Here is a 72,089-nt window from a genome sequence, read left to right as displayed (position 1 = left end):
TTCACAAGCTTCTCAACAAGACATCCTATGAGCTCCTTACTGGCAAGAAGCCAAATGTCAGTTACTTCAGAGTATTTGGTGCCAGTGCTGGATCAAGGATCCACATCACACTTCAAAATTTGCACCAAAAGCACATGAATTTATGCTTGGATATGGAAAGGATTTGCACTCCTACAGAGTCTTCAACCTTTTTCACTATAAAGCGGTTCAATGAGACTAACGGCTCACAAAGAGAGCACCTGCCAAACGTGCTAGATGAAGTTCCATCCAGTGAATCAATCAAACTTATGGGAACCGGTGAAATCATACCATCTGAATCTCAGCCTGAAGAGGAACTTATCATCTCCGCACCTGATCAAACTGAAGACAATGCTCAGCCTGAAGACAATCCTTCTAACGATGACAATGATCAGCAAGAGCAAAAATTTTGTCCTGTACATCCTCGTGTTGCAAATGAAGTATAGATTGAGAGAATAATTGATAGCATCAATGCACCAAGTCCACTCACTCGTTCGAGGGCAACACAGCTAGCAAATTTCTGTGGGCACTTCGCATTCGTCTCAATATCTGAACCCCAGAAAGTTGAAGAAGCCTTCATGGAACCTGAATGGATTCAAGCTATGCAAGAAGAGCTTCAACAGTTTGAGCTGAATAATGTATGCGAACTGGTTAAGCGTCCTGATCCTCGCAAGCACAATATAATAGGCACCAAATGGATATATCGCAACAAGCAAGATGAGCATGGTCAAGTTGTCAGAAACAAAGCTTGTCTCGTTGCTCAAGGGTACACTCAAGTTGAAGGGATTGACTTCGATGAAACATTTGCTCCTGTGGCTAGACTTGAAGCCATACACATACTGCTGGCCTATGCAAATCATCATAACATTCTTCTGTATCAAATGGATGTGAAGAGCGCTTTTCTCAATGGCAAGATTGAAGAAGAAGTGTATGTTGCACAATCGCCTGGCTTTGAAGATCCAAAACATCCTGACATGGTGTACAAGCTCAACAAGGCACTGTATGGCCTCAAACAAGCCCCTCGGGCTTGGTATGACACACTCAAAGACTTCCTAAAGAGCAAAGGCTTCAAACCTGGTTCCCTCGACCCCACTCTCTTCACGAAGACATATGATGGTGAACTTTTTGTGTGCCAAATATATGTGGATGACATTATCTTCGGCTGCACCAATCAGAAATACAGTGAAGAGTTTGGATATATGATGCAAGAGCAATATCAGATGTCCATGATTGGTGAGCTGAAGTTCTTCCTTGGTCTTCAAATACGTCAGCAACGCAACGGCATCTTCATATCTCAAGAGAAGTACCTCAAAGATTGCCTGAAGAAATTTGGCATGCAAGACTGCAAAGGCTTCACGATGCCAATGCCAGCCAAACATCATCTCGGTCCCGACGACAATGGTAAAGAGTTCGATCAAAAGGTATACCGCTCCATGATTGGTTCTTTACTTTATCTATGTGCATCTAGGCCAGATATTATGCTTAGTGTTTGCAAATGTGCTCGATTCCAAGCGGCACCAAAGGAATCGCATCACTTAGCTGTGAAGCGAATTCTTTGATATTTGGCTTACACCCCCAATATTAGGATTATGGTATCCAAAGGGCTCAGAGTTTGATCTGGTTGGATTCTCGGATGCTGATTATGCTGGTGACAAAGTGGATCGCAAGTCTACATCAGGCACATGTCATTTTCTGGGACGATCACTTGTATGTTGGTCTTCAAAGAAGCAGAACTGTGTATCTCTCTCCACTGCTGAATCTGAATACATTGCTGCTGGATCTTGCTGCGCTCAGCTTCTATGGATGAAGCAAACACTCAAAGACTATGGCATTCATCTGAAGCAAGTGCCACTCTACTATGACAATGAAAGCGCCATCAAGATTGCCAACAACCCAGTTCAGCACTCGAAGACAAAGAACATTGAAATTCGTCATCACTTTCTCAGAGATCATGTTGTGAATGAAGATTTTGATATCATACATGTCAACACTAAAGAGCAATTGGCAGATATCTTCACCAAGGCCTTGGATGAGAAGAGGTTTTGCAAGTTACGGTGTGAGCTAAATATCTTGGCATCCTAACACTTACGCATATTGATGACTTAGATGTGAAACACACGAAGTAAAGTATATCTTCAATCAATGAAGACATACATTCTAACTGTGAATACATTAATGTGGAATTTGACTTTGGAGCGCCACGATAATTGTGCGCCGTGTCTGGGTCTAATACTTCCTATACGGTGGGTAACGCCACCACCAAATTTTTCTGTTTGAAGTGCTTCACTCATGGTGTTACATTTGGTATGTCTTCACATTTGGTTTGGCTTCAATCTCAACTTGTCTTCATGATTATCTTCACTATGTTGATTTGATTGTCTTTCTCATATATATATATATACTAGTGTTCTGTCCTCTACAGCATTCACATATAGCTATGTCTTCTTGTTGAATATTTTGAACTAAGTGAATGTGATCGGACCCTAACCTCTCAATGCTTTCTATCTCAAACTCTATCTCTCCAAATCATATGCATTCTATTGAAACTGTCGAATATATTCTCTGCGTCCTTGTCAGTAGAAGATACAGAGACAAACATTAAGTCTGTTTTCAATGCTAAATCCTTTCACCTGAAACCGGGAGAAGTGGGAACGACCACCCGACAATCCAGGCGTGCGTGGGAACGTGGAACAACCTCCGATATGTTGCATGATAGCCACGTGCCCTTCAGATGTGAATCGCCAGGGGCACCTATGTAATAACACTGTGATGTCCCTGTCCCTATAAATACACGCCTCACCATAGTTATTATCCTTTCTTCCACTCTCGCACAAACCCTAGCGCCACTGCTAGCCCTCGACGACGCCGGCGACAAAGCGCTTAGCTGCCGCGACCTCACGGACGCCGTCTTCATGCCGGCCGCAGACATTGTCTTCTTCGCCGTCGCCATAGGTGTCCTCCGTCGCCAAGTTAGGGCATGGACGATCGAACTACTCATCCTCCTCTCCCACTCCGTCTAGCAGTTCTTTGTGTGGTAAATAAAACTTCCTTTTTACGGCCCCTTTGATCCTATAGATTCATTACTTTCTACCACAAGCAGTTTCTGTTCACACAAGTTGGATCTATTTCATACTGCATATCATAATATACCTAGTATGTTCACTTATGCTTCACAAAGTAGTTAGATTCCTCACTTGTACTTATTCGTGGATTCTTACAAATCTAGAACCAACTCTTTATCTATGAGTGAATGTCTTCGCACGATGAGGTCAATGTCTTCTAAACTGATTTATATTCAAAATCTTCTGAGAATGCATATGACCTCCTCCCCTTCCCTCGCACCTTAATGCTGTCACAGGTACATGTCCGTGGGAGAATCCCTTGGTTCTCATAGCCTGCATTTGTTTGCAGAATTCTTACAGCATCACATTAACTCTCCCGAAGCCAGTTCCTGTTTGACCATAAAGTGGAAGCCTTTGAAGCCTTTCAGTTTAAATTTCATGGCTAAAGAGAAATCGGCAAGGAAGGGTGGAAGACAGCGTCGAGGGGAACATCAAGAGATCTGCCTGATGACCTCACAGAGCTGTACAAGACAGATCCAGAAGAGGATTACAATTAGCGCAAGACACGAATCCAATGGATTCGAAGATATTGGGCCGAACAATGGTTTAAATACAAGTTTGTGACCTAGGAGTATGCTGAGAAGAATGCCATCAAGAGTCCTTGGGGTGACATTCTCTTCCGAAGCCTTCCACCCAAGACCAGAGCTGAAGCTATTGCTCAGAGTTTCTATCCTTGTATGGTCCGTGGACCATAGCCTGAAAATGCCGACCCATCATCACTGCTCTGGTGTCGTGATGATAATCTCTTCAAGCGCAACTTCCAGCACACAAAGGCATCTGCCAAGGAAAACAAGAAGTCATTGGGACTAGACTTCAACCCTGGTCCTTCTGCTCCCCGGGCTGACGGCACACACGATGCTGAACCCAATATCATCGGACCTTTCTACAACCTTGATGGCCTTATCACACACATTTCTATTCAAGGTGCCAAAGTGGATCATTCTGATGATGATGCCGACACTGATGAAGCCCCAGCTCCTACTACAAAGCCGCAAAAGCAGAAGAAGGCTAAAGCTTCAAAGTCAGCTGCTCCTCCAAAAGCTTCACGTGCGAAGCCACGGGCTACTGCACCTCCTGAAGACAGTGTGCAGTCTGAAGATCTATCACGTATCTCCAAGAAGACTGAGATGAGAAAGAATACTGATCAGGCACTGACTGCTGGTGCTATTGTGCGCAATGACGCCATTGATCTGTCCAGCGATGAAGATCTTGCAGATGACGCTCTTGAGCAACTGATCAAGAGCAAGGAAGAAGCAAAGATCTTCAATGATTTGCCTCTCTTTGATGTGGCAATCATCCATAAATTCATTGATGAGTGGTTTGATACGCCCTACCTCAGCTTTGAAGATCTGCAACTTCCAATTGGCCTCAGTGTCGCCTTCACTGGTGCCATTGCTTCTGAGCTAGCTCTAGCTCAGCGCATCGTTGAACTGAAGCAAAAGATCGACTATGAGAAAGCTTAGTTCAAGAAGCACATGGCCAAGCTCATCGTGCAAGATGTGAAAAACTTCAAGATTATGCTGCACGAGCTCAAGGAAGCCTTTCTGAAGAAGCGTGAAGAAGCTAAAGGTTCTCGTGAGCCCATGAAGAGCCTGGCTGACAAGTGTGTGCAAGCCTACAATGAGGCTGAGAAGCGCAAGGCTCTTGGTCATCCTGGCATCGACCCAAGAATGGCTGCAAAGAAGAAGAAGCCATCAACAGACCAATCTGCACCTTCAAGGTGGGAAGATCCACGCATAGTCTTTCCAAGCAGCATGACTGGCTCAAAGCCAAAGGTCCGATCAACCGCTTCAGAACTGAAGAAGATGAGGACTGCCGAGGCTGAAGTCAGAAAGAGGAAAAATCCTGATGCTTCTGATGTCGCTCCCTCCAAGAAGAAGCACAGAACCAAGAAAGATTGGGCTGCTCCCACAGAGCCCCTTGTTGTAGAACCCATCTCTGTTGCTCGCCCTGATTCCTTGCATCAAAAACAACGGATAGTAGTTCATGAGCTTGCTTCCACAAAGGCTCCTAAAGCTGAAGACATTCTAGCAGTTGACCCCACCGCTGCTGAAGACATTGGTCACCATGACAATGTTGAACATGATGAAGTTCTTCCTCAGATTGAGCACCAACTGGTATCATCGCCTGTGCTCACGCACAGCGAACTCATCAGCATTGGTCGTCCTCTGACGCCAACTGCTCAGGATGCATCATGGGCTGATCACCCACAACAACAAGACACCCCGAGTACTCCCCAACAACAACAAGTCACACCACCTGTGCAAGACAAAGAAGACGACTTTGAGGCCCAGCCAACTCCATCTCCACAGGCGTCACTAGCACTACGCAGGCTTCGCAAAGGACCAAGGCCTCAAGTCCCTCTTTCGAGCGTTCCAGAAGGAGAAGTGCACCACCAATCTGTTCCACGTCAAGTGTTTCTAGATGCCACTCCTACTGTGACTGTCTCTGAATCTGAAGCCAAAATGGCTGAAGATGTTCTGGCTGCATCAGTCAATGAAGAAGAAGCCCCAAGAGTTGCTACACCCCCGTCTCACCAAGATGTTGTTCTCGAGGAGAACGTGACCGACCCTGCAGGTTCTGAAGTGGAGGTTGAGAATCCTGAGGCTGCCACCACTAACACCACTGAAGCCAATGACGTGGTCATGGCTGAAGACACTGTGGAGCCTGCACCTAACACTGTGCCAGAGGCCAATGAAGCCAATGATGCACCTACAACAGATGTGTAGCCTGACGCCTCTGTTGATGCCACTGCTCCTGTTCCGCCACCAAGGCCACACACTATCGAGAAAGCATTCAACTATGGCCAACTTATCACTGTCAAATGGCCTTTTCTGACTCCTCCGCCTGCTGCTGGTCCTCAGTTTGACTATCACGTTGAGCACAGGCCTCAGGTTCAGAAGCCCATGTCAAGGTTGCCCAGGTTTCCAGGTACTGCATCTGCACCCGGATCTTTTAATAGCAATGGCTTCAAGGCACACAGCACCTTCTTTGATAGTGCCAAGAACCCCTACACCAAGGCAAGAATATCTTTTGATTGGTTCTGGAGCTATCAGCAGCGCAGTTATTACTCATGCATTCTGTACAATCAAGGTCGCATTTTCCCACATATGCGTCTTGACACTGAAGCCATAACTGGTCTTCCTTGTTTGGAAGAAGCTCTGGATTGCTTCAGAGAGTCTGGATTGTTTCCGTTCGTCACTGACAAGGAGCACTAGAACGAAGAATTGCTGCTCCAATTCTATGCCACTCTACATATTCGTGGCTACAACAGAGATCCGAAGACTTGGGTCCTTCAGTGGATGACAGGGAATGTTCATCAGGAAGCCAAAGCCTTTGATATCATTGAGCTCACTGGTCTGCCCACTCTAGGAGATCTTTACGAACCTAGTTGTCAGCTTCATAGTGCAGCTATGGAGAGCAATTTTCACAAGCCTGAACCAAACATGAGTCAGATGCTTAGCATGATGAAGCCTTTGCCTCCAGATGCTGCATATCCTAAGGAGTTCTTTGTTGAAGACCTTGAGTATCTGCCACGCACTATCTATCACATTCTCCACATGCAAAGCTGGAAGGTGCAATGAAGACTTTGATCTTCCATATTCTTCACGACAAATGCTTCAATGCACAAGACTTCTTCATCTGCCAACTTGCTGCATCAGGATCTGATCTCTTTGGCTTAAAGTTTTACGCTCCATGGATTATGCGGCTGATCAAACTACACTCAGCTGTCACCTATCAGCCCTCTGCTCGCAATCATCGGATCTTTATGCCTGACGTCGATATGTCAGTTGAAGCCATCTATCCAGAGCCTGCCAAGGAGCCCTTTAGTCTTCAGAATGCTGATAAGCAAAGTTTCTCACAACACATTGACGGAGATCCGGCCATCACTCGTGTTTATCCTCTGGCTGGTACTACCCGTGCACCTCATCGTGGCCTCACTGAAGCAACTGAAAGCACCATTGCCCAACGGCCCAAGAAGCGATCTTGTGTTCTCAATGACCGAGAACTTCTGGTTGCCCTTCATCAGAAACAGGATAAGCATCATGACTGGCTGAAGCACCAAATGCAAAGCCTCTTGGTGGATGTAAACAGGATTCACAACCTTGCCACCAAGAATGCCTTTGTTGCCCATGAAACATGTCGGCATACATGGAAAGGGCTGACGCTTATGTGTTTTGAAGATGATCTTCAAGAGGATGGCTTCTCTGAACACTTCAAGTTTGACTCAACACCTCCAAGAAGGACTGTGCTGCGACGAACTCCGTCTCTTGAAGACTCTGAGTTCTCCTCCTCTGTTGCAATAGTGAATGCACGTGTCATCGATGATGAAGACGATGCTACTTCACCACCTTCAGCGCGAATCAACACAGCACCGAGTTTGTCTGCACCGCCAACTAACACCAAAGACCCTGCTGCTTCACCAACTCCTCACGGGGACGAGTAGGTGCTCTATGTCTTCAAACCTTTTTGGTCCTTACTGACAAAAGGGGGAGAAGCATATGAGTTTGATAGTCTTCAAGCGGGTTCATATGGGCAGTAGTTTTATATTTTGCCTAGTGTTTACAACTCTCACGTCTTGATACATTTGGTTCTTTGAGTTGTAACACTCAAACTCGATGGTCGTCTGCTACTTATTTTCTATTCTGTGATGCGATGATAAATTCCGCATGTGCGATGATAAATTCCGCACTTAGATCATTTTGCAGACGTCCATTTTCCATTATGCATGTCATTATCTTCACATACTTGTCATGCATGATAAATTGTCATCATAAGTTGAAGAGGATCTCCACAAGTACAACCTGTGATGTGCATTTGCATACCAAAAGCAAATTACTTTTATGCAGATCTTCAGGGGGAGCCTTTGCCACTTATGAAGACAATAACCTATCCTTTACAATTTCACATATTTTATTCCCCGTTGAAAACTTCAACTAGTTTGTCATCAATCACCAAAAAGGGGGAGATTGTAAGTGCATCTAGTGCCACCCCTAGTTGGTTTTGGAGTATTGACGACAAACCTAGTTGAGGGACTAATGTGTTTGTGATAATTGCAGGATAACACAGGTAGAAGTCCCTCATTGATTCGGTTTTCCTACCAGAGATGACCCCTAAAAATGTATGAAGACATTGAAGTCAGAGGTGGTATGTGAAGACATTCACATTGAAGACTATGATAAGAGAAGACATTGCGTGAAGACTATGGAGCGCGAAGACTTAGCAGTTTTGTCGTTCTGTGTTTTTCTTTGTTGAGTCATAGGAACCACCGTACTGTTAAGTGGGGTCCTAGAGAACCAGTCAGAATGACTGAATTGATACTTAACCAAAATCCTATGTCTTCGAGTGAAGACTATGAGAGCAAATCTTGTCCAGAGTTGGATAAGTCAGCTTTTCTTGTAGTCCAAGTAAAGTTGCCGTGTGTGTTTGAAATCTGACCGTTGGAACACGTGTCGGTTCCTTAGTGACCAAGGGTCATTTCGGACAAACCAGGTCGGGTTGCCCAGTGGCTATAAATAGCCCACCCCCTACAACCATAAACGGTTGTGTAACATCCCAAATTTTCAATTTGGAATGTTATACATTAGATCATCATGCATATCATTTTTTATTTTTGCATTTTGGTTGATCCTAGAAATTCTACGCAACTCAATGACCCACGGAGAGAGTTGGGGATTTCGTTATTTTCATATTTGAGTTTTCTCAAATTTTGAGAATAGGATCATTTGATTTTGTTTATTTTATCATCAATTATTTCTATTACAAAAAGATATGAGAGAGGGAATAAAATGACTTTCCCAAAATAAAGAAATATTGAGGATTTAATAATAAAATCAAATAAGTTTTTATTTCGGAGTTTTTTGGTGTTTTATTTGAATTTAGGAAAAAAATGCGTTTTTCGAAATTGCATTTAGGTCCCAAATAAATGTTCACCTTGTGCGGCTTGATTTTAGAAGCCCGTGAAAATTTATTTCGGAATTTTTGGAGTCCGTTTAGTATTTCTTTTTATTTTTCTTCCGGGCTGAATAATTAAAAAAAACGAACCGACTTAACGGGCCGTGTCCGACCTGGACACCGACCGGGAGGCCTTTATAAGCCGAGGCCCAGCCCCGGGGAAAACCCTAAAGCACCCTAAGCCGCCGCCGCCCTAAGAAGCTGCCGCCGACGTCCGCCGCCGCCGTCGCCGGATGCCGCCGTCGAGGTTCGTCGCGGCTCATCTTCCGTGCCGAAAAAAGAGAAAAAATTTCAGCGTTCGTCGTTTTTCTTTTTCTCGGATTAAATCCGTGATTTTTCTGATCGCGATTCCTGATCCGATTTTCGTTTTAGTATAACTTTTCGCTCGTTTATCGGAATCAGGCGATTCAAGCGCCTAGGGATTCGTCTCGAAACCCTCTATTCGTTTAACCACCTTAAACAAGATTTTGCTACTGTAAAATTTGCCCTAGATCCAGATTACTAGAACGAAGTTGTTTTCTTTTGCAGTTTGTTTTTCGTTGCTTCGTTCGATTTGATTCTTTTTGCCAACCGGAGTTCTTAAGTTGAACCTTCTGGTTAGATCTCTTATTTCGGTTTTACTTGTGCATTAGATGAGTACTTATTGTATGCTTGTTTGTTTGTCTGCGATAGAGTACCCGGAGTGCGCCGCTTGTTACTTAGAATCGTTAGGTTTCGCGGATCATCAGCAAGGCAAGTAACACTTTGATCATACCTTTTCTACTACCCAGTTTTATTGCATTAGATCAATCCTCACACATTTCATGATTAGGATCTAATTAAATTGTGGGATGGGAAGTAGATGAGGTAGTACCTATTACCTGTTTATTATCAAACCTTTGGGAGTTACTTCTACGTTTGCTTATTATGCCATGCTATGCTAGTAGACGTGGATTGGGTGAGTGAAATCCATGACAGATTTGAGATTGTTAATTAATGGTTTATCTAAGGTGGCAACTTAAACACACATCTGGATGGATTGAGGCACCTGGGTATTCCAGGACTTGCCTGTTTTCTTTTGGACCGCCACCCAGGCTCAAAGGGATCATGAGACTATTCATACTAGAAACTTCCGTGTGCAGCCACAAGCTATTATGGGCTCTAGCATAGTTGACTAAGTCGTGCGAACTCTTACAGTGGTAGACTAGCAGATGTAGGGGATGTAGGTGGTACGGTCTACCCGATCGTAAGGTGCTAGCGCTTCTGAAAGACTATGTCTCGGTCATCCGTCTTCTCAAACACCATGTAGTGCGAGAAACCAAACGGAGGCGATCGAGTCTTGTGGGGAAAAGTGCGCAAACCTCTGCAGAGTGTAATAAACTAATCATGGTTAGCCGTGTCCACGGTTATGGACATCTTGAGTATCTAGTACTTGGATTTTCAACCCATCAGCTTCTAGTCCTCCACACCTTCTGATTCCACGTGTCGAGCGAATACAAGAGGTCGGGGTATTTTTTGCACATAACCCCCCAAGCCACGTAAGAAAGGCCTCTATTTAAAGGGATTGCATCTCAGACCCATTCCACACCCAACGGAAAATCCTTAGAGTCTTGTCAGGGAAAACCATTCTACGTGGTTAGTACCCTTAGTTCCTCCTTCCGCCCTCACGGCTCCGAAAAAGGCGATTGGGAGACATGTTCTGTATCCCGTGAGTAGTTGGGTAAGCTCCAAACATAGGGATTCCTTCCCTCCATGGATCCGGTCCCTGTTCGAGCAAGATTGACCTCCTTCATAGGAGAAGTTCTGGCAGAAAATTTCTGCAATCCAGACAGGGGGAACGGGTGTACTTCATACCTTACTTGTTGAGAGGTGTCGGGTTTCCAATCCACCCTTTCCTCCATGGACTCCTAGAGTATTGCGGCCTCCAACTGCACGATCTCGCGCCGGCCTCTATCCTGCACATCGCGGGTTTTGTCGCCCTGTGCGAGCTTTTCTTGGGCTGTGATGCCCACTTTGATTTGTGGAGTAAGTTGTTCTGCCTCGTTCCTCGCAACCGAGAGGGGTCGATATTCGAGGTGGGCGGCGCCGAAGTATGGCACATAGCCGGGACCGGATACCTATCCGGTACGCCGAAGAAGGCACCCAAAGAATGGCCCTTAGAATGGTTCTATATTGAAGACGTTGCTGTCCCTGAACCAGTTCGAATGGGTCTTCCTGAATTTTCAAATGCTCCGTTGAAGAAACGCCACAGCGGGCGCCCTCTGAGCATCTAGGAGGAAGATAGCGCGGAAGTCCCTCTATTGATGGGAAAGATAAGGACACTTGCCCAGTCAGGATTATCAATAATCGAGGTGATGGCGACTTCCATAGTGCAGGTGGTCGAGTCGCTCTAATACGGAGGGCTTCCCATGTGGCACTATAATGGGGAGCATGATGCCTCACGCTACGGTCGGAAGGGTCTGGACATGTCCGCCGCTTTGGTCAAAATATTGGCCGAACTTTACAAAGGGGAGAAAGAGGAGTTTACTCGTCTTAAACGTTGAGATGTATTTTCCATGTACAATCCTCCGAGCTGGGTGAGCTCTAATGCCACCACTTTACTCAATCCTCTCCCTGAATCACTTTTATTGGACATTAACCTATCTATTTGTAACAGGGATGGCGGAATGTTACCGAGGGGATCCATAACCCCGCCCCACATCCATAGGATGACAACCGGGACCTTGACCCTGGATTTGAAGAGGATCCGGACAAATATGTGGATCTCGAGGAGGGAGTATTCTACCAGGCGAGCTATGATGGCACAGTAGTGCCAATCGTGGCCAACTATCACGGCCTCCTTCCTGCCTCACATGTAAGTAATCAAGAGACACCTTCTTCGAATGAGCTTCCTCACTATGCCTCACCCACTAAACTATTTCATGCTCCAAAGGGGAGGGGCTCGACGCCACAACATGCACCAGAGGCATCTCCAAGGAGAGCGGTACCCGCGCCGAGAAAATCTTCAAAGAGAAAGGCGAACGACAATACGACAGAACCTTCATCAAAGAGGTATGATTTTTTAATCATGCCTCATGGCAGTCATATCAAACTATGACATTATCTGCTATGTCTTATCAGGAAAAGCATTCGTCGGACTATATCCGGGGATCATGCCGACCATGCCTCCACTAGTCAGATTCCAGACCCTTCCCTAAGGACAGGGGCTGACACGGGAGTGGCGCCGGACTGTCCTTTCACAAAGGATTCAAATGATATGTCCGTCACAAACTCTGAAGTGGAGAGCGCCATGAATCATCGGCGCTGGAGGGCCGCTCTCCGTGACCCCGGCTTTTCAAAAGAGGCATTCAATGACTTCCGCTCGGCCGATGCATACATCCGAGCTGGTTGCGATGGACTTGCCAGAGCCACGAACCATCATTTAAAAGATATGCGGGTAAGTGTAGATTTGATAATCATATACCAGTAGCCCCCAGACTTGAAGCAGTTGATACAACTGATTTAAGGATCATTGTATCATCAGGTACTCACGGAGAAGAATAGCCTGCTGTCTCAAGAGCTGGAAAAGTGTCAGACCCATCTAGCTGCGGCTACCGCCGAATTAGAGAAATCTAAGGGGGCATCGCCTGGTAATGTTTCCCCGCATTAGAAAAAAGTATAATCATATACAGTAATGTTAATATTGTTGTGTTTCCGCTGACATGATTAGTAGATCAACTGAGGGAAATACTGAACATCACCCAGCCTGGTGAACAGGAGGCCAAAAGGAAACATGCGGCAGGCAAACGTGTGCTAACGCGGGTCAGGGATGAAAAGAACAAGCTGCAGGATTCCAATACCCTGCTGGGCGACGAACTAAAATATGTGCGAGCCCAGCTAGCTGACACCGTCCAAGAGAATAGGAGGCTACAAGGCGGCATATTCAGTATGCGTTTGAGTTTACCTTTATGTAATTCGGCAAAGAAATGATCTGACAGATTTATGTCGGCAGGTATGTTGACTGGCCGCCCCGAAGAGGAAATATCCCGCTCTCAAGGTGACCTTCTGCGATAGCTGTCCCAATTGCACGAGCGAGCTCGGCAAGCAATGCAAAGCATTGCGAAAGCTTTGTGGCCGTCCGCCTCTCCTCCAGGGAGAATGGATGAGCTTGTGAAGCTATTCCAGGAAGCTCGGCGGTGCTTCCGATTATGGAAGATATCGGCCTACCGAGAAGGTGCGCGAGAGGCCTGGGCCATGGTAAAAACACGGTACACCAAGCTCGATCCGAATCATATGGCCTGGGTCGGACCAAACGGGTCTGATGGAAAAAAAATTCAAGTTAGTTTGGTATACGACCTAGTAAAGGTAGCCGCCAAATATTCCCAAGAGGATTGTGAGCTAGACAGCCTGTTAGACGACATAGAGGAAGAAGTTTTTGAGTCCAAATGACTATGTACTTCAATTGACAAATTTGTCCCTAGCCGGATTGTTAAATGATTTTCATGGCAGACCTTTTTGCTTTGACCTCTGGACCCGAAGGCTCGGAGTGTTTCCGAATACCCACTCAGTAATATAAACCGGGGCATGCATGGAAACCAGGCGTAGGGCTCATAGTTGCTTGAACAGACAAATTGTATCCAGCTAGCTATGTTATATTACATTTTAATTGTAAGAAACATCTTCCAAGGAGAATAGTTCCGTTAAGGGTTCCTTTCCCTAGGCTGGTATGCGTTAGTATGCATGTCCGAACTGTGAGTGCAAAATCGCAGTGTGAGTGACATCTGGGGGTTCATAGTGTAATGAGTGTAACATGTCTTTCGTCCACCGATCGAATATTCCCTTAAGAACGCTAGATTTTGGCTTCGCCCAGTCTGAGGTACACGTCCGGATGACCCGGCAGTAACAATCACAGAGGTGCTCCCTTTATGCACTAGCCGAACAAATGGGAACATAGGGCATAAGCATAGGAGCCAGGCAACCCAGCTTGGCCAAAACTTAAGTCATAACGATGCATATAATGGCGAAGAAAAGGTACATATGCGGAAGAGGACACATATGTATTGAGCTTGATGCTCGGAAAATAATAATAAGCTTCTGTAAAAGAAGCCCCCAGGTATTATGAGGGTATACATTTAAGGATGTGCACATCATAGGTGTGCGGTTTGGCCACACAAGAGCTAAAGAGCTAAACAAAAAGTTAAAGAGAGGAAAAAATAATGGAAACAAAGGGTGAAGGAGACGAACAAAGAGTCCGGCTCTAGGCGTAGAATCTTTGGAGTCTGGCGACATTCCACGGGTTCGGCTCTAAGCGGTTGTTCGATGCATCACGCAGGCGGTACGGTCCTCCAGTGAGAACTTCATCTATTATGAAGGGACCCTCCCACTTGGGCTTGAGCTTGTCCTTTTTCTTCTCAGTTCCCTAAGAAATTTTGGTAAAAAAACGTTACTTGCAATGCATGCATGCGTGACCAATATAAATGACAAATAAAAAATTACTCCCTCCTTTCCGGTTTATAGGGCTTATCTCAACTTTTTTGTTTTTCCAATTTAGAGGGCACATCTCCATGTCATTTTTAGTTTCCAATCTGCATTAAATATTTGCATGCAGGAATTAAAAAGGGGCGTCAACTTGCAACTATGGCCACGCCGCGCTAGAGAGACCCCCAAAGAAACATCATCGTGCGTTGCACGTAACATCAAGATGCATTTGTATGAGTAGTTTATCTTGTCACAGAAAAGGATAAACGAGGGAAGGCCTTATTTGCAAATGTGGAGAGGGGTGTGGGTATGTTTTTGCAAAATTGCCATAGTTTTCTTCCTATACGTCAGATAAAATCGGACGGCCTATATTGCAGGATGGCAGGCACACCATCATCACCAACTCTGTTTTTATAAGAGTATTAGTAGAGTAGTAGAAGAGAAATAGAGATAGATAGATATAGATTATTATTATTATAAGAGTAGAGATTAGAGAGTTGGCGGGCGGTTCGTTGTATGACACGTTCGCGTCCATCCACTAGCCCACAATTAAAGCACACATGGCATTTACATCAAATGGGATTAGTTGTTTTCCAGGTGCATGGACCAACGCGGACTAGCGTACATGGTCGCCATTTTTCGAGCACGCCTTTGACAAGTACGTGCATGACATGCGCGCATGAAAATCTTACCTGACCAAATTGTGCGAAGACGAGCGGTAGGCTGTCGAACAACAGCCTACATGTTGCAGCCATGTCATCGACACGCAACCTAAAGGCCAATTCATACTCCACTGGAATATACTGTACAGCTAGGCATTTTTTGGAACGAACGTTCCATGGAGCTCGCGCTGCAACTGGCATACTCCATAGCCCGCTTGCCTTCTCCTTCCTCTTCCACCGCTGTAACGCCCATGATGCGGCTATATCACGAACGTGTCGAGGCAGGACTTACATGCCTAACTGCATGGTGGTTTTGTCACAAGAGGGGTAATCTTCACACAATCCCATCTACTGAATAAGAAAGGGATAAAGGGTTGTCTTACAATTGCCACTTCACACAAATAACAAGTTAAACATACATCATCCAGAGTACAATCAAGGTCTGACTACGGAACCAAAATAAAAGAAGACAACCCCAAATGCTAGATCCCTGATCGTCCCAACTGGGCTCCACTATTGATCATCCGAAAAAGACACATAAAAACGACCAAGATCTCGCCGAACTCCCACTTGAGTTCGGTAGCATCACCTGCGCTGGCATCATCGGCACCTGCAACTGTTTTGGTAGTATCTGTGAGTGACGAGGACTCAGCAATCTCAAAACCCTCATGATCAAGACTATTTAAGCTTATGGGTAGGATGTGGTAATGAGGTGGAGTTGAAGCAAGCGAAGAGAAAATATGGTGGCTAACTTACGAGTACAAGAGTAAGATGAGAAACTACGCAACGGTCGTTAAACTACAAGTGATCAAGAAATGATCCTGAAACTACTTAGGTTCATATGTAACCCAAATTGTGTTCGCTTCCCGGACCCCGCTGAAAAGAGACTATCACGGCTACACACGCGGTTGATTCATTTTAATTAAGTTAAGTGTCAAGTTCTCTACAACCGGATATTAACAAATTCCCATCTACCACATAACCGCGGGCAAGGCTCTCGAAAGTTTATACCCTGCAGGGTGTCCCATCTTAGCCCATCACATGTTCTCTCTATCAACGAAGGATATTCCTTCTGCGGGAAAGACCCGATCAGTCTCAGAATCCTGGTTACATGACATTCGACAATGGTAAAACAAGACCAGTAAGACCGCCCGAATGTGCCGACAAATCCCGATAGGAGCTGCACATATCTTGTTCTCAGGGCACACCGGATGAGATGTCCTACGAGTAAAACTAGCCCTCAAGTTTCCCCGAGGTGGCCCCGTAGTCTACTCAGTTCGGGCGAACACATAGAGAAGCACTGGCCCGGGGGGGTTAAAATAAAGATGACCGTCGGGTAAATTACTCCCAATGGAAAGGTTATAGGTTGTTAGGAAAATGTAAAACCAAGGTTGGGCCTTGCTGGAGGAGTTTTATTCAAAGCGAACTGTCAAGGGTGTCCCATAACCGCAACCACGTTAGGAACGCAAAACAAGGAACATAACACTGGTATGATGGAAACTAAGGCGGCAAGAGTGGAACAAAACACCAGGCATGAGGCCGAGCCTTCCACCGTTTACCAAGTATATAGATGCATTAATTTAAATAAGAGATAATATGATATCCCAACATCTCCATGTTCCAACATGGAACAACCTGCAAGACACCTACAACTAGCAACGCTATAAGAGGGGCTGAGCAAAAGCGGTAACATAGCCAAACAATGGTTTGCTAGGAAGGTGGGTTAGAAGCTTGACATGGAAACATGGGAGGCATGATAACAAGTGGTAGGTAGTGTGACATAGCGATAGAGAGAACAACTAGCAAGCAAAGATAGAAGTGATATCGAGGGTAATGGTCATCTTGCCTGAAATCCCGCTAGGAAGATGAACGAGTCCATGAAGAAGACAACTGCGACGTTACCGGAACTAACAAGAAGAAGCAACACCGAAAAGGAGCAAACAACATGGTAAACCAACAAGCATAAACATGGCATGATCCACAATCAAGTATGATGCATGTCCGGTTTAAAGAGGCATGGCATGGCAAAGTGAGACAAACATTACTACAAATTAGGTGGAGCTCAATATGCAACGAGTTGCATATTGACGAAACAACACATTCTATTATTTAGTTCTCCCTCGTTTATGTACCCAACAATATTAAATGTCGTTAACCATGGCAAGAGGTGAACATATATAAACTAACCATTTAGGCAAGTTTAAATGAGGCCGGAAACCACAAACAACAATTCTGGAAAATCATCATAAGCAATTTATGGATTTGGTACTGCTCTGCCCTAAACCAGATTTTATTTTTGTTGAAAGTTGCAAATTATTAAACTAGATGAAAAATAAAGCATTTTACATATATAAAGTTTTTACATACGATGCACGGTTTGGGAGATATGATATGCATGAAATTAAGGGTCTAATCTGCAAAACTGGTGTTCTCTGGAATAATAGACAAATTCACAGCAGGGAAAAAACACATCGGGCCGTACCTAGCTGGCCCAACAATGCGTAGGAGGGTTTAGAGGTGACTTGAGCTCACCATGAGCTCTAGGCCCGGTCGGTGGAGATGGGAGTTTGGGCCGCGGATCTGGGCAGGTTGCGGGGCCCATCCAGGGAGGTGGCGGCGCTCCCGTCTCTCCTGCAAAGGAGGTTGACCAAGGCAATGGCGAGGCCAACGACGACTCCGGCGACGGGGAGGCTGGGACTGGCTGCGGGGAAGGAGGCAGGGGACGGATCTGGGCGTGGCCCCTCCGGATCTGGGTCGGAGCAGAGCGGATCGGGACTCCGCGATAACCTCCGGTGGCGGCTCCGGCGATGGCTCCGGTGGCGTCGCTGCAAGGAACAGAGGGAGTGAGATAGGGAGAAAGAGAGGAGAGAGGAAGGAGTAGGGCACAGGAAATATGACCTTGGTCCGGCGGGGTTGCCGCGGTCGCCGGCGGCGGCTAGCTCCACTGGGGTGCTCGCCGGTGGAAGGCGAGGCAGGGTTCGGCGAGCTCCCGAGCGGTGGTAGGGCACGCGGGGCTTGGGCATGACCTGCAGGGAGCGGGGCACGGGGCTCGAGCCGGATTGTGCCCGACGAGGGCCGGTGATGGGCTCTCCAGGGCCGCGGTGGTGGGGAGCGGGCAGGGGGACGCGTGGCGCGCGCGGGTTGGAGGAGGTGGCGGCCAGGCAGCGGCGCAGCGAACGGGGCGGCGACACTTGGCGGCTGTGGGCTGGCTGGGCATGGAAACGGAGGCTAGCGGCAACGGATTTGATGATTGGGGCACAGATTTCAAGGAGGGAGGAAGGAGAAGGCAAAAATGGCATGTGGGGCTGCTTAAATAGGGTAGGGGCTCGGGTTTGGTGGGTTTGAGGCTGTTTCAGAGCCGTTCGATCTCGATCGGACGGTCCGGAGCGGAGGGGGGTGAGGCAGGTGGGCCAGTGGCCTGTGTAGGAGGGCTTGACCTGAGAAGAGAGAGTCGGACAGCGGCTCGACGACTGTTTCTGGAGAGCGAAACCATCTGACGTATGACCGGCTATAATGCCGCTATATGTTTAACGGTTGGACTATCAAATGAGCTCCGAATGCTACGAAACTTGACAGGTGGTCAACTTTCAACCCATTACGAGAACATTTTTATGCCACTTATAAACTAATATTTCGGAGGTGCCGCGGGCGCGTGCAAGTGTGTCTGGGCTCAGAACGGACAACGGAAAAACTGGGAGACCCGGATGGATGCAAGTTTTGAAAACATGATGATGCAATGCACATGATGACATGGCAAGATGCAACATGCAAGCAAATGACAAGGTAACAACAGCAAATAACTGGAAGACACCTAGCACATTGGACTCGGGGCGTCACAACCGCCGAAGCACGTCCACGGGAAGCGACCGGTTAACCCTTATATTGGAGTGCTAGCTAGCACAAAAAGATGCATGCATGACCACTAAAATATCCTTTCTCTTATCTCGATGTAATAAATGTGGCATGAAACTCAAAGCCCTTTATGTCTGAATATAATGGAAATAATCATCCTCCTCTGGCTCCGCTTCTCCCGGGTCGTCGTCCTCCTGTTCCGGCTCCGCGTCGTCATTCTCCTCCTCCGGTTCCACGTGTTGATCCTGTAACATCCCAAATTTTCAATTTGGAATGTTATACATTAGGTCATCATTTCATATCATATTTTATTGCATTTTGGCTTTATCCTAGAAATTCTACGCAACTCAAGGACCCACGGAGAGAGTTGGGAATTTCGTTATTTTCATATTTGAGTTTTCTCGAATTTTGAAAAGAGGATCATTTGATTTTAATTATTTTCTCCTCGAATATTTATTTTATAAAAATAAAAGAGAGAGGATAAAATGACTTCCTCAAAATAAAGAAATATTGGAGATTTAATATTAAAATCAAATAAGAATTTTATTCGGAGTTTTATCTCTATTTTATTAGAATTAGGAAAAATATGCGTTTTTCAAAATTGCATTATAGGACCAAATAAATGTTCACCTTGTCCGACATATTTTTAGAGGACGGATAAAATTGATTTTAGGATTTTCGGAGTCCGTTTAGTATTTCTTTTCTTCATTTTCCTGTGCGGATTTTTTTTAAAAAGTCAACCGACTTACCGGGCCGTGTCCGACCGGGACACTACGCCCGAGCGGCTTTATAAGCCGAGGCCGCGACCCCGCCAAGGCCCAAGCCGCCTGCCAGTCACTAACACCGCCCGCCGCCGCCGCGCCCCGTCTCCCTGCCGCCCCACCGCCGACACGCCGGAGCCACGCCGCCGCCCCGCCACCCCGCCGCCATCGCCCGAGTTCGCCGCCGCCGCCGGTTTTCTTTGTCAGTTCGGTTTGTTCGGTAAAACCCTAGATGCGTTTTTTAATTAGGTCAGTTTTACTTTTTTTCCTGGTTTAGTTATTTAGCGAACGCCCGTTCATTCGTTCGTTCGTTTTAACAAACAATTTTCATCGTTTAGCCGCAGACAGCGAACATTCGTTCGTTAGCCTATTCGTCAGTTTTTCTTTTTCTCAGGATTTTCGCAATTATTTTCGATCGCGATTTCTGATCTGATTTTCGTTTTAGTTAATCTTTTTGCTCGTTTATCGGAATCAGGCGATTCAAGCGTGTAGAGTTTCGTCTCGAAGCCATCTTTCTTTTTAATCAACTTAAACAAGTTTTTGCTACTGTAAAGTTGACTTTAGTCTAGATTAGTAATCGAAGCTTATTTCTTTCGCAGTTTGAGTTTCGTTGCTTCGTTTGATTTGATTCTTGTTGCAAACCGGAGTTCTTAAATCGAACTTTCTGTTAGATCTTCTTATTTGAGTTTTACCCGTACATCTTTGCTTGATTGCTTATTGTATTCTTTTTTGATTGCGATAGAGTACCTGGAGTGCGAAGCATGCTACTACGAGTCTCTAGGTTTGACGGATCATCAGCAAGGCAAGTAACACTTTGATCATACCTCTTTATGACCAAGTTTTATTCCATTAGATCAATCATCAAACAATTGCATGGTTAGGATCTGATTTAAATTGTGGGGTTGGGAAGTAGATGAGGTAGTACCTATTCACCTATTTATTATCAAACCTATGGGAGTTACTTCTACATTGCTTATATTGCTATGCTATGCTCGTAGACGTGGTTTGGGTGAACGTATCCATGACAGATGTGAGTATTGTTAATTAATGATTAACTTAAGGTGGCTACTTTAATACACATCTGGGTGGATTGAGGCACCTGGGGAACCCAGTGTTGCCTATATTTTTGGAAATCTCGGGGTACTGTGTCATTCTCCTATGGATTGCCACCAAGGCTCAAAGGGATCATAAGATTATTCATGCTAGAAACTTCCGTGTGCAGCCACATGCCATTATGGGCTCTGGCATAGTTGAGTAAGTTGTGGTAAACCATTCCATGATGGGCTAGCAGATGTAAGGGATTGTAGGTCTACGGGCCTATCTATCGGTTAAGGGGACCTCTTCGGAAAGACTGTGTCTCGGTCATCCGTTTCTCAAACATTATGTAGTGCGAAAAATCCAACGGAGCAGATTGAGTCTTGTGGGGAAAAGTGCACAAACCTCTACAGAGTGTCCAAACTAATCATGGTTAGCCGTGTCCTCGGTTATGGACATCTTGAGTATCTAGTTCTTGGATTATCATGTGGATCTCGTCATTGTTAATATAATTTGATTGGGTTTAATGATGATGCTTAATTGGGATTGAGTTGGGTGAACCTTCTCAATGTTTAACAACCACCATGATAGTTAAATAAAAATGTATTCCTTTGTTGTAGGGAAAAATTGGCTTTCTGCAAAACATATTAACCATAAAGCCTCCACCATCCAAATATGCATGTAGTGATAGCCCTATTCTGTTCATTACTCTCTTGTGTTACATTGCCAGCATATTCCATGTGCTGACCCATTTTCGGGCAGCAACATTCATGTTGGAGACTTTTCAGACGATGAGTAATCTGCCTTAGGTCGTGGTCTTTCACTCAGTGATGCCGTTGGAGTTGATGGACTCACTTTATATTCCAAGTCTTCCGTTGTTATCGTATTAGATGTCCTTAAGCCATATTTATTGTAATAAGTTCTCTTTTGTGACATTCGATGTAATAAGTGTGTGATTGCTATTCTGTTATAAATCCTCAAGTATTGTGCGTGTTAGCATTACCGATCCAGGGATGACACTGATCCGCAGAGATCAGACTGTTTGAGGTCTAGTCGCTACAAGATGGTATCAGAGCACATGCTGACTGTAGGACACGACCACTAAGCTAAAGCCCTAGATCACTACTCTCTTCTCATTTCTGACCCCTCTCCATTTTCTACTCTTTAGGATGGCGGACATAAGGAATAAGTTTGCACAACCGGATGAAGACACACCTTTTGAACGCCACTTGAAGGAAGTCACTAGGTACTCGAACATCGGAATACCAAGCTTCACTGGGACTTACAACGCCACTTTACCAGAAGAGGAGCGCTGGATGATTCAAGTTCAAGTTACAGGAAGGACATTCACGCCAGTCACTAAGCCCATAGAGTTTTCTTTTGATGCACCAACCTGGAGTCTAGGAAAGAGTACAGCAGCCCACATCACCATGGGACGCATTGAAGATGTTTACCACAAGGATCTCAAGGATACTATCTACCAGATTTGTGGGCGCCGAGATGAGCAATGGGAGATGATCATCACCAGGAAGGATATATCCATTGCAGCTTTCATCCAGGAGTTAAACCAGCACATTCGTCACCAGGAGAACCAGATGTGCGCAGGCATGATAGATCTAAAGAAGGCGATGCCTAGGATCATGGAGCTGGAGGAAGAACTCAAGTCTACACGTGATGGATTCGAGGAGGAAATGACGATACTAGTGGAGATGAATGATGATCTGATAAGGAAGCTAGGAGTATTCATGGGAGACTCTACACCAGGAGGAGAAGATGACGATTCTACTTGCCCGGAGAACTACATCATCATCGACGACACCGACTCGGACCCCGAAGATAGCGGTGATGACTATATTGATGAAGCTGGAGGGGATATTATGGAGTCTTCCACCGATCAATTTTTCTAGTCGACCACCATATCAGTAGTAGTATTCCCCCATGTATATAGATTAGTCTGAGCACTTTGTAACGATAGTTAGACTGATTGTATGCCCTTGTTTGAATTGACTGAAGTGATATGATTGTGTTTGTCTCATGTGCATATGGGTAGTGTTTTCTCACTAGATGTCATTCTATTCTATTCTCTTCCCTTTAAACCCTCAGATTCCTCCGAGATGTGACCCCAGATTTACTTTTCCACCGGAGCTCACTCAGTTGATCCAGCAGTAGAATGCCTTGATGCAGTTGTTAGTTCAGAACCAAGGCAACAAAAACAACAACCCACCACCACCACCCTCCAGTTGACAACTTAGCCTATTTTCTAAGGTTGCAGCCGCCGGTGTTTTCCAGTAGCACTGAGCCAATAGTTGCAGATGATTGGCTCCGCAGGATTGGAAGGGAGTTAACCACTGCAGGATGTACAGATGCTGAGAAGGTGCATTTTGCCGCGCACCAATTGGATGGACCAGCCCCCTCATGGTGGGAGAATTACACATCCACTTTTCCTATAGCCAATGTTACATGGGACCAGTTCCAGTAGGCTTTTCGCACTGCCCATGTATCAGCAGGAGCTATGGTCATGAAGAAGCGTGAGTTTCGCAACTTACGCCAAGGAGGACGCACTGTTGGCCAGTATGTGGATGACGCTAGTAAGCTAGCACGTTATGCCCCAGATGACGTTGCTACAAATGCAGCAAAGCAGGAGAAGTTCCTGGAAGGACTGAATGATGAGCTGAGCATGCAGCTGATGGTGGCAAATTTGAATAACTACCAGGAGTTGGTAGATAGAGCTCTCATGACTGAAGGGAAGCAGCAGTAGATTGACAACCGCAAGAGGAAGTATGGACAAGGGAAGTATAATTCTGGAGCTCACCAAAGACCCCGTTTTACCCTGAACTCGGGAGGACTTGTCCATAACCATGGAGGCCACACTCACAATGGAGGAAGTTCACACAACCATAGCAGCTCCAAGAACGGGAATGGTAATGGAGGAAGCAACGGACAGAACCGTTCCAACCCAGCAATGCCCGCCAAGAAAGATCTAAGCCACGTTACTTGCTACAAGTGCCAGAAGACTAGACATTACGCTAATGAATTTCCTGAAGATACGAATGGAAACGGCAATGGAAGTTCTGGAAAGAAGCCCAACCCTTTCAACAGGGGACAAGTGAACCAGGTTAACGTGGAGGAGGTTGAAGCCCAGCCAGATGCAGTAATAGGTAAGTTCTTGGTTAAGTCATTTACTACAGTCATTCTTTTTGATACTGGTGCATTGGATTCATACATATCAAGGGGATTTGTGGATAAGTATAAGCTGCCCACCACAGTTCTTAGTACACCTATGTTAGTGAGCTCGCCAGGAGCAGAGTATATGGCAAGCCAAGGATGTTTGCAGATGCCATTGACCATAGGTAGGCATGTTTTCCCCTCAGACTTGATAATTTTGGAGTCACAAGGTTTGGATGTGATTCTGGGTATGGATTGCCTATCGATGTATGGAGGAAACATCGATTGCGCCAGTAAGATGATTTTGCTCACCACCCCAGAAGGAAGAAGGATCAAGTATGTATACCGGCATTTGCCGAATAGGACGCAAGTGAATTCCTTATCAGGAGTTGTATAAGAGGAAGTACCAGTGGTGAAGGATTTCCCGGATGTATTTCCAGAAGAATTTCCAGGCATGCCACCGGATAGAGATATTGAGTTTTTGATTGAGCTTTTGCCAGGCATAGGGCCAATATCTAAGAGATCGTACAGAATGTCCACACAGGATTTAGGGGAAATTAAGAAGCAGATTAAGGAGTTACTAGATAAAGGATATATTCGCCCAAGTTCGTCACCTTGGGGATCACCAGTACTTCTAGTGGAGAAGAAGGATGGATCGCTAAAGATGGTTTTTGATTATCGAGGATTGAATGAAGTAACGATCAAGAACAAGTACCCACTGCCGATGATCAATGCTTTGTTTGATCAGCTGCAAAGAGCTAAAGTGTTTTCCAAGATCGATCTGCGATCAAGGTACCACCAGTTGAAGATTCGAGAGCAGGATATACCTAAGATAGCTTTTACCATGAGGTACGGGCTATATGAGTATACCGTTATGTCATTTGGCCTGACTAACGCACCTGCCTATTTTATGAACATGATGAACAAGGTGTTTATGGAGTTTTTGGATAAGTTCATCGGGGTGTTCATTGATGATATTTTGGTCTACTCGAAGAATAAAGAGGAGCATAAGGAGCATTTGCGTTTAGTACTTGGGAAGCTCAGAGAACATCAGCTATACGCCAAGTTCAGCAAGTGTGAGTTTTGGTTGAAGGAAGTTGGATTACTCGGACATGTTATATACGGAGAAAGAATAGCCGTAGACCCTACTAAGGTCATCACTGTGACAAATTGGGAAGCACCCACGTCAGTTGGAGAGATCCGGAGTTTTCTTGGACTCGCAGGATACTACCGGAGGTTCATTGAGAATTTCTCGAAGATTGCAAAGCCTATGACGGAGTTGTTAAAGAAGGACACCAAGTTCAAACGGACTGAGGAATGTGAGGCCAGTTTTCAGGAGTTGAAGAAACGCTTGATTACATCGCCAATGTTGATTCTGCCAGATCAACGCAAGGATTATGAAGTGTATTGCGACGCTTCTCGTCGAGGACTTGGAGCTGTGCTTATGCAGGAAGGAAGAGTTGTTTCATATGCCTCAGGATAGCTTAAACCCCATGAGTTAAATTATGCTACCCATGATTTGGAGTTAGCAGCCGTAGTGCATGCTTTGAAGAGTTGGAGACATTTTCTCATTGGAAACCATTGTGAGGTATACACGGATCACAAGAGTTTGAAGTATATCTTCATGCAGAAGGAGTTGAATCTCAGGCAGAGGAGATGGTTGGAGCTCATTAAGGATTATGACATGAAGTTGCATTATCATCCTAGAAAGGCTAACGTAGTAGCCGATGCGTTGAGCCGCAAGAGTCATGTCATTATAGTCATGACCGGAGAGTTACCGAAGGAGTTAGCAGAGGATCTTCACGAGCTATGTTTGGAGATAGTTCCACGAGGCTATGTAGCAGCATTGGAGATTCAATCTACTTGAATGGATAAGAACAGAGAACGTCAGAAGATGGACAAGGAGATTTCCGAGATAAAGGAAAGGATGAGCAAAGGAAAGGCCAAAGGATTTCGCGAGGATGAGAACGATACCTTATGGTTCGAGGACCGCGTTTATGTGCCAAATAATCGGGATATCATTAAGCTGATTTTGCAGGAGGCCGATGATTCGCCATATTCGATTCACCCAGGAAATACTAAAATGTACCTAGATTTGAAGGATAGTTTCTGGTAGACCGGAATGAAGAAGGATATTGGGGAGTATGTAGCAGTTTGTGATGTATGTCAGAGAGTGAAGGCAGAGCATCAGAAGCCAGCAGGATTGCTACAACCATTGCCGATACCTGAATGGAAGTGGTATAAGCTAGGTATGGATTTTATCATGGGATTGCTTTGGACTCGTTCAGGCTATGACTCGATATGGGTTGTAGTCGATCATTTGACGAAATTAGCTCATTTCATCCCAGTGAAGAACACTTACACCAGTGCTAGTTGGTAAAGATATACATGACCAGGATCATATGTTTGCATGGAGTTCCGAGGACCATTGTATCAGATAGAGGAACCCAGTTTACCTCAAAATTTTGGAATCAGTTGCATGAAACTTTGGGAACCAAGCTAGAGATCAGTACAACTTTTCACCCGCAGACGGATGGACATACTGAGAGAGTCAATCGGATTTTGGAGGACATGTTGAGAGCTTGTGCACTAGACTATGGATCTAGTTGGTATGATAATTTGCCATACGCAGAGTTCTCTTACAACAATAGCTATCAAACTAGTTTGAAGATGGCCCCTTTTGAAGCATTGCATGGAAGGAGGTGCTGGACACCGTTGTTGTGCGACGAAGTTGGAGACCAACAGTTGTTTGGACCAGATTTGGTTAAAGAGTCTGAAGAGAAGGTTAACCTGATTCGGGATAGACTCAAGGTAGCCCAGTCCAGGCCGAAGAGTTATGCGGATTCTAAACACAAGGACACAGTTTACGAAGGTGGAGACAGAATGTATCTTCGTGTATCACCACTCTGAAGAGTGAAGCATTTTGGAGTTAAGGGAAAGTTAGCACCACGTTTTGTGGGACCATACAAAGTTTTGGAACACATGGGAGAAGTTGCTTACAAGTTGGAATTGCCCGAAGGATTGTCACGAGTTCACGATGTGTTCCACGTTTCTCAGTTGAAGAAGTGCCACGCAGAGATGGTTGATACTCCTCTGAGAGATACAGTGCCACTGGAAGCGATTCAGTTGGATACCGATTTGACCTACGAGGAGAAGCCAGTCAAGATTCTCGAGTTTGCCAGCTGAGTCACATGCAGTAAGGTTATCAAGTTCTGTAAAGTTTAGTGGAGCCACCCAACTGAAGATGAAGCCACCTGGGAACGAGAGGAAGACCTACGGAAAGAACACCCTCACCTATTTCCTAGCCAACCCGAATCTCGAGGGCGAGATTCATCTTAAGGGGGGTAGGTTTGTAACATCCCTAATTTTCAATTTGGAATGTTATACATTAGGTCATCATTGCATATCATATTTTATTGCATTTTGGCTTGATCCTAGAAATTCTACGCAACTCAAGAATCCACGGAGAGAGTTGGGAATTTCGTTATTTTCATATTTGATTTTTCTCGAATTTTGAAAAGAGGATCGTTTGATTTTAATTATTTTCTCTTCGAATATTTATTTTATAAAAATAAAAGAGAGGATAAAATGATTTCCTCAAAATAAAGAAATATTGGAGATTTCATATTAAAATCAAATAATAATTTTATATGGAGTTTTATCGCTATTTTATTTGAATTAGGAAAAATATGCGTTTTTCAAAATTGCATTATAGGACCAACTAAATGTTCACCATGTCCGGCATATTTTTAAAGGACGGGGAAAATTTATTTCAGGATTTTGGGAGTCCGTTTAGTATTCCTTTTCTACGTTTTTCCGCGCGGAATTATTTTTCTGAAAAAAAGTCAACCGACTTACCGGGCCGTGTCTGACCGGGACACTGCGCCCGGGCGGCTTTATAAGCTGAGCCCGCGACCCCGCCGAGCCCAAGCCGCCCGCCAGCCGACGCCGCCCGCCACCGCCGCGCCGCATCGCCCCACCGCCGACCCACAGGACCCGCGCCGCCGCCCCGCCACCCTGCCGCCGTCGCCGGAGTTCGCCGCCGCTGGTTTTCTTTGCCGGTTCGTATTTTTCGGTAAAACCCTAGATGCATTTTTTTAATTAGATCGTTTTTTCTCGGTTTAGTTAATTAGCGAACGCCCGTTCATTCGTTCGTTTTAACGAACGATTTTCACCGTTTAGCTGCAGAAAGCAAACGTTTGTTCGTTAGCCTATTCGTAAGTTTTTCTTTTTCTCGGGATTTTTGTGATTATTTTCAATCACGATTTCTGATCCGATTTTTGTTTTAGTTTATCTTTTGGCTCGTTTACCGGAATCAGGCGATTCAAGCCCCTAGAGTTTCGTCTCGAAGCCCTCTTTCTGTTTAATCAACTTAAAAAAGTTTTTGCTACTGTAAAAGTTGAGTTTAGTCCAGATTAGTAATCGAAGCTTGTTTCTTTTGAAGTTTGATTTGATTCTTTTTGCAAACCGGAGTTCTTAAGTTGAACTTTCTGGTTAGATCTTATTTGACATTTACCCGTGCATCTTTTCTGGATTGCTTATTGTATGCTTGTTTGATTGCGATAGAGTACCCAGAGTGCGAAGCGTGCTACTACGAGTCTCTAGGTTTCACAGATCATCAGCAAGGCAAGTAACACTTTGATCATACCTCTTTATGACCAAGTTTTATTCCATTAGATCAATCTTCAAACAATTGCATGGTTGGGATCTGATTTAAATTGTGGGGTTGGGAAGTAGATGAGGTAGTACCTATTCACCTATTTATTATCAAACCTATGGGAGTTACTTCTACGTTGCTTATATTGCTATGCTATGCTCGTAGACGTGGTTTGGGTGAGCGTATCCATGACAGATGTGAGTATTGTTAATTAATTATTAACTTAAGGTGTCTACTTTAATACACATCTGGGTGGATTGAGGCACCTGGGGAAACCAGTGTTGCCTGTATTTTTGGAAATCTCGGGGTACTGTGTCATTCTCCTATGGACTGCCACTCAGGCTCAAAGGGATCATAAGATTATTCGTGCTAGAAACTTCCGTGTGCAGTCATATGCCATTATGGGCTCTGGCATAGTTGAGTAAGTTGTGGGAAGCCTTTCCATGATGGGCTAGCAGATGTAGGGGATTGTAGGTGTACGGGCCTATCTATCGGTTAAGGGGACCTCTTCGGAAAGACTTGGTCTCGGTCATCCGTTTCTCAAACATTATGTAGTGCGAGTAATCGAACGGAGGAGATCGAGTCTTGTGGGGAAAAGTGCACAAACTTCTGCAGAGTGTACAAACTAATCATGGTTAATCGTGTCCTCGGTTATGGACATCTTGAGTATCTAGTTCTTGGATTATCATGTGGATCTCATCACTCTTAATATAATTTGATTGGGTTTAATGATGATGCTTAATTGGGATTGAGTTGGGTGAACCTTCTCAATGTTTAACAACCACCATGGTAGTTAAATAAAAATTTATTCCTTTGTTGTAGGGAAAAATTGGCTTTCCGCAAAACATATTAACCATACAGCCTCCACCGGCGAAATATGCATGTAGTGATAGCCTTATTCTGTTCATTACTCTCTTGTGTTACATTGCTAGCATATTCCATGTGCTGACCCGTTTTCGGGCTGCAACGTTCATGTTGCAGACTTTTCAGACGACGAGTAAGGTGCCTTAGGTCATGGTCTTTCACTCAGTGATGCCGTTGGAGTTGATTAACTCACTTTATCTTCCAAGTCTGCCTTTGTTATCGTATTTCATGGCGTTAAGCCATATTTATTGTAATAAGTTCTCTTTTGAGACATTCGATGTAATGAGTGTGTGATTGCTACTCTGTTATAAATCCTCAAGTACTGTGCGTGTCAGCATTACCGATCCAGGGATGACACTTATGCACAGAGATCAGACTGTTTGAGGTCTGGTCGCTACAGATCCGCCTCCAATGTCCCCTTGTCCGGTTCCGGATAGTCCGCACTCCAGAGGCAGGGCGGCTGCAATCCGACTGCGCCCCGCCTCTAGATTAAAGCAACGCTCTGGAGGGAGTATGGCGTATGTCGTTACCTTCGACTGGGTGATGACCCACAAGTATAGGGGATCAATTGTAGCTCTTTTTGATAAGTAAGAGTGTCGAACCCAACGAGGAGTAGAAGGAAATGAGAAGTGGTTTCCAGCAAGGTAATTTCTGCAAGTGCTGAAATTCTAAGTAACATAGTAGTTTGATAGCAAGATAATTTGTAACGGGCAAGTAACGAGAAAAGTATTAAGAATAAATTCTAACCATAACATTAAACTTTTGGATCCAATCGGTTCCTTACGGAATAGCGCAAAAACTAGGGTTTAAGCTTCTATCACTCTCGCAACCCATCATCTAATAAATACTCCACAATACATTCCCTTAGGCCCAAATATGGTGAAGTGTCATGTAGTCGACGTTCACATGACACCACTAAGGGAATCTCAACATACATACTATCAAAATATCGAATACATATCAAGTTCACATGATTACTTGCAACATGATTTCTCCCGTGACCTCAAGGACAAAAGTAACTACACACAAGTGATAATAATTCTCATGATCAGAGGGGTATTAAATAGCATATTGAATCTGAACATATAATCTTCCACCAAATAAACCATATAGTAATCAACTATAAGATGTAATCAACACTACTAGTCACCCACAAGCACCAATCCATGGTTCCGGCAACAAGATTGAACATAAGAGATGAACTAGGGTTTGATATGAGATGGTATTGTTGAAGATGTTGATGGAGATTGGCCTCCCCAAGATGGGAAAGTTGTTGGTGATGATGAGGACGATAATTCCCCCCTCCGGGAGGGAAGTTCCCCCGACGGAATTGCTCTGCCGGACAGGAAAGGTGCTCCTGCCCAAGTTCCGCCTTGAGACGGTAGCGCTCCATCCCGAAAGTACTCTCCTTAATTTTTCTAGCTCAAAATGACCTATATACTAGAAGATGGGCACTGGAGGTGGTCCTGGGTGAGCACAACCCACCAGGGTATGCCTGGGGGCCCAGGCGCCCCCTAGTGTCTAGTGCTCACTAGGGTGGCCCCCTCTGGTACTTATTTTCTCCAATATTGTTCATATATTCCATAAAAATTCTCCGTGAAGTTTCAGCTTGTTTGGAGTTGTGTAGAATAGGTAGCCTGACGTAGCTTTTCGAGGTCCAGCCCGGCGTTCTCCTTCCTGGCCTTGTATGCGGCAGCCCACTGTGCATCGATCTCCGCCAAGCTCTCCTCACCATGGCGCACAGTATCTTTTTTCTAGCGGCGGCAGGACTCTCTTTTCTTGACTGCTTTCTTCCTTTTCCGCTCCTTCTGTGCAGCTTTGGCCGCCTCTAGATCCACCACCCATTCGGCCATGGCAGCCTCAAAGTCCGCCCATGTAACTGTCTGGCCGCAAGCGGCGATGAACTCGGCACAGCGAGATGCCATCGCTTCCATACCATGTGTGCGGTCGCGGGCGGCGAGGAATGTGGCGCGGCGTGATGCCATCGCTTCCTTACTAGTAACTGTGCGCCGCGGTGCCATGGATGACGCCTGGAGAGAGCTCTGGGATGGACGGGCCGGGCAGCCGTACATTGCGGTGGTATTCAAGAGCTCAACGACAAACGACAACAGAAATTTGGCTTCCCTTACAACTTTTCTTGTTCATTATCGCACATAGTTCATCTCCGTCGCTTCCGGAAACAGTGTGCGTTGAACCTATTGTGTGTTGCGTTATGATTGGCCGGAACCCCAGCCACGCGGATCATGCGTGTGCACCGTAGGATGCGCCGCAATCTAACGGCAATCCACGTCCCTCAACTCACACCCATGCACCTGTAGCTGGATTGGATTTATATGCGCTAAATGCCTAGAAAATGCACATAATCCCCTAAATATGGTAAATGAGCTCGGAAAATGCCAAATTTGAACATGTTGATTTGCGGGGTGTATGTTCATTGTAGAAAAAACTCCAGGGTGAAGAACGAAGAAAATTTGGATTCCCCTTCAATCTTGGTGATTTCCCTCTCAAAAGCATGGAAATTCCTTGGTGATGGTTCGATTTATGAAGGGCGTGCATGACGACATAAGCCAAACCTTCTCAAATTTTTACGAGGGCATGGTGAGGTCATACCATCGTACACCATGCCAGCCATCATGTTTTTCTAGCATTTATTTCATCTTTTCTATAGTTGAAAACCCAATAAACAAACGTTTGTGGTTCACTATTGCCACACATTTCATCAAAATATCTGTCCATTCCTTGTAAAAGGCATGAGAATTTACTAAATGGCACGAGCATGGTTTTCCAGGCCGTTCTTGTGCACCCTTTCATGCACTGATTTTTTGAACTTGAATTATGTGCATTAATGCCTAGGAAATGCACATAATCCCCTAAATATGGCAAATGAACGAGAAAAAGTACCAAATTTTAAGACGGTGATTTGCAGGTTGTATGTTCATCATAGAAAAATCTCGTGCACAAAGGACAAAGGAAATTTGGATCCCCCTTCAATCATGGCGATTTCCTCTCAAAACCATGAAACTTCTTCGGTGATGGTTCGATTTATGAAAGGCGCGCATCCCGACCTAAGGAAAACATTCTCCAATTTTTACCATGGCATGGTCAGGCCATACCATGGAACCACACCAGGCGTCATGTTTTCCAACCATGTGTTTCATGTTTTGTATAGTTCTTAACCCAGTAAACGATGCATTTATGGTTGACTATTGCCACACATTTCGTTGAAATATGTGCCCATTCCTTGTAAAAGGCTTGAGAATTTACTAAATAACACGAGCATGGTTTTCAAACCATTCTTGTGCACCTTTTTCATGCACCGATTGTTCGAATTTGAATTATGTCCATTAATGCCTAGAAATGCACATAATCCCATTAATATGGTAAATGAGTCCAAAAAATGTCAAATTTGAACACGTTGCATTTGAGGCAGTATGTTGATCGTTGGAAAAAACTGAATGACAAACTAGGATGAAAATTTGGATTCCCCTTCAGTCTTGGGGATTTCTCTCTCGAAAGCATGGAACTTCCTCCGTGATGGTTCGATTTATGAAGGGCGTGCATGATGACATAAGCCAAACCTTCTCAAATTTTTACCAGGGCATGGTGAGGTGATACAATGGCAACATGCCATGCATAATGTTTTTCAAGCATTTATTTCATTTTTCTATAGTTGAAAACCCAACAAATAAACATTTGTGGTTGACTATTGCCACACATTTCATCGAAATATATGTCGATTCCTTGTAAAAGGCATGAGAATTTACTAAATGGCACGAGCATGGTTTTGCAGACTGTTCTAGTGCACCCTTTGATGCACCGATTTTTTGAACTTGAATTATGCGCATTAATGCCTAGGAAATGCACATAATCCCCTAAATATGGCAAATGAACCCGAAAAAGTACCTAATTCGAACACGGTGATTTGCAGGTTGCATGTTCATTATAGAAAAAACTCGTGGACAAAGGACAAAGGAAATTTGGACCCCCCTTCAATCTTGGTGATTTCCCCCTCGAAACCATGAAACTTCCTTGGTGATGGTTCGATTTATGAAAGGCTTGCATGATGACATTTTTACCAGGGCACGGTGAGGCAATACCATCGCACCACACCAGGCGTCATGTTTTCCAAGCATGTATTTCATTTTTTATAGTTGTTAATCCAGTAAACGACGTGTTTATGGTTGACTATTGCCACACATTTCCTTGAAATATATTCCCATTTCTTTTAAAAGGCATAAGAATCTCCTAAATAGCACGAGCATGGTTTTCCAAACCGTTCTTGTGCACCTTTTCATGCACCGATTGTTCGAACTTGAATTATGTGCATAATTAATGCCTAGAAAATGCACATAATGCCCTAAATATGGTAAATGAGTTCGGAAAAAATGTCAATTTGAACACATTGCATTTGATGCGGTATGTTGATCGTTGGAAAAAACTGAACGACAAACTAGGACAGAAATTTGGATTCCCCTTCAATCATGGTGATTTCCCTCTCGAAAGAATTGCACTTCCTCGGCGATCGTTCGATTTATGAAGGGCGTGCATGACGACATAAATCAAACCTTCTCAGCTTTTAACCAGGGCACGGGAGGCCATACCATGGCACCATGCCAGGCGTCATGTTTTTCAAGCACATATTTCATTGTTCTACAGTTGATAACCCATTAAATGACGCGTTTGTGGTTGACTATTGCCATGCATTCCATTGAAATATCTGCCTATTCCTTGTAAAAGGCTTGAGAAGTTACTAAATACCAAGAGTATGGTTTTTCCAGACCGTTCTTGTGCACCTTTTCAAGCACCAATTGTTTGAATTTGGATTATATGCATCAAAGCCTACAAAATGCACATATTCCCCTAAATATTGTAAATGAACCCGGAAAGGTGTCAAATTTGAACACGGTGATTAGCAGGGTTTATGTTCATCATAGATAAAAACTCATGGATGAAGGACAAAGGAAATTTTGATTCTCATTCAATCTCGGTGATTTCCTATCACACAAGATTCATCTCCGTCGCCTCTCCGAACCATCTGTGTTCACTCACACATGCAAAAGGAAAAAATAAAATGCTCACCCACTTCGTCCCCACTCACTTGCCGCGGACTCCTCCGCAACTCTACACCCTAAGCTCGATTGCTGTTGGTGGCGGGTGTAGCTCGCACTCCAAATGACACAGGATTTTGCCCCTACCGCTTTCCGCCGCCTATCTGCACCGACATTCTAGACTTTGGTCGACTGGGGATTTCTGCGCGATTGGGCTGGGAATTTTTCTCATGGAGAAGGTAATCAACTTAGAAAAAAATTCACTCATCTCATATCATAGTCCGTCCGTCGCTCTTAATCAACCGACGGAAATCGCCATGGAATCATTTTTGTTCTAGCTGATTCATGGGATGTTCATTCATATGTCCATAGTGCGAGGACAAATCGGGCAACTGTGGTCGTGGCCCGTCGGAAACAAAGTTCTATCTCACCATTCCGGATGACTTCAGGGAGTGCTTGGTATGTTCAATCTCAACCTACCACGGTTGGCATGGCCTAAATTTGTGAACATATGTCGTCTGTTGCTACAGTATCTACATATTTGCATCAAATCTTTGTTACATTATCTATTTTTAATTCTATATTTTTGTACTTTTCTTTCATCTATATATTGATCTATTCTATCAGTTACTCCCATATTTGCATATTGCTTTGTTATTTCAATATATCTAATTTACGATCTTAATTTTCATTTCAAGCAGTACATCCCTTGCTTTGCAACAATATGAGTAGAAGGAAATCTTGGGCTTTACTTTGTTGATGACTCCCAGTCTGTCGTATTCACAACGCAACATGGATTTACAATGACCGTTAGCATAAAACTTGATCAAGATGGTCACTCATATTTTAATGCGGACCTTTGGAGAAAAGTTTCTATGGTTTAAGAACTGAAAGATGGCAATAAAATTCTAGTGCTTGGGCCATAGCCTAGTCTAATTAACATGGATGTTTACTTCCCCAACGTCATCAGCCGATCAAAGTCTGATCGAGATTAGTGTCCTTTCAACTTTCTCCATATTGTCATATTACATAGCAAAACTGGGGTATTTGTTGTAACTAATTGATCACTATTTAAGCAACCAATTGTGATATCGTATTCTGACTCCGTTCCTAGGCAGTAACAAATTCTATTCACCAATGTATGTGCACTATATATTATTCTTCCATGTTCTGAATAAATAATACATTTCCACCTTTTAAGCAGGATATGTTTGATGCATAGTGAATGATCTGTATGTTACTAAGCATACAAAATTTCACTAGAAGGACTTGAAGCATGTCATAAACTTTGTTGATAATCTGACAGAGATAGCACAACGTATGAACGCTTGATTTTGGATAGGATTAATTAGACCTATGGTGCACACACTAAATAAGACCAATTGTGTGCACACACTAAAACGCTGGTAAAAAGTCTTATGTGTTGATGCTCATAAACTATATATATCTTCAATGATATGTTACAATTGGTTTTTATTCTACATGTCAACAGAAACTAGCCCCTTTAGCATTTCCTGGATCGATTTCCCGGCGTGGTCGAATGACACTTGTGCTTGCTAATAACGCCAAAGTGAATGCAAGGTACTACATTTCCCGCAGAAATGGAAACATTCAAATTAACAAGTTCTCGCTTCTTGTGGTAATGCATCCATATTGGAAAATTGGAGACACTATTCAACTCATGTTGTACCAAGGCACAGGAGGGCTCTTCCTTTTCATTGACGAGATGCTGAGTCGCCATGATCAAGCTGCTTCCAGTGTATAGTTGTGGTTGTTGGCCCTCAGCCTCTTCAAATGTGCTAGCTGTTACTATATATGTTAAGAATGTAGATATCGACCATATGGTTGTTGGCCCTTAGCCTCTTAAAATGTGATAGTTGTTACTATGTTTTGTATGTAGATATGGACCATATGGTTGTCAAAACCATGTTACGAAGATCCTCTTTTTGTCGAATAGTGTAACCACTATATATATGTTACTCAAATGATGTTACCCAAGTTCATAATTTTTCATGGAAAGTATTAGTATCATACATAGTTCATTGAGTTTAAGCATGTGCCCGATGTCCACAAGGCATTTGCATATTAACTGTCCATATTGCAAATTCACACACATGTTAACATAAGTAAACGTATGTGTAACATACTAATCATCGCACACGAGTACTCAGAGATGCATCGTCTGCGATACTACTAGGCACCGCAAGAAACTATTTTGCACTTTTCATAGTTTTTTGTACACACAAAATCGCACACGAAGTACCAGTATTGACCGTCTGTATTGTAATTTCCCATCACAAACAGGTCATCCGAGTTGGTTGTTTGCCACGTATCACACACATCATGTTTACATGACTCGTTTGTGTTCTTTTGGCTCATCGCAAACAGTTCATCCATGCGAACCGTATGTCGCATATCACACACATCTTGTTAAGTTGAACCATTTCTGTTGTGTTCCCTAATCGAAAACAGTTCGTCCGAGTGAACCGTATCCCGTATATCGCACACACATTCATATGGCTGCCCATTTCTGTTGTTCTACCTCATCACAAACAATTTGAATGGACTAACCGTTTGTCCTGCATCACACACACATTGATATGGCTGCCCGTTTCTGTTGTTCTGCCTCATCGCAAATAGTTGGAATTGATTAACCATGTGCCCTACGTTGCACATGCAACTAAAATCTGAACCATGTTTGATTGCTCTGCCATCGCAAATGCTTTGCACCTTTTTGACGGTTTTTACACCACCGTTTGCGATTATTGCATCGCACACAGTTTCGGCAAAGGGTCTCTGATTGTAGTGTCACATTAGCAGTATCCTATAGTAGTGTGTCTATATTTGGATAGCTAAGAGTGCAAATGTTGTTTATTTTTGTCGTCTGCATCAAATTGCTTGTTCAAAGTTTAGAAAGTAGAAGTACATAAACATAAGTTTGTCCTTCTCAATTTCATTCTTTAGTTGTACAACCTAGTTCCTTATTCGTACCATGTAAATTAAACTAAACATAGCAAGTGATCTTTTTTAGCACTATGTGTATCCTTGTGTTCTTGATCTATAATCCAGTGGTGTGGTGAAACCACCAACAACAGCACAATGTCATATCCTACTATGTCTCATCTATGAGCAATGCCATATTATATTAATGTTATTTAAATCATGTCTCTTTATTTACCAATCTGAAATGGTATAAATGGACAGTACACTCACCATTCATGCTTATACGTTGTTTAGAACTGCATGTATGCTTGTGTTCTTGATCTGTAATCTAGTGGTCTGGTGAAGCTGGCCGCTCCTGCACAGTGCCATTTCCTGCCGTCTGAACTATGAACAATGCCTATTATGTTAATGCTATTTTAAACCATGTCTCTTTATGTCTGACAAAGAAATGAGATGAATTGACAGCTCTGATGCTTATACGTGCAAAACCTGTTATCTACCAACTTGTTTCTCTTTCAGGGTGACAGCGCTGCTGCTAGGAAGAACTGCCACAATGATAGTGAGACGAACCCATTGTTTGACCCTCTAACACATATCCCAGAGAAGAAGGTAACACATCTTGAGGGTAGGGATACAACCATGAATTCATATCTTGATGTAGTGTCAAACTTACTCAGTGACACAAGCTCGACGTAGTCACTGCCTGAATCTTTTTGACTTCCTCAGTCTAAAATTCAAGTAGAAAGACGTGCTACCGCTCAAATCCGACTGGATCTCCAATCTCTATGCCAGATTAACTGTAAGTACATGACGTTTATTGATGCTCTACAGCTTAAGTTGGTGGATATGAGCGACAAAGAAGTGCAGTCTCATCAAGTTGCTAAGATGCTTGTGCTCCAGCTCCTAGGTCGGGATGACCTTTCTTGAACTGTGTTGAAATGTTGTCGGTTCTGTCTATTATTTTGTCGGTCTGTTAACTTCCACTGGTGGTTGGTGACATGCCCAGTTCATGTAATCTGCTGTCTGGTTGCCCTTTATTATCACTAGCGGCAAACTTTGATGCCTAGGGGATGTAATATGCTGTAATTTCTTTGTTGTATAGTCTAGGTTTATTCTTTGTCACGATGTTGTAATTTATTTTCTATTTCGGCTATCATTGCTCTGAGCAAAGGTCACAATCTTCAATCGATGCCCAATGAGCCAATAGGTTAGGTTTATAAAATAATAATTTTTGTAATATTATCTGGCCCACTATTAGTTTTGGGCCTTTAAAAGACCGAGTAAACCTCTTGCCTTAATTGGATCCGAAAATTAAATAGGCTTTTAACAGATTGAGAACTAGATTTAGCTTTAATTGTGGCGAAGAAATCATGGGCCGACAGGGTGCTGTAATATAAATCGGCCCATAATTGGCCCATTCAGGTGACGGGCCATTAACAGGTTGAAATGTTTTTGGGCCTTGGCTGACCCAATTACATGACGGGCGGGAAGCAGGCCCAATGTATAACGGGCCTAAATTAGGCCCTACACTCTCAAGGGCCTTTAACGGGCCGATAGGCAGTTTGGGCTAGAATGTATCCACGAATAATACAGGCCATTAAGAGGCCGAAAGTAACAACAGACCATAATTAGGCCTAGGTGCAACTCGGGCCTTTAAATGGCCAAAAGTGAAACTGGGCCGAAAGAGGCCCATATGTACACACGGTCGCTGACATGCCGAAACTAATATCGGGCCGAACTGCTAAATGGGCCATTAAGAGGCCGAAGAGCAAATTTGGCCGGCAATGGGCCCAATGGCACAGTAGCTGTTAAAAGGGTCGTATCTATTATGGGTCATAATTGGAACAAGAAATGAAAGTCAGTTCACGGGCCGGATCAGGTGTGGACCGTAATTTGGCCCAAATTATTGCAGGCTATTAACGGGCCGGGTCTGATATGGGCCGTAAACTGGCCCAGAATATTGCAGTCATCTAATGGCCCGTATCTAATGTGGGCTCTAATTTGGTCTAGAAAATTTTAGGCTGTTAATGGGCCGGCCCATTAGATCTCAAGAAATCTTGTGGGCCCATTCCTGGGATGCCTTTTCAACCTATATGGGCCACTATTGGGCTGTCCCACGTGTCAACGTTTCATTGGCAATTCATGTCAAATGGACAGTTGACATCTATCCCAACACTGAGCCGACACGTGGTTCGTCGGCGCAATGATAATTTTACACATGGAAAATCGCCATTGGTTTGGGCTATTAATGAGTTATCGGATCCAAATCGGAACCCGGTAGCTTAACGGCGACCCATTACGGTGGATGCCCACGTGTCGGTCACCCTTGATGAAAGCACTTCTATGACGCGCGATTTATCGTCATGGAAGTGGACACTTCCGTGATGATAATTTTGGTAATGTCATGGAACACTTCTATGATAGCACAGGTATGACTATCTAGATTCTTTCATAAAATCATCATGGATGTACATTCATGACAAAAAATGTGAACTACTGTGACAAACACGCACTTGTACGCGTTGGTGCTATACAAAGAATTTTTAACCCCTTTCCACGACGGCTTTCGGAACCGTCGGTAAGTGAGTGGCGGCGATAGGGGGTCCTTCCCATATGACCCAGAAAACGTTGGGGATATGCCCTCCTGGCACACAGGCTCGGCAAAATGAGGTCGCATGCGACCGGCAAGTGCTCAAATACGGAAATACATATAGTAGAGCTAAAAAATACAATTATATAGGTGAAATTGTTTCCGGTCGCAAGTTCATCTCACACAGTCATTCCCCGCTAAATGTTTCCGTTCGTATGTACATCCCACATAGTCGCTCCAAGGAAAATGTTTCCGTTCACAGCTACATCACAAACAATTTTCCCCGTTAAATAGTTTGTGATAGCGTTGCCATTGCACACGATATTAACAATTTTATCATTTGCATTATTGAAAGCATCACACACGGTGTGTAGAAGAAACTATGTGGGAAAGGCTGTCCATCACACATAGTTTTTATGTGGTAAACGTTTGAGCAAGTTGGCCTAACGCAAACAATTTTCAACAGGATGTCGTGTGTGTAGTGGAGATGGATCGCACACGTAGTGGATCCTAGAAACGTTTCTGATCTCCACGTCTATCGCAGACGTTTCACTTTCACAAACCGTGTGCAGTGTAATCCCTAATTTAAAAATCACATGTTTTAAATTTGAAGCTAGGCAATCACTTATTTCATATCCAACCATGTTTATTACAAATATAGGTTCAACCACAAATGCATAATTCGATGCACATGTATATATACTGAAGAACTACAGAAGCACCAAGTAAAGAATGATGAACCACAGTTGAACAAAAGACTTTACAGAGAGAGGCGAAAGACATTATGTTTGCTGGAGAAGGTGAAGCAGAAAGCCCATATTATGCCCTCCTCCATGTGTAATCCGCGCACGACTCTAGGCCAACCCCTTGTGATGGCTGCCCGTCCATCCTTCACTGTCTTCATTACGACTTCTCGATGCTCATTGTAGTAGGGAAGAAATAGTTTAACCTTCATTACGTGTCCACCAATCACGTACTTCATGAGGTAATGTCACACCCTGCATTTTGTAACATGTCATTTGCATTAATAAAGCATGAAAATTTGGACCAACAAAAACTTTTGCATTATTTGGCTTTTATTTTGGGTTTGGATTTCTCTGTGTGGTTTTTCAAGTGCTCTTTAAAGTCAACTACTCCACCTTCTGTACTTCATCTCCTTGCCCCAAACTTCTGCCCAGTGGTCATGCCATGTGTATAGTGCAATATAGTATTTTCTTACAAAAATAATTTGGCCAAATAGTATTTTCAAAAACTAGTTTTCCAAAAACCCCTGGATTGAGGTTTGCACTGCAAGTACCTGATTTGGGGTATGAAAAATATTTCAAAGAGTATATTTGAAACCTATTAGATATAGGATTCCCATAAACCACAAAAAGATAATATTAAAAGTTATTTTTCCTATTTTATTTAAAAGCTTTTTCTTAAGGCCAGAAATGGTCTTTAATAGGGAAAAATTATTTTATTATTTTAAAAATATTTGACAAAAATCAGGGAAACTCAGTGGGCATATATTTCCCATATATAAGAGTTTCACCATATGGTCATGATCAAAATATTGGACAAAACCTCCCAAAACCATTTCTGCCCATTTCAAGGATTTCAAATATTTCTGCAGGAAATATCTTCATAAAAATCCAAGGAAAATCCAGCAAGTCACAAATGCATGTTGTGATCACCTTGCAAAGCCTCATGTCAATCACGGTCATTTTGGTTCACCAAAAAGCCCCAAAACACTCTCTGACCAGAATCAAATTTGAACAAGTTTGTACTACCAACTTTCTATCCTTGACCCCAACTTTTGTGGGCATGTTCATATGACCAAATGAGGCCACTACACCAAGTGGTGCATCAAGGAGAAGTGATTTGCTCAACTAGATCTACACAAGTTCATTTCTGCTAATTTCTAGGGTTTGCCAAAGCTTCATTAGCAAACTCTTCCAAATGAGCTCATCTTCCTTTTTCCCTGTCATTTTGTCATGACAAACACCCCTGCCAAGTGCCACAAGTAGTAAATTAGTGCAAGTACCCCAAAACCATATCAAACACCTTCTGCATGCTAACTAAAAACCCTGTTTGGGGCTCTTCCACTAATCTCCATGAGCTCCACTCTTTACCACAACCCCTCCTAGTCCCCTTTCACCTCCAGTAACAATGTCAAATCCACAGTTCAATTATTGGATGGGTAAAACCCCACTTTCTCTCTCTGGACAGCCCATTTCTCCCTCTTCTTCTACCTCTCTCCTCTCCTACTGGCCACCCAGGGCATCCAAGGCCATCTCCTACTTCTTTACTCCTCCCTAGAGCTACCAGACATGCTTGGTCGTGCCCACTTTACCAAAAAATGGCATGCCGGCCATTGGCACACTCTGGACCACGCTACAGTGCGCTCCCGCACTGTAGCCGCCCCCTTCCAACCGCCTCCGACCACCTCGGGCCTCCCCAGCACGCCCGACGATGCGCCTCGACGTCTGCGACACACCACGCCTCTGTCCCCTCCTCCTTCTCCCTCCTCTCGCCCCAGCTCGCACGCGCGATGACCGCCTGAGCGCACGAGTGAGCGTGCTCAGACGCGCGGTGCCTCTGGCCCCCTACTCCCTCTCTCTCTTCTTTCCCTTGCTCTGGACCAAACATACGAGCCCCCAGACACGCCCACGCGCGCCCCCGTGACCACAGCAACGGCAACAACCTCGTCGGCGCACGGGTCTACGGTGAGCCGTGGCTCGCCTACTTAAAGGCCTCCCCGAGCCTCTCACTCACCACCACTCGCTCCTACCTACTCCAAATAGGGCCCCCGTGCCCTCCACTCTCCTCCAGGAGCACCCGATCTCGAGATCAAGCTCGAGCTCCGCCGCCTCAGGACATCGTCGATCTCGGGGTACGGGCTCTCTCCGCCCCTTCTCTCTCTCGATCTGGACCCGCCACACCTCCCTGACCATTCCCCCTCTGTTTCCCCTCTCTTTTGCAGCCGGAATCGGCCGGGGCAAGCACCTCCCGAAGCTCTGACGCTGGCTTCCTCGTCACCGGCGAACCCCTGCACCCCGGCGACCACCTCCACCTCCACCCGAACGGCGACTCCGCCCTGAGCACGCCAGTGCCCTCAGATCGCCTCGCCGTCGACCACAGCGGCGCCGGTGAGCTCGCCGCCCTCTCTGACCCAAGGTTGACGACGACGGCCGTGGGGCCCGTCCGTCAGCCTCACGTCCTGAAGTGTGGTTCCCACACATCAGGTTTAAAACACACGCGCGCGCGTACCGGTTCGCTGCGTCGGCTGGAGGCGTATTTCCCAAATACGCCTTCGACGTGGCAGCCTTGCCCGGGCTAGATCCCCCCTGAGCCTGCTGCACTGTGGCCAAATAGGCCCAGTTGCACAGTGGCCTTTTTCCTTTTATTTTTCTGTAACTCTTTCAAAAATTCCACTGGATTAAATATTCATCCAAATGAAATAATTCCAACTCCCATATTTTTCTAAAAATCCCACCTATTTAATGGTATAATTTTCACTCATGTCCAAACAACTTTTATGTATTGTTCATATTCAAATTCAAATTTGAATATATTTAAACCCCTCTAAAAATCCATTTCTTCTATTCTGCTACTCCAAAACCAAAACTAGGAATTTTCCCCTTCTTAGTTTTCAACCTCGTATTTAACAAAAATGAGTTGACATTTTTCTGAGCACTTTGGTTTTTCTGTTTTATTATTGCCTTATTTTCTCGTTATTATTTTGGGATGATAGATTGCGTTGCTGACGAAGGAATTGGACCAGAAGACTTTCAAGGCCCAGAAGACTTTGTTGAGCCAGGCAAGCAGCCCTTTGACCATGTCTATGAAACCCTTTTTATGCATTTCATATAGCACTTTACTATTGTTGCATCGGAATCCCTATGAGATGGTAGCCACTTTGGTGGGTTGCCTTCATTTCCTCCTTGTTGATACTTGCATTGTGCATGACCCTACCTTCTTATGAGGGTTATGCCGGTGGGAGTAGATAGGATGCTAAAGTAGTGCTACGCAAAAAGGGACGGGAATATGCATGGTGATGGAGACAAAGTATTTTCAAAAGACTTTTTGAAAACCTCCATCGGGTGCCACTTATGCCCGGGGGAGATGATGAGTTGGGTAACCACTTGATGACGAAGCGGTGTACCGAGGCAAGTGTGTGTGTTGTTTTTCAAAATGGATTGGTTTAAGTTGTGACCGTTATTCCAACCTTACATGCGCAACCAGTCTACCCTTGTATGGGAAAGGGCATTATTGATTACCTAGGCTGATACTAGCTTGGAGCCCGCATTACTAGTGACGGGAGAGTTGTTGGTGCGCTCTCTCGAGATGGGGTCGTGCCAGGTAGGGCGGCCATGAATGTTTTCACAGGGCACCGGATACACCGTTGTGTCCCCTCTTGGATGTTACGATCTCGAGTGAGTCTCGTATGATGTACATCGTGAGGATATAGAACAACGAGTGGACTCCATGTTAGTGTCGTCTAGGGAAAGATAGTGATCGGGTGCTTACCCCGGGTACTTGAGGTACCGCGGGTCGTGGATGACACGCAAGTTCCCCGGATCTTGTGGGTAAAGTGTGCAACCTCTGTAGAGTGTAAAATTATTCGAATAGCCGTGTCCACGGTCAAGGAGAGTTGGGTAACCGCTCTTGGGCTACGTCCACTTGTTTACAAACCAGTGTGTGTGGGAAGTACTTCTTGGGTCAAGTCAAAGGACTTGACATGAATGAGTTGGGTTGGAGCCCTCTCCCTTTATGTTGATATTTGTAACCAGCCCCTATGGTTACTTGAATCCATGTGATGCATGGTTCACCAGTTATTGAACATGTCATAACACGACAAAATCAGCTTTCTGCAAAAATTTACCTATGTCATGCATTGTTGTATCTTGAGCCAAAACATGGGTTGCTTGCGAGTACATTCAAAGTACTCATTGGCTTGCCACTGGTTATTTAATTGGCCAGGCATGGAAGAACCGGAGTTCAAAGAAGAGTCCTTTGGAGACGAACATGTGAACTAGGTCGTTTCCCAGTCAGAATGCCTGTGGGGTTAAGGCAGATGGCATGGGTTCTACTTATCGACGAAGATTTCCGCTGCTTAAGTTTATTTGATATTCAGGCCTTGTGGCTTTATCTATGTAAGACTTGACCATAATGGTCATAATTTGTGTAAGATGGTATGTATGGATGTAAGACTCTTGTTATTGAGCTTCTGTGTGTTCAGTGAGCATTGATCTCTAGGATCACTGTACACGTGCATTCGGTGATCACGACTTATGAGTCGGGGTCCCCACAGGTAATCTTGAGTGAACTACTTAGGGAACCACTACGAATGAAAAAGATTCAAACATTGTTGTCTAAGAACTCATTATGGGCGTTGAAAAGCAAAGGCTGCAGAGTGTGTAGTTACCATCCTATAGCTCACTGTTGTGTTGGATAGAGCATAAACAAATAATTTGCTTGCCACCATTCCTATCTTTTTGCTAATAATCCTTTTCAGTTTCCTCACTTGATGCTTGTTCATGAATATCTCATTGCCCATACACGAAAAGGGTCGATGCGTGGATCCTTGCCAAGGGCCTATGTACCTACAAGCAACAAGTCAATATTAGAAACTAACAAGTGTCCAGGCCTGGATCTATATGCACTACATTATGGAATGATGAGGGGAGTACAAGCCGAGGGATGAAGCTAACCTCGGCAGAAAATGTTGGCCACTCCCATTGTTGTCCTACATAAGTAGTGGAAAGGCATGATAAGTACAACAACCTTAACATCAAACAAATATAGCAAAGGTAAACAACATCATCTCCAAATGATAGCTTTTGTGTTGGTTTCAGCATGCTGTTAAAGCAGATATAAAATGGAAGGCAATGTTACCGACAGCAGGCTTAATAACCATCAAATATTGTAATTCAAACTGGTATTGTTGAAAATGAATAGAATGTAGGTAATGGTTAAACATCACACTAGATAAAATGTGTAAAACTGAAATAAAGGGCACGTGTTAACAAAACCAGGAATAACTGCAACCAAATATATCCGCTCAAATTAGTATTGATGTAGTCGAGTGGCATAGTTCCGACTATAATGAACAACACATTGTGAATGACTAAAATAAACAAGGCATAAATGACCAGTATAATAACCAAATATAGCCATTGAAAACTAGACAGAGTCTCACTGCAACCAACCCAACAAGCAAATATAGATAAACAGGGCATATGCTTGAAAACTGGACAAATGCTCACTACAACCATCCTAAAAAGCAGATACAGATAAAAAATGTATCTGCTTGATAACTGGACAAATGCTGAAAAAAGCAACCTAACAACAAAATACAAATAAACCAGGCATCTGCTTGATAACTAGACAAATGCTCACTCCAACCAAACTAAGAACAAAATACATATAAACAAGGCATCTGCCCGATAACAGGAAAAATGCTCACTCCAACCAACCTAAGAACCAAATACAGATAAACAAGGCATCTACTCAATATAAACAACCAAATATAGCCATTCGTGAAACTAAAGTGGATAATTCATACTTAAACATCACATTTTTGCATAACTGAAATAATTAAACACAGCACAGTTAAAGCACCACACGAAAAATGCTACTACAACAACGGGTACGGGTTGGCAAGCTAGAACATGTAAGATTTGCTGATAGAATGTGTCGGTGTACAAAAGTAGGGGCCTTCTGTACCCCTTTACTTGTGCACGGGAAGTCATAGCCGCACCTGCAACCACGCTTGGCAGGGCAAAGGAAGCGAAGATACAAGACTACCCGAGTAGCGTTGAAGCCAGAGGCGCGAAGAGCAAAGGGACAAGATGGATTTCCCCCGGCAAGAGCATTTCTGGGGACGACCTACACAGCCTCAACAAGAACCATCGGGATTGCCACCTTTGAGCCTGAGGATTATGATGACATCGACAACGTCATGCCAAGGCTCAGGAGCGCCTACGTGGTGTCTTGCAGATCTTTGTGATAAACAGGGGCCCGGAAGACTAGGTAAGAACCAGAAGATGAAGACCCCTGGCAAGATCCTTGCCGAGGACGACCACAGAAACCCGGCAAGACCCTTGCCGGCGATATCTGCAGGGCCACAACCAGGCCCGCACTTACCAAGGTTTCACTTCACCATGGCCATTCCGACCCAGCAGCCTGCCTGCCAACTAGACACACACCTACATGGCAGCATGTAGCTTCTAGGCCAACCAGGCAAGCACCTACGTGGTGGCATGCAGATTTTGAGAAGACCGTGCTACCGCACCAGTGCAGCAGCCAACCAACCAGTGTGGCGCTGCATGCCTTGTCAGCTTGGATGCACCTTGAAGCATGGCAAGGCAGTGACAGACAAGACGAGCTGTACAAAAGGGCACGTCGGCAGCGCATTAAATGCGTTTGTCCTACGATTCCTGGAGATAGACTTGTGGACTATAGATACTTTCCATATCCTGTGTGCCACTGTGGCGAACCCGTTTGACTATAGAAGGAGGCCCAAGGAGTAGTGAGGAAGGATTCCGACTTTTTCGGCTTGGATGCACCGCAGCTAGTTCTAGAACTCAAGAACACCAAATATGCACCAAAGAAGGATTAGGGTATTACGCATCGCTTGCGGCCCGAACCTTGATAAAATTCCCCTGTGTTGATCTTTCGAACCTGCTCTTTCCGCAGCCCTGTGCCCCGTCAACTGTAGTAGGGATTCCCTGTGATCCCATAGGTGTCATTTCCCCTGACATCTTTGGCGCGCCATGTAGGGTCACAAGCTGTGAAAATCCGGTTTAGAAGTTAGCGCATCGACTTCATCATCACCATGGCCCCCAAGAAGAAGGGGATCACAGCGATCAGGTTGTTTGGAGCCGGCCCATCCACACCAACACGGGCGGGCTATGGAGTGGCCATGGGCGGCGCCGAAGGCGCGGCCCGCGAGCATCCATGACACTATGGCAATCGGAGCCAGGCGAGCGGCGTTGTTCGGGTCCAAGACTACGAGACAAACGCCGCTGGGCTCGGGGGCGGGGCTGTGCTGCCGACGAGCGGCACGGCCACCTCCCGGAAGCCCCAGCCGGCATCCGTGCCGCGACGTCCCCAGGCCGCGCGCGTTGAACAACACCGCGACACAGGCGCTGCCGCGAGAAGAGACCTTTGCGTCACTCTCAGGATGCACCAGGCCGGCGTGCGCGCCCGGACGCTGACAGAGGTGATGTGTGACCACGAGACCGTGATAGAACTCCTTCTAACATGGTTAGAAGTCGGAGCGCGTCACGGTCCACACAGCTTTTGCTGCCACCCACGCCAGCAAAAGCATTGGCGCACGTGCAACTGCTCCTCGACTTTCCCACGGACGCGGAGAAGCTCCACAAGTGGAGAGCCACCATCCAGAGCCTCATCAGCTTCGCTAACAAAGCTGAACCCAAGTTAGCGAGACACTCACGCTGACGTCCTATAGAGCCGGTGCACGCCAGATCTGGGAGGACCGGTGGTTGTGCGACCACGATGCACTCTCCTCCCCCACGCCAGCAACAGCAGCCGCCGGCCCGTCGGGCCAACGCGTGTGACAATGTTTCCACGGCATCATCCGCCCCGCGAACCCGCTGCGACCAACGTCGAGTTCTTCAAGAGCGAGCTCAGGAAGACACTCGAACCACCATCGAGTGAAGGTGGGAAGTGCGCCAACAGTTAGATCGCCGTGCGGGGCATACTATGGACCACCCAGCACCGGGGGGCTCCGGTGACCTGCCTTACGAGGTGGGTTGTCCAGCCTTTACCCGAGAGCTGCGGCAGTTCGAGTGGCCCTCCCACTGCATGTTCAAGCCTGATGTTGTGGAAAAGTACAGCGGTAAGACTCACCTGTCGGAGTTCCTCATCATCTACACCATCACGATGCAAGCCGTCGGGGCTCGCGATGACAAGGTGCTCGCCAACTTCTTTCCGTTGGCGCTTAAACCCAACGTCATGTCATGGTTGATGCACCTGCCAGTGGATTCTATCTCTTCTTGGTTGGATCTGTGCCACGACTTTGTTGGTGCCTTTACCGGAGGCCACCAAGCTCCTAGCCAGGCAAGTGATCTGCATGTAATCCCCCCAGAAGGACGGCGAGACCCTACGGAAATACATACAAAGATTCAGCCGTGTAAAGTACACCATCCCAGATGTTCACCCCGTCGCTGTCATCAGTGCATTCCATCAGAATGTACGCAACCGCAAGATGCAAGAAGAGCTGGCGATGAACAAGGTTAAGGATGTAGCCGAACTTTATGTTCTAGCTGATAGATGTGCCCCGGCTAAGGAAGGAAGGAAGTACCCTGGCGAGGACGCCCGTGCGGAAACCGACTCCACGAATGAAGACGCTGTCGCCCTGACGAAGAAGGGCAGACGCTGCAACAGAAAGCGCAAGGGCAAGACTGTGCTTGCCGTTGAGGGATCCGGTGACCCCGGCACCGCCAAGAAGGCCAAGGCAGAGGACCCCGGCAAGGAAGTTGCCGGGTGCGCTGCCTGCGGGGCCATGGTGGCTGCCGACAAGCCAAGAGGCTCCGACAAACAGTACTGCAAGATCCATCGCACCAAGGGCCATGACCTCCAGAACTGCCGATAGTTTGAGCTGCTTGCAGAGAAGCAGAAAGCTGAATATGAAAGGCAGGACAAGGAGAAGGGGCAGGATGGTGTTGAGGGGTCCGGCAAGAAACGTGGTGTCCAAGGAGGTCGCCCCGACAAGGATAATCAACAAGAGAGGCCCACTCGGGGCCGTGATAAGGAGGAAGATGATGATCATGATGGGGATGACGAGTCCGGCGAGCATGAGTTCTAGAAAGCTACAGAGGCCATGTGCATCAACGGTGGCGCCTCACTACACACCTCTCACCGCCAACTAAAGTAGTGGACACGTGAGATTACCGCGGCAGAACCATCGATCGTTGCCCGGAAGCCACTAAAGTAGTCCAACACCCCTATCATTTTTACACCGAGGACCACCCTGATCGCACAACCGCGGTCGGGTGTTTGCCGTTGTTGGTTTCACCAAAAATACGCAACCCCAAGGTTACAAAAGTGCTAGTGGATGGTGGGGCCGGACTGAACTTGATCACGCCTGCTGTGATCAAGAGGCTACAAATCCCTGATGGAGACATCAAGGAGATGGTCACATTTCAAGTGGTCAACCCGGGGAGGAGTCAGCCGAAAGGTAAAATCACGGAGAAGATCGTCTTTGATGTCGCCAAGATCCCCTTTCCCTACAACGGGATCCTTGGCCACCCAGCGCTGGCCAAGTTCATGGCGGCGTCACATTATGTCTACAACACATTGAAGATGCCCAGGCCTCTGACCATCATCACTGTCCCCTCCAACAAGAAAGACGCGCTCATCTGCGCCGACCAACTCTACCGAGAGGCAGTTGCAGCAACTGCCGCCAAGGCACTGGCTCCTGCCGGTGAAACCCCCGGACGGAAGAAAATAGGCGAGACCTCTTCTGGCAAGACCTCCCGCACACACGCCGGCAAGCGCGCCTCTTCAGAGTGCAGCGCTCCCGTCGAGGACGTGCCAGAGAGCTCCACCGGCAAGAGCAAGAAATCCAAGGCAGCACCACCAGAGACCAAGAGGGTGCCCGTCAAGGGGGACGCCACGGGCGGGGCTTTTACTATAAGCTCCACCTTGGACAGCAAATAGGAAAGCGCGCTCGTCGCCTTCCTATGGGCGAATGTCGACGTGTTTGCATGGCAAGCATCCGACATCCCTGGCGTTCCCAGGGAGGTGATTAAGCACCATCTTGATGTATGTCCTCATGCGCGGCCCGTCAAGCTTAAGGTCAGGAAGCAAGCTTTGGAGTGACAAGAGTTCATCATCGAGGAGATCAGAAAGTTCCAGGCGGCAGGCCTAGTTAGAGGAGTACTCCACCCCACGTGGTTGGCCAATGCAGTGGTGGTGCGTAGGGAGAATGGGAAATGGAGGTTGTGTATTGACTACACAGATATCAATAAAGCATGTCCAAAGGATCCTTTCCATCTGCCACGCATCGACCAGATTGTGGACTCCACTACCAGGTGTGACCTGCTGCCGTTCCTCGACGCCTATTGAGGATACCACCAGATTATCATGATGTAGGAAGACGAAGAAAGGACCGCATTCATCACCCCGTGTGGTACATATTGTTTTCTATGTATGCCTTTCGGGTTAAAAGCGCTGGTTCGACGTTTGCCCGAGCGGTCCAAATTTGTTTTGAGCCTCGGCTGCATAGGAACATGGAAGCTTATATCGATGACATAGTGGTCAAAACTAAGGACAGGGCCACGCTCGTGCAAGATCTAGAAGAAACACTTGCAAATCTGCGCAAGATCAACCACAAGCTCATCCTAGAGAAGTGCGTGTTCGGTGTCCCATCCGACAAGCTTCTTGGGTTCTTTGTGTCTCAACACGGAATCGATGTAAATCCCGAAAAGATCAAAGCAATTGAGCAAATTGAGGCGCCAAGACGGGTCAAAGATGTCTGTAGGCTCGCCTGCTGCATTGCCGCCCTAAGTAGGACCATCTCCAAGTCTGTTAAGCACGCCCTCCCCTTTTTCAAAGTTCTGGAAAAGGCTGGTCTGGTGAAATGGACTCCTGGGGCATAGGCGGCACTGCAGGACTTGAAGAGGTACCTCTCCTTCACACCAATACTAGTCGTGCCTAAACCACAAGAGCTGTTGCTGCTAAACTTAGCAGCAACAAATCAAGTGCTCAGTCTCGCGCTGGTGGGACAGAGAGAAATTGAGGAAGAAGCGGCAGCAACAGCAGCGGAGCCGTCGGATGATGGGCCGGGGCTCTCCCCGGCAGGGACTGGCGCCAGCAAAGCGGAACCCCTAGCAAGGCTCGGTCCCGGCGAGACAGAGTCTTCACAAATGGGCGAAGTTGAATAGAAGAAGAAGGTGGTGCAGCACCCGGTCTATTTTGTCAGCTCCCTCTTGCAGGGGGCTAGATCAAGGTATGTAGAAGCTGCTTTTTGGCCTCCTTATGGCCTCGAGAAAGCAGCGTCCCTATTTCCAACCACACAAGATCACAGTCGTCACCCGCCTCCCTTTGGAACGAATCTTGCACAACCCGGATGCAACTGGGAGGATTGTGGAATGGGCTTTTGAACTGTTGAGCTTCAGCCTCAAGTTTGAGAGTACTTCGACAATCAACGGCCGAGCTTTGGCAGAGTTCATTGCAGATGGACATCAACGCCCGACGAAGAGATTCAAGAAACTACCATTCCCAGCAAGGAGATGAGCCATGACTGGATCATGTACTTCGATGGAGCCTTCTCGCAGCAAGGTGCTGGTGCCGGCATATTACTAGTCGCACCCACCAGAGAGCTCCTCAAGTATGTAGTCCAGATGCACTTTCCCCGGGAAAAATCAACGAACAATACGGAAGAGTACGATGGATCGCTTGCCGGTCTCAGGATCGTGGCAGACCTCGGAATGAGGAAGCTCATCATCAGAGGTGATTCGCAGCTCATCGTCAAGCAAGTCAACAAGGATTACCAGAGCCCCCTGATGGAGGCCTATGTAGATGAGGTGAGGAAGTTGGAGGAGCGTTTTGACAGTCTACAAGTAGAGCATGTTCCCCGGGCAGAAAACACCATTGTCGATGACTTGTGAAAGCGCGCTTCCCTAAATTTGCTTGTGGAACCAGGTACATTGTGCTTCAATTAACCCAGCCATTCGTTGAGCCATCAGCAGGACAGAACAAACGAAGCAAGGCGGGCCCCGACAAGTACTTTCCGGCTGAGCTCCCGGGGGCCGCCGGCAAGGACATTGCCAGGTGTCCTAGACTCGCCGGGGAGCGGCAACCTCCGACGGGGCCACAAGCCCTGACTGTAGATGTGGCTGCCCTTGCAGCCATAGACGAGCCTTTAGTCCTTACCGTCGAGCCCCAGGCTCCGGCATGGGCGCAGCGCACCATCCGTTTCCTCCAAACAGGGGAACTCCCTGAGGAACAGGAAGAAGCCGAGAAAGTAGCCCGTCGGTCCATCATGTACCAGTTTGTGGATGATTCCCTATATAGAAGGAGGCTGAACGACGTGAAATTAAAGTGCATTCCTCGAGAGGAGGGACTGGAGTTGTTGGCAGAGATACATAGAGAGGGCCCGAACCTGGGTAAACATCGTGTCCCTTGTCTCCTGTTACCATCAACCTTAGACGCATAGTTCGGGACCCCCTACCCGAGATCCGCCGGTTTTGACACCGACATTAGTGCTTTCATTGAGAGTTCCACTATGCTGTCGCCAAAAGGTTTGATGGCCCCTTCAATCGTCAATAACGACGATGTCCAAGAAGAAACTTTCCTCCCCGGGCAAATCTTTGTGTCCGGCAGCTTCGCATTATGGGCCGGTTCGCCTGGCCATCTGGAGTAGATCGAAAGCTATGCCCCTGGCCATCAGGTAAGATTTGGGAGCTTGAACTACGTTGCGGACATCCGTGGAGACTTGATCTTCGCCCGATTCGAGACCGTGGTTGCCTGCCCCAGTCATCCCAATGATCATGACCTAAATCTGTCATCAGACCGCATCTAGGAGATCGCTCCTATAACCACTCCGGCCTTAGAGCCGGAGCAGACTGCGCCATCCGAGTACGGGAGGATCAACCCCACCACGGAGGCCACGGATACTACGACGTTGGAGCCGCACATAGACTTAACCTCTCACAACATCTTTGTCACTTGAACTCCAGACTCATCTCCGGCCGTAAGTTCTGAACCACGTAAGCCCGCGGACGCCGAACTTGATCATTTATCGATCTTCGAGTTCAGCACCGCAGACATCTTCCAGCACTCGCCTTTGGGCGACATGCTAAACTCATTAAAAAAACATGTCCTTAGCAAAGGACCCGCAACCGAATTATAACCGGTTCGAACCAGGGGCTGTTGATGGGGAATTTCGCTCATCACCCACCACCCACATCATAGCCACTGTCGATGACTTAACCGACATGCTCGATTACGGCTTCGAAGACATCGACGGTATGGACGACGATGCAGAGGAGGAACATGGTCGAAACCCGCCGCTTATCGGATGCCGGACGGCCACTTCTTCGTACAAAGTATACATGGTGGACACACATAGAGAACCTCACTATGATGACAAAGAAGGTCCAATTGAGGATAAACCTCCAGGGACACAGCCTAGACACTAGCGTCAGCGGCACCACTCTAAGTCATGCCGTGCAAAAGACAGCAACACCGGCACGGGAGAAAATAATACTCCAGACGACACCAAAGACAATGAAGACCCCGTTGGGGCAATGTCTGAACAGAATGAATGGGAAGTTGGGCACGATAGCCCTGATGAACAGGACATACACGATGACTCGGAGGACAGTAATTATCTTCCGCTCTTCGAGGATGAGGAGAGCCTCGGTGACGAGGATTTCATCGTGCCTGAGGAACCTCTCGAGCAGGAGCGCTTCAAGCGCCAGCTAATAGCCAGTGCAAGAAGCCTGAAAAAGAAGCAGCTACAACTTCAAGATGATCAAGATCTGCTAAATGATAGATGGACCGATGTCCTAGCAGCCGAAGAATACGGCCTTAAGCGCCTAGCCAAAAGTTACCCAAAGCGCAAATTACTACCGCAGTTCGACGATGAGGCACTAGAGCTCATACCATCATCACGCAATGGGGCTGACAGAATACCACCTGGCCAGAATAAAGCGGCAACTCAAGCCGAGCACTGGCCCACCCCACCTTATTATAAAGGCAAAGATAAAACAGCTCTCGGTCACACATATGACCTCCGGAAGGACCGGAATAACAGAGCGGGGCATACCAGATCGATTTATGGATCACGAGGACGTGCCTCGACACGCGGCGACGGCTACCTATTCGAACATGACAAACCTAGCCACACTCGGGCCGAAGACCGCAAACGGACTCCATCAGAGGTATGTCGCAGTGTGGCCCAACATAGAGGTGCCGCACACCCACTTTGCTTCACAGACGAAGTAATGGAGCATGAATTCCCAAACGGGTTCAAACCCATGAATATCAAATCATACGACAGAGCAATGGATCCCGCGGTATGGATCGAGGACTTCCTCCTCCATATCCACATGGCCTGTGGAGATGACCTTCATGCCATCAAATACCTGCCGCTAAAACTCAAAGGACCAGCTCGTCACTGGTTAAACAGTCTGCCGGAAAATTCTATTGGCAGCTTGGAAGATTTGGAGGAAGCCTTTCGCGACAATTCCAAGGAACATATGTCTCGACACCGGACGCCGATGACTTAAGTCACATTGTCCAGCAGCCCGGAGAGTCAGCTAGGAAGCTCTAGACTAGGTTCTTAGATAAAAAGAACCAAATCGTCGACTGTCGGCACGCGGAAGCCCTTGCGGCCTTCAAACACAGCGTTCGGGATGAATGGCTTGCACACCACCTCGGTCAAGAAGGACCTAAATCAATGATAGCCCTTACCGCTCTAATGACTCGCTTTTGCGTGGGAGAAGACAGCTGGATCGCTCGTATAAGCAACATCACCAGCGACTCGGGCACCTCCGAAATCCGAGACGGCAATGGAAAACCACGACAAATCAAACATAACAGTCGCAATGATAATGACAGATCACGCGACACAGCGGTCAGCGCCAGATTCAGCAATCCCAAACCCGGTCAATGGAAAAAGCCATTCAAGGTGAACCAAGATGGACCATCTAACCTAGACAGGATATTGGACCGACCCTGACAGATTCACAGACACCTCGATAAACCAGCTAATCATACCAATAGAAGCTATTGGGTCTTCAAGCAGGCTGGCAAGCTCAACGCCAAACACAAGGGGAGGGGGCCGCCAGGCAATAGGGACGACAGAACGGTTCACCAACCAAATATTGGGGGTCAGAAGCAATTTCCCCCCGAGCGGAAATAGTAGTTCAGCTTCCGCCGCCCACTTCATATACCCGGAAAATTTGTACCGCACATACATCACTACGCACTCAAGATACGATGGGCATTGGCAGAAGCACAATACAGACAAGCCTGAAAGCATTCTAGTAACATTTTTTTATCTACTTTCCTTTTTCTTTCTTTTCTCTTAAAAACAGGTGACGCAAAGGACATACATATAAACTAACTTCATTGGAGTTCGGATACGTACACTCACCTAAGGGGCTATTCCCATCAGGGAGTCCCTTCACCGAGGACTGGTGGCGCAAACGTGCGACAGGAGGTCCAAAATTACTTTTTGTAGACCGCACTCTATTTCGTGCCTGTAAAGTGCCTTTTTCCTACGCCTTGGACCCCTGGCATATTAAATAGCCCGAGTTGCGACTTTGTTATCTATATACATGAATGGCACATCACTCAGATCCCAGTAAAATTAATCCATTCTTTTTCTAAAGGACCGAGGTTTTCCCTGATGGTTCTTTCAAACATACACCTCGGCATAACTTGCCAGGGGCTCGGTATGGGAACAAGCGAGTTGCCGACAATTCCGAACAGCTCTATAGCGTACCTTGGCGTCGCGAGTTTGGCCTTATATGCATTAGCTCCGAATCATGTCTTGGGTCAATAGTTAGGTTGCCCGGCTCCTATGCTTGCTATCCTACATTCCGCTCTATCGGCTAGGGTAGTAAAGGGAGAACTACTGCGATTCTGCTTCCGATTCACCTGGTCAAGCACCTCAGTAGACAAAGCCGAAAACTGACTGTCATGATGCGGCGAGAGCTGGTCAACCACTGGATGACTTATCGGAATCTTTAGCGATTCCTCTGTGTTACACGAAGGACCTCTTTCCGGTCAAACATGTAAACGCATCGTAGGAGTAAGGCGCATACATACCAGGGGCAATGTCGTAGTCCCACCATAAAACTCCTATTGCTAAGTGAAAGTGTTAACGCCCTATAGTCTGGTTGCCTGGTTTACCGCATTGAAACCTCCTTCACGGACCAAGACGTTGGGTCAAGAGTGATCAGATGCTTTTTTCGAACACCCCCGTACTTCCTACGAGGGGGCTGAAGCCGACGACTGGACAACTTTCAGATCATATACAAACGGCCGCATAGGAGGAACAAAAGCCCTTAGGAAAATCAAAAATATAGAATGATTACAACAATTTTTTTACAATTCATAAAGAATTCACTTGTACATTATGCCTTTTGAACATTGACCCTCTATCAAGCTGGCAGCCTCTAAGACGTCCTCAAAATAATGCTCCGGTGTGTGATGGTCCTTGCCCTTGGGCGGACCCTGCGCTACAACATTGACGGCCTTCATCTTCCCCAAGTACGTCTTGACTCGGGCAAAGGCCATCCGTGCACCTTCAATGCATGCCGACCGCTTTACGACGTCGATACGTGGCACCGCATAAGCAAGCCGCCGCACCAAGCCAAAATAGCTATTTGGAATCCACTCAGTCGGCCACAACTGAAGTATGACGTTCTTCATGGCACCCCAGACATACTATGAAGCTCGACCCATTGGGTCATCTGTTCATTCAGTAGCAAAGGGCGTTTTGATACGCCGAACCATGACCAGAAAAGCTTCTCCGTCGCATACCCCTCTTGCGCTTGGTAAAACTGCGCCGCATCGGATGAACTCTTCGGCATGTCCAAAAACACGTTTGGAGAACTCCACACTTGGTTAAGCTGAGCAAAATTCGGATCTCCAAACTTAGTCTGTAATAAAAAAGGCTTACCAGCCGCAATCTCCCCGGCTTGCCGGATCTCCTCACGAGCTGCTCTGGATTCAGACCGCACTTCTCTTTCCTCTCGTAAGGCCTTGTCAAGTTTAGTCGTTTTTACTTCATTTATCTTCTCAAGAAGTTCACAGCGGCTAGTAGCATTTTTCAGTTCGAGCGCCATCATGGATATCTTCTCCTCGTCTTGGCGCGGAGCAGCTTGTGCAGCTTTTAACTTAGCCGATGCCTTCTCGGCAGCTGCATCACTAAACCGGGCCCGCTCCTTGGCCCGGGCCAGCTCCGCTCGAAGAATTTCAATGGCGGCAGCACCATCTGGAGTCATCCATATTCCAGTATATAACTTTCGGCATCATGCTTATATAAAAAAATGTACGTGAAGGGACTGCCCCGAATACATACCTTGCGCCTCATCAAGACGCATATTGATTAACGCAATGTCATCCCCGACCACGTCAAGCTTCTGCTGCAGCTCGGTAATATCCGTAGTCTGGGAAGTATCCAGAGGGAGGCAGCTTGTGTTCAAGTTAATCAGATTAGTCCTTGAATATTTCTTCTTGATCTTCCGTTCGCCTCCCATGGGAAGCCAACCCGAGTCTCAGGGGCTACTACCTATACAAAGGTGCATTTTTGCAAATAAAAATAGTTGAAAACATTACATCACAAACCTCGTAGCCTCTCAGCAGGCCCACGAAAGCCTCATTCAATCCTCGTTTCGCAGACAGGATCTTGTCGACCACTTTGCCCATCAAAGTACGATGTTCCTCTGAGACGGATGCCTGTCGCAGCATGTTCGTCAATATATCCGGCACCTCTGGGTCTTTGGGGGCTGCTATAGGAGTACGGCCTCCCGTTGAAGGGATCCTTTCATTCGTATCTGGTTGTAGACCGGACTGTTCAGGGCCTTCATGGTTGGTCCCCAGACCCTAGGACACCAAAGTGTCACCTCCGGGCAATGTCTTCATCATTCCTCACATCACCTGTTGGTCGCGGGAGACCCTCTGCGACGACACCTCAAAGTCGTCCGCCCGATCGGGCGGAGAGGCCGGTTGAGGCGTCTCACTTTCCATCATCTCTGGGAGAAGGTCCCCCGAGGAAGAGGATTGTTGAATAAGACTGTGCACTGGACTGCCAAAACTATATATTCTAAGCATTACGAGAACAGAACGGGATATGTTTAAAACATCCTTGTTCACTTATGATTTGGCCTGAGGCTTGTCCTCATTATGAGACCGTGCTTCGACGTCCTTCAAGCCCGAGCCATCCAACAGAGGCATCTTGGCTCGCTTAGGAGCTTGTTTCTCCAAATCTTCGGAGGCGGCCCTTTTCTTCCCATGAGGGGAAGGGACAGTGCCCCCCTTCACTTTTGTCTTAGGATGACGGAATTTTGATTCCTCCGGACATAATGTCTGATGTACCCTTGGAATAGGGGTCATCTTTGGTCTTTCCACTCTCTTCCTCGCCCTCCTTCACAGGGATTTGGTATGGTGTCGGGGCTAGCATCCTTGTTAAAACAGGAATCGCTGGGCCTTCTGGCAGAGGGGCCAAAAACATAATTAGTTCCGCCTTCTTCATCCAGCCTTGGAGAAAGATAGCGTGCTTAGTACCGTATTATGGTATGCGTAATTACAAAGTGTTTGGAAGACAAGTGCTTACTGGGGTATCCTGACAGTTGCAGTTAAGGCCAGCGTCCTCGGTAGTGTCCGGCCAATGTTTTCGCTTCCCAAAAAACAACTTCCACATCCCTTCGTGTGTAGTGCCGAAGAAGTGTTGGAGGGTTCGTGGTCCTTCCGGATTGAGCTCCCACATGTTGAGAGACCGGCGCTGGCAGGGCAAGATTCGACAGACTAGCATCACTTGAATCACGTTGACAAAATCGATGTCTCTCACAAGGAGGGTTCGGATGCGGCTCTGTAGAGTCTGCACTTCATCAACTGATCCCCAATCCAGCCCTTTGTTAATCTATGATGCAAGCTGTGGCGGAGGGCTGGAACGGACGCAGGAATAGCTACCCACTTGGTGTTGCGTGGTTCCGTGACATAAAACCATTCTTGCTGCCACTGGTGGGAGGTTTCGGTGAAAGAGCCTTTTGGCCAGAGAGTGTTGGTAAGCTTTCTCACTACAACACCGCCACACTCCGCCTATTCCTCGTCAACTACCTTCGTCTTCACACTGAAGGTCTTGAGCCATAAACCGAAGTGTGGGGGGATTCGGAGGAAGGCCTCGCATGTAATAATAAACGCCGAGACATGGAGGATAGAGTCTGGGGCCAGATCATGAAAATCTAGTCTGTAATAAAACATTAGCCCCCGGAAAAAGGGGTGAAGAGCGAACCCTAGCCCCCGGAGGAAGTGGGAGATGAATATGACCCTCTCGCCAGATCTGGGGGTCGAAATAACCTGTCCTTGAGCAGGAAGCCTATGGTGGATCTCCGTGGTCAAATATTTGGCGCCTGAAGCTTTGCGATATCCTCCTCTGTAATGGAGGAAGCCACCCATCGGCCTTGAGAGCTGGGTCCGGACATGATGGGGAGGCTTGAAACAATGAAGTTGAACCTTGGGTGCTAGAACTCAAGGTTGGGAAGGCTGAGGAGAGGTTTGGTATAAAAGGACGGCCCTTGGTTCCTTCATAAAGGCAGCGGGTATTGAACGCCTCCTCCTAAGCCCGAGGACCTGCCTATTCCTAAGGAATCTTTCCCGCAGGACGGTTGGGTTACCCCCGCTTGTATTGATGAAAATCCCGCAATTAGGAGGCACGATCTCCGTTTCGACAAAACGTGTCAATGAAAACCATGCCCCGAAACGTGGAACGGCGGGATGGGAAACAGTTCGAAATAATGACCAGGAAGCATGATGTCACATTACTAAAGTTGTTAGCAGATTGGATACGTGGAATACTATACTCTCTACGGCTGTGTGTTGTAGATCCGGACACGTTTGTTTCACCCAAAGATTGTTTTGGAGTTCAGAAGGAGGAACCCACCATGCAATGCCGAAGACAGATATTTGCACCGGATACCTTGTCATTGAAGCCAGGTTCAGGGGCTACTGAGGGAGTCCTGGACTAAGGGGTCCTCGGGCGTCCGGCCTGTTAGCCATGGGCCGGACTGATGGGCTATGAAGATACAAAGACCGAAGACTGTACCCTTGTCTGGATAGGACTCTCCTTGGCGTGGAAGGCAAGCTTGGCGATCGGATATGTAGATTCCCTTCTTTGTAACCGACCTTGTGTAACCCTAGATCCTTCCGATGTCTATATAAACCGGAGGACTTAGTTCAGATAGGGGAGATTCATTATCATAGCCATACCAGCTAGACCTCTAGGGTTTAGTCATTATGATCTCGAGGTAGATCAAATCTTGTAATACTCATATTCATCAATATCAATCAAGCAGGACGTAGGTTATTACCTCCATAGAGATGGCCTAAACCTGGGTAAACATCGTGTCCCTTGTCTCCTGTTACCATCGACCTTAGAAGCACAGTTCGGGACCCCCTACCCGAGATCCGCCAGTTTTGACACCGACACTAGTTCCATTCCAAGAAGCTCCATCAGCCAGCCCAAGCCCTTCAAACAATCCCTCTTTCCTGGCCATTTTCGGTCTAGGGGCTCGACATACTAGCCCCTTTCCCCGTGCTGTCGGGGGCTTTGAGTAGTTGTACATTGCAATCAACACGTTCACAAAGTGGCCGGAAGTTGAACCGGTGAGGAAGGTGACATCATAGTCAGCCGTCAAGTTCTTCAAGGAACTAGTCTGCCATTTCGGTGTGCCGAATAGAGTCATTACAGACAACGGCACGTAGTTCACGAGTCGCACCGTCATGCAGTACATTCAAGACTTCCGCGGCAGGGTATGTTTTGCTTCTATTGCTCATCCCAGAAGTTACGGCCAGGCTGAGAGAGCAAATGCAGAAGTTCTGCGAGGCCTCAAGACTAGAACTTTTGACAAGCTACGCAAGTGCGGAAGGCGCTGGATTGATGAGTTGCCAACGGTTCTTTGGTCAATCAGGACGACACCAAATCGAGCCACTGGCCAGATGCCCTTTTCCCTGGTATACGGGGCAGAAGTAGTTCTCCCCACGGAACTCATATACGGATCACCTCGAGTGCTCGCTTATGATGAGCTTGAGCAAGAGAAGTTGCGCCAAGATGATGCGACGCTCCTTAAGGAAGATTGTCTTCAGGCTACTATGCGAGTCGCTCGGTACCAGTAAGCCTTGGGCCGCTACCATAGCCGCAAGGTTCACGCCTGAAGCCTTGAGGAAGGCGACCTTGTTCTTCAGCGAATTCAATCCGCCAAGAATTCAAACAAGTTGAAGCAAAAGTGGGAAGGCCCTTATCGAGTAATACGAGTCACAAGGCCCGGCGCAGTCCACCTAGAGACCGAAGATGGCATTCCAGTGAGCAATTCCTGAAATATTGGACATCTTTGCAAGTTTTACCCCTAAGGCGCGGTTGCTAGGAGCCCTGGCAACCCCCATTTTGTACTAGCCTTGCTGGCAAGGCATGTACCCTATGTACAGAGCCAGGCACAGACCCTGTGCGCAGTCACGGAAAGGAAGCCCTTAGCATGTATAGTTTCATGTTGATTTCCATGTTTACGTGTATACGTATGTGCATGCTTGTCCATGGTATTGTACTGCTTATTGATTCCAACAAATATCTATGGACCGCCAAGGCTCCATGCTCTTGCCTTGTAATAGCCCCGAAATTGGGCTATCAATTTTTGTGCTGTTATTCCTTCCTGGCAATCATTTTTCAAATTTTCTCTTGAGTTTTCTGGATGACTCTGAGAATTATTTTCATGTTCAACCTTTCAAAACCTTGCTCATGTCTTTGTTACTGGGCAAGACCCCATTTGCATCATCTCAAATCAATCAAAACACTAATTCCAGTTTTGGAATTTGAATATGTCCTTAGTGATTACAAAGGATCCATCATTTTCCTTGATCTGTTGATCCTCCCAATTGTTCCCAGAGACCGTCCTACCTTTCAAAACCCTAGGCATGCAAAAATATTGCTAAGTCTTATGCAATATTTTTCATTTGTGATTTATTCCTTTTCTTGTGTTTGTGAGAAATAAAATCCAAAGGCATAGCTAGTCATCTCCTAAATTCATGAAAATTTGTGGAGATGATATTTGTGTCTAATCCTAGCTCTGGAAAAAATATTGGCCACAATTAAATAAGGAAAATTGCCTTTTTCCTATTTTAAGCCAATATTGCATTTATGCCATTTTCCAAAGGGGCTACCATTTTTATAGCAAGGAAAATTCCCAAAAAATTTGTGGATCTTTTACTTGTTGTATCTCCACCATTTCCATCCAAATCCATGCTCCAAAGTTCATAATTCAAGCACATGATCCAATGCAAGTTTCTGCCCTATCTGAAATTTTTGCAAAGGAAGTGCTTGAACCCTTGATCCATTTGAGCCGAAATTTGGCAAAGTGATTAACAATGATAAATCACCTCTGGATACCAGAAATCAGCTCAATCTATCTATCGAATCTTCCTTGGCAATTTTTCAAAGTTTCTGTTCAGATTGCTTGTCTGTGAAGGAAGTACCTTGATGGATGACCAAAATGAGCTACAACTTTTCCAACAGCCTCTAATGATCATATAATCACCCTCCTCCAAGATTCATCTCCTTCCATTGATCCATGAGAGCCCAGGATCACTTCTTTATTTCTATCACAATTTTTAGTTTGTGAAGCAAGCATATTTTATCTTACTCCATTATGGCTGATAATTTTCCCAGGACTTCTCCTATCCATATAACCTAGCTCCAACAAATTTTGGCTCATTTCTTCTAGCAATTTGCCCTGAGGATTTTTCTCAAGTTTCTTGACAAAGGAGATGCTTGTGAAACAAGTACCATTTTGGAAGCTCCAAATGGTATGAAATCTTTAGAGAATCATTATATATCCAAATCATCAAGTTGTGCCAAGTTTTAGCCCAATCCAACACTCGTTGTGAGTGCTTCTTCATCATTTGGTTCCTGGATAAGATTTGGTACTTGCACTGCAACTATATTAAATCTTTGTCCTAATGACCTCATAATTCCCAGGACCGTAGTTCTTGCTACTCTAAGCCTACCAGACATCAAGGTTACCTTTTAACTCTGGTTCTATCTCTAGAATGTGGTCAAGTTTTCTACAGCAAACTTGTGAGGCTTAGTTTACTCATCTTCCTTTGTCTCTGCCCATTTCTTTACCATGGTAATACTCTACCTTGGATAGGCTATGCGGTACACATGGGCTGGCATCATTAAAGTACCCAGAGCGCACCTTATCCATGGTGACCACGGGCGACGCTAGCCAAAACGGTGGTCTAGCCACTGTTCCGTCGGCAGAGCTGCTCCGACCAGCTCTGGCCTCGCCATTAGTATCCAACAGTTCCCCCTTGATGTCATCTTCCCTCTGGACCGCTCGCCCCCTTCGTTTTATTCTCTGACGAGTTGTGCCAACGACTGAATAGTGCGCTCCCGTGGCCATCGTCTCTTTCCTCCTCAGTGTCCTCATCCTCCTCTCCTCCACAAGCGTTGCTCGTCTCCGTGACTCTCTGGCAATCGTCTGCATCCTCCTCGTCGCCTTCCCACCAGTTCCCTTGAGATTTGGCCGCGCCCGTTGACACTGCGCCCATCGCCGGCGTACGGACACGTCGCCTGCCACGTGCCACCTCCTACCCTCGCCCTTGAGCTCTCCCCACGGCTATTTAAGAACGCCCTCGAGCCCCTCGCAGTCCACAATGCCAACCCGAGCCACTCAGTCCTTGCGAAGCCCCTATCCGACCCCGCCATCGCCATGGCCGCCGCTTCGGCCTGCTAAAATTCGAGCAATGGCGCGCTCGCCCCTCCCTCTTACCACCACCATAGGACCACCTGGAGTAGGCATAGCCTCCCCACCCCCCCTCTTGCTGCCAAAGTGCCCTATGCTCGTGCCCCTAGAACCACAACCGCCACCGTGGAGCTCTCTACTTCCATTTCCGTCGCGGCTGTGGATCTCAACAGCGGCCATTAGGATGGACGCGACGTCCCTCCTTGAGCCGGCCGCCGTCTTCGCCCTAGTCGGAGGTGGCCGGAGCCGTCCGGCCCGTCGCTGGTGAAGCGTCTAGCCTCGCCTCCTCTGTGCCACATCCGGAGGAAGAACGAAATGGACGAAGGAGAGAGAGAGAGAGCTGGCGCGGGGCCACCTGTAAGCCTCTCAGCGTTGACCTAAGCCCGGGCCCGCAGTGGATTAAGTGGAAGGGTATTTCATGTAAGTACATCTCCATTTAAAGAAACCATACTTTGATGCTTCTTCTGTCAGGAATACGCTTTCAGTGTTATGAAGACGTGTTTTCCAAAATGCGTTTTCTCTTTTGAGCCCCGCCTGCCGGAATGCTTAGATTGTGAACGTTCACTGTTTAAGCCACTTTTTTGCCTAAAAAGTGAATGGCCACAACTTTGCAACCGTAACTCCGATTGAGGTGATTCCAACGCTCACGTTCTTTGTTCGTCGAGCTCTTTTGGATAGGATGATTTTCATAATGTTTGCTCATTCTAAAAATGACCGTTTTGCCCTTGTTTGTAAACAGCCCCCTCAGAGAGAGAACTGTTTCCAGCAAATCTTTCTGTGATCGTTTCACACTTCTTCCTGGAGTATTTGTCGACCCCAGGCAAGCCAACCTCTTATCATGAGCCCCAAACTTGCATGTTGAATTTGCTTGCACCTTGTGTGTGTAGTTGCAGTTGTTTCTTATCATTTTTGTCTGCCGTTCTTCTGTTATGCTTATCATGCATGCTTGTGTCTTCAGGATATCTTTTGCCATGCTAATTAGAATGTTGTTATTGATAATGCCATGTCAGTACTCTACTTTATTTTCATGTCATCATTATAAAATGTTACGATTGTTGTAATAAACCATTTATATGCTAGTACTTGGTATTCTCATGTTCTTTATGCTATAGTTGTTCACTTGAGAACCTTGGTATTTTGTTAAAGCATTTATATGATGCATGCTCGTTGTTGCATTCATGTTAAATATGTTCATGATTATGGAGAAGATAATAATATGAATTAATAATAATAAACCTCCTCCATCATCAATGGGACCGAGTCATACTGCCACCAAATCGAACTTCTTCAGTGCAGCCACATTTTGCCTATGTGGGAAGGCCCTAATGTGATCTATTGTCTTGCCTCTTGCCGGTGCCTTCAATGAGGGAAGGTTATGGGCGCGCGCGCTACCCTGATTAGGTAGGCGGACATAAGCCTTGTTTGCTCGGGTTTTGTTTGGAGCTCATGTCCCCCTTTGGGACCGTTTTGTTTTGCCACGACAGTGTCCATTGGTGTCTTTGGTAGACATGGGGCCACCCAGGACTTAGCCTAGTGGGTAGTCGGAGTGGCTGGGAGAGTGTCATGGTAGTTGGTCGGTTCTTTCAGAACGTCGTTGGTCCACCCAAATGGGAGTGTGAGGCCATGGGTTGTGTGGTGTGGGTACAATGCTCTACCTCTGTAGAGTGTTTATTAAGTCTATCGATATCCACATAGTTCATAGCAGGTCACACTATCGGGTCTTGGTCGAAACAGAGGATAAACTTGAAATAATTAAGTTAATTAATGTGGTAACAAGAATGTGGTGAGTTGGACTATTGTAACGCCCTCGACGCGGCTATATCTCCCACGTGTCGAAGCACGACTAAGAGGCATAACCGCACTGAAAGCAATGTCGCAAGTGAGGTAATCTTCACACAACCCATGTAATACATAAGGGAAAAGGTACATAGTTGGCTTACAATCGCCACTTCACACAATTACATGAATAAAGCATTACATCAACCAGATACAATCAAGGTCCGACTACGGAACCAAAATAAAAGAAGACTACCCCAAATGCTACACAGATCCCCGATCGTCCCGACTAGGCTCCACTACTGATCAACTAGAACGAAACAACACAGAGGACAAGATCTTCATCGAGCTCCTCCTTGAGCTTGGTTGCATCATCTGCACGGTTCAACGGCACCAGCAAATTGGTTTTGGAAGTATTTGTGAGTCACGGGGACTCAGCAATCTCGCACCCTCGCGATCAAGACTATTTAAGCTTATAGGAAGGGTAAAAGGTATGAGGTGGAGCTGCAGCAAGCGACTAGCATATTTGGTGGCTAACATACGCAAATGAGAGCGAGAAGAGAAGGCAAAGCACGGTCGAACGACTATGATCAAGAGGTGATCCTAGAACAACCTACGCCAAACATAACTCCAACACCGTGTTCACTTCCCAGACTCCGCCGGAAAGAGACCATCACGGTTACACACGCGGTTGATGTATTTTAATTAAGATGAACTTCAGGTTCTCTACAACCGGACATTAACAAATTCCCATCTGCCCATACCCGCGGGCACAGCTTTCAAAAGTTCAAATCCCTGCAGGGGTGTCCCAACTTAGCTCATCACAAGCTCTCATGGTCAACAAAGGATATTCCTTCTAGCGGGAAGACCCGATCAGGCTCGGAATCCCGGTTACAAGACATTTCGACAGGTAAAACAAGACTAGCAAGACCGCCCGATGCGCCGACATCCTGATAGGAGCTGCACATATCTCGTTCTCAGGGCAACACCGGATGAGCGCTCCGTACAACTAAAACCAGCCCTCAAGTTTCCCCGAGGTGGCGCAGCAAAGGACTCTAGTTCGGTCCAACACTTAGACAAGCACTGGCCCGGGGGGTTAAAATAAAGATGACCCTCGGGATGCGCGACTCCCAAGGGAAAAAGGCTACATGGCGAATGGTAAAACCAAGGTTGGGCCTTGCTGGAGGAGTTTTATTCAAGGCGAACTGTCAAGGGGTTCCCATAATAACCCAACCGCGTAAGGAATGCAAAATCCGGGAACATAACACCGATATGACGGAAACTAGGGTGGCAAGAGTGGAACAAAACACCAGGCATAAGGCCGAGCCTTCCACCCTTTACCAAGTATATAGATGCATTAATTAAATAAGAGATATTGTGATATCCCAACAAAATATCCATGTTCCAAACATGGAACAAGGTTCAATTTTCACCTGCAACTAACAACGCTATAAGAGGGGCTGAGCAAAGCGGTAACATAGCCAAACAACAGTTTGCTAGGACAAGGTGGGTTAGAGGCTTGGCTTAACAATATGGGGGCATGATAAGCAAGTGGTAGGTATCGCAGCATAGGCACCTGCAACTAACAACGCTATAAGAGGGGCTGAGCAAAGCGGTAACATAGCCAAACAACGGTTTGCTAGGACAAGGTGGGTTAGAGGCTTGGCTTAACAATATGGGAGGCATGATAAGCAAGTGGTAGGTATCGCAGCATAGGCATAGCAAAAGAGCGAGCAACTAGCAAGCAAAGATAAAAGTGATTTCGAGGGTATGGTCATCTTGCCTGAAATCCCGCAAGGAAGAAGAACGAGTCCACAAAGAAGACGCACAGACGTAGACGAACGGGTCCTCACAAACGCGACGATACGGAACCAACCCGAAGAAGCAACACCGGAAAGAAGAACACAACATAGTAAACAACCAACACATGAACATGGTATGATATGCGGGATGCGGTATGTGATGCATATGCAAGATTTGACAAGTAAAGATTGAACCTGGCCTCAACATGGGAATCCAAGAGTGCCACTGGAAAGGTGAGGTGATTTCGGTTGAAATCGATATAAAGATCACCGGAATCGGATGCACGGTTTGGAAATGGCAAGCAAAACAAATATGGCACCGGTCTGCGATAAACAACAAGTAGCCATCTAAATACATCAAAATAAATATGCTACAGCACTCAAACATGACAACCAAATACATGGCAGGTATCCACTCATGATGCTTGACAAAATATGAACACTGAGCTACGGCTAGTTCATCCATTAACAGGTTCAAACAAGCATGGCAAAAGTGCAAATGATAACAGGTTTCAGACTTAGTGAAATTAACACATGTCTGGAATTTAACATCAGGAAGCACACTTTAGAGCATAAAAACTATATTCTACAGGAACATATCATGGCAAATCAAGGCATGGAATGAAGCTAATCAAACCACTTAACAAAAGTCCCTTAGTGACCTTGTCCCAAAAGGGATCAGAAAATACAATTGCAAGCATGTGAACATTGCAAATCAGTTAACGAGTAGGCATGTTTACGAGCTCGATGACTTCACTAAAGAGCATGGCATGACAAACTAAGCATAAACCCATCAATAATACATATCATAGAAGCTATACATGTCAAGAACAACAACATAGCATGCACGGATCAATAGCAACATCCTCGGTAAAATTGCCAAACAAGTCAACAATCTGCCAGGATTCATGATATAGCAAAAGTAGAGCTCGATTGACTCAAGCTAGGTTGCTCCATAAATGCAAACAAAGACATTGGTTGATAGATCACCACAATATTAACAAAACATCCTTACTGATCATCCTCAAAAGAGGCACAGATCACTAGGAAACAACATGAACATATGGCATAACGACAAAAACAGAACAAGGACTTAGTGAAATTCTAAGTCCCTAAAATCAGCATTACCGATTATGCTACTTTGCAAGCTTGTGCTAGTCACCAAAAATATCACAAAAATACATGGCAAGCACCACTGTAAAGATGGCATGGCATATAACAAAACACATGTAGAGCTCAGGGTCATAGCATGCACACATTAATCATGGCAAAAATGACAAAAGGCTATTTGATGAAACAGATCTGCCAAATTTATCACATAGCCCTCTTCCAACGACATTTCGGGAATCAAGATGAGCTCAAATGAAAATGATGCAATGAGATGAAATGATGTACTCGTCGAGGCGAACATTTTGATATGCTACACGCATGAATCGGAGCAGCGGATGATGAGTTATGACATGATGAAAAATGCAAAAAGATTATGGAGGGAGAGAGAAAGTCAATCGAGGTGATTTTTAGATCTGAGATCCAGGGCAACTATAGCAGCTCGTGCTCGCCGGAGAAAGGGACGTCGCCGGAGTAGAGGTCGCCGGAGCCGGATCCAGGCCGGAGGAGGTGCGGCGGAGGGCGGCGCTGGCGAGAGGCGGTGTTCGCCGGCGAGGTGGACGGGAAGGCTGGCGGCGGCGCTCCCGGCATGGCGGCGGCGATGCGGAACCGCGCGGTGGTGCGGCGAGCCGGCGGGGAGGGCAGCCGGCGGGCAGCGCGCCTCGGGCGAAGGAGAGCCGGGCACGGGGAGGCGGCGACTGGGCCTGGGAGGGCCTCCGGCGGGCCGGGCGGGCCGTGGCGGAAGAGGAGGTGGCCGGGCCACATGGCGGCTTCTGGTAGGCTGGGCGCGGTGGCGCGGGGTGGATCCGGCGGCAGCGGACACGTCCGGCGGTGGCAGAGACGAAATTTTTAGGGTTAGGGGTGGTTTCATCCGCAATTTCGGGAGGGGATCTATTTATAGAGGTAGAGGGAGCTATGAGAGTCCAAATGAGGTGCGGTTTTCAGCCACGTGATCATGATTGAACGACCGAGATGATGGAGGGGGTTTAAGTGGGTTTTGGGCCAAATTGGAAGGGTGTTGGGCTGCAACACACGCGAGGCCTTTTCAGTCCCTCGGTTAACAGTTGGAGTACCAAACGAAGTCGAAATGGCACGAAACTTGACATGCGGTCTACCGATAGTAAACCAAGGCCGCATGACAAGTCTCGGTCCAATCCGAAAACGTTTAACACCCGCACACGAAAAGAGGCAGAAAGGGACACCGGGTGACATAGGAGCGCCGGATTGCAAAACGGACAACGGGAAAAATGCTCGGATGCATGAGACGAACATGTATGCAAATGGAATGCACATGATGACATGATATGGAATGCATGACACGCAAGCAATGACAACACAACAACAGCGAATAACTGGAGGACACATGGCACATCGGTCTCGGGGCGTTACAACTCCAGCACTACGAGAGGATCTCGTCCCGAGATCTAGAATGGCACCGAAGGGAAAACGGAAGAGAAAGAGAAGAGGTAAAACTAAGTTGCTCCTTTGACAAACGAGTGAACCCAAAGAACCATGAAAAGGTTAAGCCATTTCGAGAAAAGAATACAACGGAGATAAATGAAGTTGAAAACACTCTGTTAGCAAAGATGAACAAGGAAGAATAACTTTGGGAAGCACTCCGGTTGAGAAGGGATGCAAGGCTTGATAAGGCGAAAAGAACTTGAGCCAAAAGGACAGAACACTCCGGTTAAATGGATAAGCAACAGAAAGAAGCATGATCTTGAAAAAACAAAAGGATGGGTTGAAAAGAGCAACATCGCAATGCCTCCGAAAGAGAGAAATAGAAGATAGATCATTGAGATAACATAATGTAGAAGAAAATGCCAACTTCTGCTACAAAATAGCTTGAAAAGATATCCTTAGGAGAAGGGACGAACGGAGTTGTTGGAACACCATCAACGGAAGGACAAACTTGAAGTGGGCTTATAGAAGGCATCTCAACATTATGCGGTGACAACTTGCCACTCACGGAAAAGATTTGATTGGGTTTATATGACAAGGAGACGAGAAACTATTCGCCGGAAGGACAAATGAAGAACTTGGGTCAATTATAAGCACCATAATAGCAAAAATCCTTAGGGGAAGCTTTAGGTGAAATATAACCCAAGATAACTCCAATGAAGAGGCTGATGGATCTAAAATACCCCATTCTCGATAACTTGTGAAACATGAAACATGAACTCAAATTATCATGAATGACATAATACCATCTCCAATAATATGGAAAAAAAGAATTGCACTCCGGATATCAAGATGAAGAATGCTTGAGCTCCTCTGAAAAGAATTTCAATGAAAAACTTCGAGAAGGAATTAAATCCTTTATGAACCAACATGTAGAACCTAAATGAAGAACTCCGGTAAACAAAAGGATAATGAAAAGAAAGAGAAATTGAAAACACAAGGTGAAACCTTGTAATGATTTAGATGGATCTCCGTGATGATGTAATTACGCGAGCCTGGGACTCCGAGAAAGAAAGACGAACAAATGAAATCAAGAATTTATTCAACATGAACAACTTTCGAAAAAGAAAAGATGAAGCATCTCGAACCGAGAATTTGATATGATGAACCACTCCAGAAAGCAAGAATTGAATTTACTCGATGAAACAAGAATAAGAATTGTGTTATGCGTATCCTTCACCAATTAAATTGATCACAATCAACGGATTTGGCATACTACTTATCCTCGTTGAAAAAGGATTAAGATAGATATGGAGCAAACTTAAGAAGGTCTTCGACGATCCACTGGTAGGGTTGGGAAGAAAGAATGAATTGATAAGATAGATGAAGGAAGAGAATCCTGAATGAACC

The sequence above is a fragment of the Triticum urartu genome, chromosome 5, assembly GCF_003073215.2.
Source record: "Triticum urartu cultivar G1812 chromosome 5, Tu2.1, whole genome shotgun sequence".
Taxonomy (NCBI): Eukaryota; Viridiplantae; Streptophyta; class Magnoliopsida; order Poales; family Poaceae; genus Triticum; species Triticum urartu.
This window is presented reverse-complemented; position numbering follows the sequence as displayed.